The sequence below is a fragment of the Haliotis cracherodii genome, unplaced genomic scaffold (genome assembly GCF_022045235.1).
Source record: "Haliotis cracherodii isolate W230 unplaced genomic scaffold, xgHalCrac1.p SCAF_3, whole genome shotgun sequence".
Lineage (NCBI taxonomy): Eukaryota > Metazoa > Mollusca > Gastropoda > Lepetellida > Haliotidae > Haliotis > Haliotis cracherodii.
Window position 1 is genome coordinate 61087616 of NW_027266286.1, and position 72089 is coordinate 61159704.

Here is a 72089-nt window from a genome sequence, read left to right on the forward strand (position 1 = left end):
TTTCCCATAAGGTTATGTAAAGTGTCCCATAAACGTTAAACACATAAATGTTGTTTTTTATCATTTTCGTCAAACGCATACCATTTTTATACCATGGGGCTATCGATTGTGGGTGGAAAGTTAAAATTGATACATATCATGCGTATATACCTGTTCGGATAAACCCGCAAGCACGGGCAAGGTTCTGGCAAACTGGGGATCATTATCATTATCTAGAGATCATTATCAGGTCTAATTTGGGATTCGAACCCACGACCAACGCGGGGCCTGGCACGGTTTAGTGACGTCACTCTGTACAAAAAACTGCGTACCCTTTTTGTGTGTCGTTATCCAAACCGAGAATAAGGTACATGTGAGATTGAAATATACATGTAGGACCATAGCAACTTTGTTTAGATGAGAGAGCTTTTACAAGGATAGGGAGGGAATTTATGGATTTAGAATATATTTTCTCAGTGTATGTGACTTTGTAAATATCTCATAAAATCTTGAAAGATAAGATGTGATTGATATTATTGTTCAAGGCGTTTTTGCAGCCCTTGAGCCAGAGCAGGGCTAAAAAAGTTTCATACTTTATGCAAGATGAAAATAATTAATGGTATTGTCAATGTCCGTTTTAAATAATATGAATGAGTGAGTGGGTTTAACGACGTTTTGGATATTTTTCAGTTATATCACGGCAAGTCAGATTATGCAAGATGGATAAAAAATTAATGGAAAAATGTCTATGTCCAGGCAAAGGATGAAGAGATTCAAGAGTGAGTAAGTTCGTTCTTGTTCAGTATTTCAGTCATTTAAAGCGTGTCAGCATGATGAGGGATGGAGCAAGCACGGGCGATGTGTTGACAAACCAAAGGAGCAATTATCAAATTATTGTGGTCCAACATGAAAATAAACATAAGTTAGTAAAATTTGTTCCTTTTAGTTTTCAGAACAGAACAGAACTGTGCTCCATTGATGCTTACGTGGAATGATAAGAACATAACAAACCGGGAAGGTTAAACACAAAATAATAATTACCATGATTCATTCGGATAAACAGTTTCACACATACCTGTGTGACAGTCATGACAGAATGATTGAAGGCTATTGTCAAACCCAGTATTATCATTTGGGCGTTTGTAATAATAGGAGTGAACCTATTTGTCAATGTCGCCTGATAAGTGATCACTTGTTAACATTACAAAAATAATAGGAACTGCGTGTCTTCATACGTCTGATCAGTACGTAATACAGTGTGTGACAAATGAAGTTGTCAATACGCCTATGTATAGGTTAATTTGAGTTTGAATACATTAAGCAGTGTAATAGCATGTCCTCATGAGCAAATTCGAAAACTTTACGATCCATGGCAATTTCGAATTCGTTTTGGTACATCTGAGTATAATGAATGGTGTGATATATTGACAAACAATGTCTAAGGCTACCCAAGACACATCACCTGGATAACATGTCCATAGCAAACAATCATAGCAAATAAAATATAACGATTGACTCGTTACGCGTTAACTTGTTAATAAAATAATGCCCTATCTCCAGGGCCGCTCTATTTCAATGTACATTATTTCACCGGCCTCTTCAAAAGACACTATCATTATGCACAACCAGTCTTTGTATACAACACATCGTCTTAAGTCATCAACTGTTCCATAATATGCGGAATTCTTCAAAGTCTCAACACGTTTGGCCGGTCACTTTTCCATTGTAGTCACGTGCACCAATGATATCTCTGTATATGTTTACAAAAATAATAATTGTTTTCATTGGTCGCTCAAAGAAAAGAATTAAATGTGAAGTAGTCCAGAATGTGCGTTCTTGAAATCCTTGGGCACCGTTCAGAAAAGTCACCACCTACACCGCCGAACAACATTCTTTCCCAGATAGGATGTCGTCATTGATATAGCAAAGGTTATATCGCCAGCTTCACTGGTCTGTACCCGCTTGGCGTATACTGTTGTCCACTCCAGTTAGGATAGACAACCCTGCCGTGAGAATATTTGTACTTCATCTTGCCTGTCCATGTGTTGTTGAGTGCGCACTGGTCAAGCTGAAATGTGAGATGTGGATTTAAGGACAAGAAGTAGCTGCTTCATTAAAACCCGTGAAAATTCAGGTCATACGAGGCGTATAAGAAGATCGGGTGGTCAGGCTCGGGCACTTAGGTGATGGCATGTCATCGCATCCCATTTGAGACAGACCTCGTCATATTTCTGGAATAATGTTGAGTGTGGCTTTAACCAACCTACCAACCAACATCTATATTAATTGTGATAAACAAGAATCCACAATCAATATAGATAAATGATAAAGTTGTCATTGATATTTCCGACTGCATGCAAAGGCTTATGTAATAATGATAATGAACATATTTTGGAAGTATACTAATCAGAGTACCAATACATGGCATAATGGCGTGATCGTTTAAAAATGACAACTGTGGGTGTGTAAAATGATAGAGAACTTAAAGGCACATGAACAAATCACAAGAATATATAGTGACATAGACATCCAGAAAAGCGATTAATAGAACAAAGAATCTCGAAGTAAACGCAGCAATATACAAGACTACCACAACATAAGGAAAGCGTTTGCAAATTCAAGGAACATAAATGCTATTACTTAGGTTATGTTTTCGAACAAAATTGACAGCATAGTGCCTTTAAATCAACGAGCAATACCAACATGCCTTCATTTATACCAGTCAGAAGTACCAATCGAGATCTACGAAGGGAAATGATCCATATGCAGCATACGCATGCTTATTGTAACCCAAACTAGAAATTCTAAAACAGTACCATTCCTTGCAACAAGTATCAACATGCGCAAAATAATCGGAAACAACCTGTTAAGCATATGTATTGAACGCTAATATCAAACATTTTATGTGTAGAGTCTGATTAAATATTTCAAAAAGTAGAATAGTTCCAGTTCGGTTTACTTTGAATTGCAATGCATTGCTGTGGATGACCAGAGTAATGATAGATACATATTACGAACACAAGTACATCGAAATGATTGTTTCTTTTCTGGAATTAGTTCCTGTTTACTCCCTGGTTTGGTTAAATTGGAACTGGATGATATATAACCTTGATGGGTAATACTTGAAATAGAAGGATAGAATTTCCTGAAGCCCTGTTTTAGAACTGAATGCCAACTGACCTCGATGTCCGGCATACTCCGCCGTGAGAGCCTGCTCTTGGAGGTGGAGCTGTCCGAGCTATTTGAGTCGAACATGCTCTTCCTCCACATCAAGTTGGAGAGGCTGTACAGAAACTTCTGTTTGAACATCGTGCAGGTGAGGGTGTAGAGAAGAGGGTTCAGAGCACAGTTGACGGGTAGGATGAACACGACCACCCAGCCGTACAGGTAGCCAGGGATTTTGAAGCCTGTAGGATCAAATAACGGATTATAGTATGGGATGCTTCAGAGCGTGTTTCAACAAGGGTACAGTGCTGACACCGACACGGGAGGGGTGGGTGGGTGGAGTTTTGGAATTTGAAGCAGCGGATCCAAACAGTTAAGAGAGGCATCAATAAACAACTGCATCTCCCTTGATCTCTGTACTATCTTTGATCGAGAGAGAATGAGTTGATATTCGCATTATTCCAGCAACATCATGGCCGGGGACACCAGAAATTGGCTTTACACGGTGTACCTATTTGGGGAGTCGAATCCGAGCTTTCAGCGTGACGAGCGAACATGCCGAAGAGAGGGTAGGATTGAAGTCAATGCATTTTAAGGGTGTATGTATATGCAAATAAAAGCGACAGTGCTCTTTATATAATGATAACAAACCCTTGGTATTTATCCTTACCCATTAGTGCAGCCACTTTGAGTGCAATTATTGGAACCCAACAGGCGAAGTCAGTAATGACAATGAAGAAGAACCTCTTCATCAGGGACCTTTCTTGATTCTCGTTGGTTGACCGGAACAACATACGTGATTTCCGTATGGACACAAACATCGCCACATAAGCATACGCGATAAACACGAAAGACACCATGTTTATTCCAAGGAAAATAAAAGCCGAGTACTCCCATCCACTGTTGCGCGGCTCATGAAGCAGCAGAGGGATACAGACAGCATTGTTCCTGTAGAAGTAAGTCCCGAAGTAGTTCAGGCCAACGATGGGAATGGTCGCCAAAGCGAGACTAAACAACCAGATGGATCCCATAAGAACATAGGCAAGTCGTAGGTGCCTCCTTCTCTCGGACAGAGGGTACATGATACAGAGGTACCTGTCCAGGGTGATGACTGTGAGAGTGAGGACCGACACCTCGCTGCTGACGGTGCTGAGAAGGCCGCAGACGTCGCAACCCCAGCTGTCTCTCCATGTGTGGTCAAAGGAGAGGTAGCGTCCTCTGTACCTCATGTCGTGGACAGCAATGACCGTCAAGTAGATGCCCATCAGAAGGTCCGCCATCGAGAGGTTCTTGATGAAGAAGGAATGTATCTGATTGTCTTCTTTCAGGATGAAACGGCCCATGAGAACAGCGCAGTTGCCGAAGCAGGCGAGGATTGCGACGATCCAGACGGTGACCCTGAGGATGATGTTTTCCAAGAGGTTCTCCCTGCTTGAGATGCCGTCCCCGCGAGGTTCACACACGTCGATGTTCTTGACGTACACGCACAGGTGAAATCGGTCGAAGTATCTACAAAAACAATTATTTTTTTAGTTTAAGCATTTGTGTACCTTAACTGCTTAGTTGTTGAAAAACACGCAAATATGTTAACATGTTTTATTCATAAGGAATATATACAATTCTGTTTTGTTAGGGTGGAAATGGGAATAAAGGTTTTAGAAGATGATAGAAATAAAAGCGACAAAACCATTTCCACAATCCTAAAAAATATCTCTAAAAGCAGAATCTATTGTACGATTCCGACTATATTTCATAATCCTACTACATCATCAAATACATCACATAATAGTAACGAATTTTGAGTTGTCACTTCTTTTCACATTTAAACTAAACTGCCGGACAAGCGAAAGAATAATACTAAAATCAAATTTTACTGAAAAATATAAACGTTATGAAAACGTTACTAGGCTGAAAACAGTTTCCGAAAAACTGCAACGTAAGGTCCAAAAGAAAACTATGATACCCTTACCAAATACATCTCACTCGAAAAACCATTTCTTGTTTGTCTCATTTCAGACACCATCAAATATGGGTGTATATTTTCTTTTGCCCAGCACTTTTACTGCCTTGCTATGTCTTACTACTGTACATTGGCCTTAAGACCCGTGAAGATCCGGGGTAGAATAGGTCTTCAACAACCCATGCTTGCCGTAAAAGGTGACTATGCTTGTCGTAAGAGGTGACTAACGGGATCGGATGGTCAGGCTCGCTGACTCGGTTGATGCATGTCATCGATCCCAATTGCGTGGATCGATGCTCATGATGTCAATCTCTGGATTGTCTGGCCTAGACTCGATTATATACAGACCGCCGTCATATAGCTGCAATATTGGTGAGTACGGCGTTTAACAAGAAACAAACAAACAAACGAACATTGGCCTTAAACCCGCAACTCAGTAACTACTGGTTTTTTTTAAGTCAAGACAACTGGTTCGTACTTACGTCCACGACCCATCTTTCGAGAAAAGCGAAGAAAATTGATGATTTATTTTTATTGAATACATTGTGTCTGTTTGTTATTACTCACATGTACTTCAATGTCGAGAGATCGTCAAAAGTCCCTGGCTGAACCCCGTGGAAGTGATTATCTCTCAAGTCTCTGCAAGTTGTAAAAATAAGAATAGGTACTCTTTCCCGAATAGGAATACTAATCTAATCATATCCTAGTACTCCATCAAAGTTATTTAATGTTGGTTATATGTATATTTGTAAATAAAGCCAAAAAAACATTTTACATATTTACAAGAAATCTCTTCTAAAACCACAATTTCACTGGTGTCGGAATAGGACGCTTTCGTCCAATGTTAACCATTGTTTCAGATAAACCAATACGAAATATGAATATATAATGCACAGATATTTGCATGTTCTAACATATAGATGCAATTCCGGTTTAATTAAAGATTTAAAAGATCTGTACATTTCATATCTTCCAGTATCAAACAGTGATGACACCAGGTCTTCGCGAAAAGGTGAGCGTGTCTTGCCCACTGGTGTGACCCATCACAAAGACATGTGTGAATGTGTGAATAATTGTTACAACCAGTAGTAGCTTTAGCTGCATTTTGATATAAGACATGTTGTGTTTAATCTTTCATAAACTTGGATCGGTACACCATGCACGTGAGTGACATTAAGGTGGTTTCAGAATGTGACCCTATGAAAGATTATGCTGGTGTACGTACATTGAGGATATGTTCTGCAGAGGATCAAAAACGCCCTTTATTATATAGTTAAGGCTGTTGTCCCTCAGATTTCTGAAAGGATAAATAAATACACTCAACTCAACAACAAAATGAACTGTCTCTATAATCAGCCATGTCCTTAAATAATGTTCACAATTCCCATTGATTCACAGCTGTTAACTGTATGGGTATAACAATAAAGTATTGTGGTTGTCCTTATGGATGCCAAAATGCAGAGTTGCGACCCTTTGGCTGCCAGGAATTTATGATCACGTTTTTTTTTATACTTTGAGTTTTCCATAAAATGACAATGGAAATGCGTCCAGGACATGCATCACCAACAAGCTGTTCATCAGAATGGCGTTAACCCCAGCTCACTCACCACTCACTAAACATAATGCGTCAGTGAAAGGGTCGCGGCCAATATGTGCAGTACTTGCGTGTTTATGATAATGCCCGTATCGGTACTTACAGCTGCGTGAGATTGGTCAGGCCTAATAATGTGTTCAAACGAAGGCTCGAAATGAAGTTGCCGAACAGGACTCTGCAATGAAAAAGGAGCGGGTATTTGTATTGTGATGATGTGCTTGTCATAGTATACAGTAAGTGATGTACTCTGGGTATGTGATGATGTACTATATTTATGTGTGTGGGATGGTATTTTATATTGTGTAATGGTGTATCCTGTATATGTATGACGGTGTACTATATATATGTTTGATGATGTACCCTGTATATGTGTGATGATGTACCCTGTATATGTCTGATGATGTACCCTGTATATGTCTGATGATGTACCCTGTATATGTGTGATGGTGTACTATATATATGTATGATGATTTACCCTGTATATTTGTGATGATGTACTATATATATGTGTGATGGTGTACTATATATGTATGATGAATTACCCTGTATATGTGTTATGATGTACCCTGTATATGTGTGATGATGTACTATATATATGTCTGATGGTGTACCCTGTATATGTGTGATGATGTTCTATATATATGTGTGATGATGTACCCTGTATATGTGTGATGATGTACCCTTTATATATGTGATGATGTACCCTTTATATGTGTGATGATGTACCCTTTATATGTGTGATGATGTACTATATATATGTGTGCTGATGTACCCTGTATATGTGTGATGATGTACTATATATGTGTGTGATGATGTACCCTGTATATGTGTAATGAAGTACAATATATATGTGTGATGATGTACCTTTATATGTGTGATGATGTACTATATATGTGTGTGATGATGTACCCTTTATTTGTGTGATGATATACTTCAGATATATGAGTGATAATGTACCCTTTATATGTGTGATGATGTACTATATATGTGTGTGATGATGTACCCTACATATGTGTGACGATGTACTATATATATATATATGTGTGATGATGTACTATATATGTGTGACGGTGTACTATATATATGTGGGGTGATGTACTATATATATTTATATATTTGTGATGATGTGACCTTTATATGTGTGATGACATAATATATATATATATATATATATATATATATATATATATATATATATATATATATATATATATATATATATATATATATATATGAGTGACAATGTACCCTTTATATGCCTGATGATGTACCCTTTATATGTGTGATGATGTACTATATATATGAGTGATAACGTACCCTTTATATTTACGATGATGTACCCTGTATATGTGTGATGATGGCGTACTTTATATATGAGTGATAATGTACTCTGTATATGTGTGATGGTGTACCCTGTATATGTGTGATAATGTACCCTTTATATGTGTGATGATGTACCCTTTATATGTGTGATGATGTACTATATATATGTGTGTGTGTGTGCGTGCGTGCGTGCGTGTGCGTGTGCGTGCGTGTGTGTGTGTGTGTGTGTGTGTGTGTGTGTGTGTGTGTGTGTGTGATAATGTACCCTTTATATGTGTGATGATGTACTATATGTATGTGTGATGTGCACTGTATATATTTGTGATTATATACTCTGTATATGTTAGATGGTGTATTTGTGTGGTGATATTCACTATGTGTGTTTGCTGATATTCTGTGTGTGTGTGATGTTGGATACTATACCATGTTTTTAAAAAAAAATGATCTTGAATATGTTCATGTTTATTGTGCGTAAAAAAATTATTTCACTGGTAGGCTTACTTATCATTGAGCTTGAGAGCAATGACAACAAGGATATATCGACCCAACACAGATTTTATTAAAAAAATAAGTTCATGATACAGTTACCCCTTGCAGTGTTCGTTGTATGATGTTCCAAGCTGAACGAGCACTTGAGTATTAGAGTATCAAGAGTTACGTCCCTTTCTACCACTGACAACCCCTGTTTCTAACCTTAGGTTATAATGTCCACTACTTCTAAGTAAAGGCAAGCGGTACTTACAGATGTTTCAAACTCTTCAGGGTACGAAAGGAACTGGATTCTATGGATGCAATTCGATTTCGGGATATGATTCTGAAATTAGAATTACAAGTATGACAAATTTCCATCCGTGCACAAGACAAGCAAAGACACATCAGTGCATTTTCAATATTCAACACTGGTAAATTAAGCGCCAGTCATATTCATAGACAAAGCCACTACAGCCTACACTATAGATAGGAGTGTCCAGTACGAGGGGAACAGGTGCTCTAATTTGACGTGCAGAGTTGCGTCCCTTAGACGTGTATCTGATCCGATGATCGTGGTTGATACGTCATCACTTTACCCCTGCGGGTGGATTTGAGGAATCTGGAATACCATAAACATCTAGGACCAGCATCACTTTGGACTCTCCTCCACATCAGTTGAATAGGTCACATTGCCTTGTGAGTAATCCAGTCTGGACCAGACAAATCAGGGTATATTCCATTAATCAACAACGGTCAGAGCGTCTGGGTACAATCACATATAATCTCCAAAGTCTAGCTATGCGTACAATTTAGTGGGTTCTCATCTCAAACATGTGGCACTGAGGACGCACTAGCCTCCCAATCCCATAGGGAAGATGGACAATGTTCCTAGAACAAGCATTATACTCACAACGTCTGCAGTTTACCCAAATCAGCGAAATAGTTGTGTTCGATTTTGTCCAGGTTGTTGCCATCAAGTAACCTTGGTGGAAAACAGGACGAAGAAGTTGTTATTTCAGATATATGGATTTTATACTCAACAACATAATAACTATGACCATATCAGTTTATTGATAACTTAAAATGTATATTTATGATGATATGGGCTATATGGTTTTGCAAACTGATCAATTACAATGTTAAAAATACAAAATAAAATCGTCAGAAAGTGTTCAAAGATAGGAAGAGTACTATTGAGTTGTATGCTTCCAAACAAACAAAATATGATGGAGAAGAACACGATGGTGGTAACGTTTGATTTTGAGTCTAAGGGAACAGACTTTATGTAGAATTGATCTTAAAGTTCAGAGTTACTTTGCATTTGGCTATGTTCTTTGACAATATATTTTTAATGTCTACACGCTTATATTTGTGCCAAACGCAAATCATTTAACTCAGTGCTGAACACATCACGCGGCACATAACAGTGTATGTGTACACAGAATTCCGGATTCAATGTTTGTGTGTTTAACGCCATTAGTCCAGTAATATGTACAGCGGACTGTAAAAAGACAATCCAGTGATTGGCATCATGAGCATTGATCCACGAAATTGTGATATGATGACATGCATCAACCAAGTCAGCGAGCCTGACCACCCGATCCCGTTAGTCGCCTCTTACGACAAGCATAGTCACCTTTTACGACAAGTATGGGATTCTGATAACCTATTCTAAACCGGAGCTTCACGAGTTTTCTATACAATGAGGTCTAATACAGGAACGCATTGCGCTGCAATAGTCTTACATTATTTCGCGATGGGTCTATTTCGAAGGATCTGTAAAAAGCTGACATCGCTCAGAAGTGACCTAAATTATATATCTGCATCGTCCGTGACTACCCTTAATTAACATAATACCACATAGTCCATGCAATCCTCGCATCATATGCAAAAAAACAAATTGCCAATTCTTAGTACCATTGTGCTTAATAAGTAGAATTCCCAATGGTTAATTACTCACAACGACTGCAAATTGCCTGTCTTTGCGAATGTCATCGGGACTATATCTCTGATGAGGTTGTTATCAAGCTTTCTGAAAACATGAAACGTGGAGGATATCTGTGCCATGGTAACATTTGGATGTTGAAGAATACAACACTCATTTTCAATATTTAAGCGTTTGCAGTGAGGGGTGAATGCGGTTTAACGACGCAGTCAGCAATATTCGAAAGATATCATAGAGGCCTGTTAAAAATCTAACTAAGCAAACCAGGGTGTCTGATATGAGTAACGATCTACGCCTTGTAACAGAACCAGACTTTCCAATCACCAGGGGGCGGTCGGGGTAGCCTTGTGGTTAAAACGTTAGCTCGTCACATGGGCTCGATTCCAAACATGAGCACAATGTGTGAAGTCCATGTCTTGTGTCCCCCGCCGCGATACTTCTGTAATATTGCAAAAAGCGGCGTAAAACCATACTCGCTCACTCACCAGGTTCGGCTCTGGGAACCATTATCCACACAGAAAAGCACTTCAAACACAAGATAATTGGTCTATTTGAAATTTGTATTTTTTAAAATACATTTGCATTCATGAATTAAAGAACCGATTAATTCCAGCTGTTGATATTATTCAACTGAAAATTGTAAAAGGGCAAACGTTCTTATAGATAATCAGTAAACATCGTGGTACTTACAAATGCTTCAGCTTTGTAAGCCTGTCAAAGTATTCAGGTTTAAGAATTGTCAGACGATTGTGGCTCAGATACCTGGAAGGGCAAATATCAAATGTCAACGCCTGAGAAGCATTAGTCACGATTATCTGCCGAAACAGATTCCAATGGGCGTAAAAGGCAAAACAGCGAACAAAAACAACACCAGGTGTTCGCGAAAAGAGTAAGGATGTCCTGCCCACAGAAAGGCTGAATAAAGTCTTTGGACAGAAATCTGCAGATGGAAGTCAATCATGCCAAATGCTTGGCTGGATAAGTCTTTATTTTTATATAACAAAACATAAATAATGTCCCAAAATACCTTTAAAAAATCAATAATTTAAACATTGTCTCTAGCAAATGGTAAAATGTGTTAACATATCAAATATTTATCCATTCATAACACACCAAAGAAGAAGAATAAAAATTGCTCGGATTTCTCATTGAAATTCAAATTGGAAACAAGGACCGCTTCCAGTCTAACCAAATATTTGTTTCTCGAAACTTTGATCCCCAATACATATGCACATCTTTAGTTGATTGTTTACCACACATAGAACGAAAGTTGTAGATTACAAATTGGAATTCATACGGTAATTAAACTAGGCCGTCTTCATTTGAAGTATACACAAGTAATTTCACAATATTATGTGAATTAAGCATTATCATTATTATTCTTATTTGTATGTACAACAATGTTCTTTTACTACTTTGTTTTTGTTTTCATACGTTAAAAGGTTGTTACTGTATATGTCATTAACCAAATGATTTGACGAGATGAGTGTTTATTCATTATATATGTACTTGAAAGTGTATTTATCGATGTTGGTATGCAGAAGTAATATCCTAATGTGAAGTCATCAAACATTTCGATATGAATGATTTGTAGAATTTCTTCTCCAACAATCTGTGTGACACAGTCATACAAGCTAACTTGTCGAACTTAGTAATGGGCCTGACACAGCCACACACCGTAACTTGTCTAGCTCAGCAAAACGCCCGAAAGAGCCACACACCGTAACTTGTCTAACTCAGCAAAAGGCCTGAAAGAGCTACACACCGTAACTTGTCTAACTCAGCAAAAGACCTGAAAGAGTCACATACTGTCACTTGTCGAATTCAACAATAAGCTTGACACAGCCACATACTGTAACTTGTCCAACTCAGCAATAAGCTTGACACAGCCACATACTGTAACTTGTCCAACTCAGCAATAAGCTTGACACAGCCACATACTGTAACTTGTCCAACTCAGCAATAAGCTTGACACAGCCACATACTGTAACTTGTCCAACTCAGCAATAAGCTTGACACAGCCACATACTGTAACTTGTCCAACTCAGCAATAAGCTTGACACAGCCACATACTGTAACTTGTCCAACTCAGCAATAAGCTTGACACAGCCACATACTGTAACTTGTCCAACTCAGCAATAAGCTTGATACAGTCACACACTGTAACTTGTCTAACTCAGCAATAAGCTTGACACAGCCACATACTGTAACTTGTCCAACTCAGCAATAAGCTTGACACAGCCGTACAGTGTCACTGTTTAAATATGCAATGTGTCTACCACAGTCGTACACTAGATAATTTGTCTAACCTTAAATGTGTCTGGCTCATGACATACACTGCTACTGGTCTTATTCTGCAATGTGGCTGGCACAAAAAGCCAATGTAACAGTGATCACACGCTTGTAACTTCCAACAAATAAAAACATATGTCTCATTACCATGTATACTGACAACAAAACCACGCCAACATAATTCCTTCTTCCTCTCGGGACCTGAAAATGTTTTTATGCACGACAGGCTTTAATTGGAGATTCGTGTCATTTCTATCAAACAAGATTTTGATGAATCAACAATTCAAGACATATGTGCAATATGTTAAACTAACATGTCCTTATGATTGAAGTAAAAATATGTTATATAAGAAGAATAAATTAGCCAAGAAAGACGTCTAATTCTAGTTTCTTCCGTTATATATGGGCCTCTTCGCTGGCTAATACCATCGGGCAGCTGATCAAGCCATTCATCAAACAACTTCAGTAAAACGCTGATATTTGAATATCAAACTGTATTGTTGAAGGACATGAATAGCACCTAATCTGATCACCAAAGATGTGAGAAGGAAGTCTCCTGACCGCTTTACTGTGATAGCATGTCTTTGAGCTTGCTGTAGTTTCTTTTTGCCTTCATTGTTGTCTTTTAAAAGACAGTGTCAGGATGCCCTGCCATAGTCAGGTTCAGGTTTCTTTGTTGTTTACCGCCGCATTCAGCAATATACCAGCTACTGTATATGATGGGGGCTTGTAAAATATCAGGGTCTGTCCGAAGTAAACCGGCGATTGATATCATGTTTGTTTTCTTTCTTTATTTGTTGTTTAACGCCGCACTCAGCAATACTTCTCCACTCAACCAAGTCGACTCTTACGACAAGCAAAGTCGCCTTTTACGGCAAGCATGGATTGCTGAAGATGTGTGCGTTCGTGCGTGCGTGCGTGCGTGCGTGCGTGCGTGCGTGCGTGCGTTTTCAGTTTATATATATAGCGGAACTTCCGACTCTATCTGAAGAGTGCCTATATAATCCACGACAATCCCATTTTAATGACAAGATTGTTTATATATAAATGCCTTGATACCATGAATAGAATGGTCAGTCTATATTTTGCACAACACCCAACTCCGACACCAGACAAGATCCCAGGAAGGACGAAAACGTACCACAGTGCGCATAGTAACGTCTTGGATCCATGGCTTACCCCTTTTAATATTAAGACGGTGTTCTTATTTCATATTTATTTTATAATTTCATATTATATGTTATAATAAATATTTCTCATACTCACAACTCTTCAACGTTATTGTTCTCTGGGAACATGTCCTGCGGAAGGTCCCCCAGCAGGTTGTCTGTGAGGTATCTGCGGGAATAGCAGGTAATCAGTAGGACAGCTCGAGGACATCAGATTCAACACGCCACCTACTCCTACTAAGAGTTACCTTACACTCAGGATGGTCATATATCCGCAGGATTAATTCAACACTACCTCGTTAACATATACTAGCAAATGTCTATGAGCATTGTACATAAAGAGCCAGACAGACAGACAGACAGAAGTTTATTCAATTTTTTAGGCTCTATGACCTATGGTACAGAAGTGCGTATTTTTTTTGTATCAACATTGTACAGTCACGTGTAGGTAATAATAAGTTTACATATGATATTAACGTCTAATTTCAAAAATCTTCTTCAGGAATATTGACAGAGATGATATTGTATTAGCATTGGGGAGTTCAACAAATTTTTCATCAGTTGTTCATCTTTGTACATAGTTGAAATCATAGGGAGGTATCTATTTCTAAGAAACTGATAATATTAAATTTACAAATGAGAAGTACATGAAACTCATCCTCAACATAGCCTTTATTACAATAACGGCATAAACTACTTTCTTTATCTTGTACATTTTTCTTTCTGAGATTATTAACATCAAAATTATGTAATGATATACGTAATTTACACAAAGATCTTCTCAAAGTTCTATCCTGAAGTTCAGATACATATTTTTCAGGAACAAGTAATGATTTTATATTCGTATAATGGCATAAAAACCTTGAGGATGATATTTGACCGTAACAATAATGTGAAAATATATCAAGTAATCTTTGCTTAAGCATGAAGATAAATAATTTATCATTTCCAACATCTTGAGATATCCATGCAAGAGAAAAACCAGACATACAAAGAATATTCCTGATATCAGACATCCATAAACAATATTTACCCTTTTCATCCAAGGCTTTTAACATATTATAACAATGAAGAGGAAATCTATTTGAATTCATACGAAGTAGCTTTATCCAATATTTAACTGCCCGTAGCTGGAATGAAACAAAAAAGAATGGTACGACCAGTTTCTCCTAGAATGGCTTTGTTAGAGGCATATTTACCGACACCTAAAAAACGTTTAAAATACATGGCATGATTTTTTTTCTATGGAATCATTATATTGACATCCCCATATTTCTGAATTGGTGCTATTTTTCTGTCAAAAAAATGTCCGAAACAACTCGGAAAGATATTAATTTGTTTTCTTTAAAATCTCTATAGACAGGAATCAAGGCCTTAGACGCTTGCAGATTCAAATGCTTACATGCTGTTGACTACGATAATCGAGAAGATACAGTCAATCCTAAATATTTATAATATGAAACTATATTGACTGCCTTATTACAATACGTCCATTTTTCAAATTTATTTAAAATACCACCTTTTCTGAAAACAATAACATTTGACTTTTTCAAATTTACTTCAAGGACCCATTTCTCACAATATAGCTGGAGAACATTTAACTGTTTCTGGAGGCCACTAACTGAAAATGGTATCTGTGGGAATAGCAGGTAATCAGTAGGACAGCTCGAGGACATCAGATTCAACACGCCACCTACTCCTACTAAGAGTTACCTTACACTCAGGATGATCATATATCCGCAGGATTAATTCAACACTACCACGTTAACATATACTTTGGTTTTATTAAATCATATGTAAGAATAACTTTACTACATGACACCAGTAAAGCAAATATGGATAGAGTACATTGATAATGTAATCACAACCCCCTTCCTGTAGCCTGGTAATTGAGACAACGATGTATAACGCATTGTAGTGCCTTTAAGCAAGGACGAATCATGAGTTCACAATGTTAATGTTATTGAATTATATTGTCTGAGAGCAACGGTCTCCGATCCAGAAGCCGCTGTGCTATCGTTACTCGCAGGGGACGCCGACGATACATAACATCTCGGATAACTTCATATGGCGCACAGATTAAACACAGAGGGACTGATTGCTTGTCCGCAGGGTATGGCGTATTGAGGCCATCGGGAATCAGTATCAAGTTTGTATTGGGGGCAAAACAGAAAAAAATGCTTTTGATAAAACATTGAAGTATCAAAGCAACATCAGAGTTTCTAAGCGGGGTGACGTTCAATTTGTCATTTTTATCTCAAGGTAAACAAAAAAACAAGCACGTATCCTGGCAGGAGGATCATAACGACGGTTTATCAGATTCAGACTGCATCGGTTGGGTAGTTTTCTGATGAGACCAAAGAGTACTGAGCAATATCTGAACTCGCTGGACTATAAAGGAATGGCTACTGTCTCGTTACACTTTCATCCTACGCACAACGGGATTGTGGGACCGTGCTAAGAAGATGATTTACGAAACAATGGGAGATAACATTATTCATAACCATTATTCGTACCTTTAATATACGAGGTTTACTTGAACTGGGAATTGAGACGGTAACTATATCTCGATAAATGCATTCATTGAAGTGGACGCTCGTTGCGTCAGTTTGAACCTGAACATGAGGACACTGTTTAAAGTGGCGTTCTCAACTGTGGTATTGCAAGAGTGAGTTAGTAAGCTATCTAAACTCCAGGAGACGGGTGGGTTTTAAGACACATGAAATAACGTTCAAAAGGGGGGACTTTGTTAAGTTCCATAAGTGGAGTACACATTCATCGCAAATGTCTGTGAGCCGAGATTTTACATAATTTGATATGAACCTCAAGTTGGATTTAATGATACGTACTTCAACGTGTAATAAACTACTCTTATATATACAAACCCGCGATGATTCCTTGTTATAGATCCTTTCAAAATATATTTACAAGTGTGATTTGCATTGGATTGCTCTGGACGCTTTTGTTTTAGCGAGTATTGTTAGCAATATTCCATCAATATCAGAGATGCTTTGTGTGTTGCCTCTTTTTTATGTAGCACAAAAATGGAAATATGCGATATATTGTTATTCCAGGTTTTGATAGGTTGGAGAGGTTTTGGATTAAAGCTATTTTCGAATCGTAATGTAATGCTCTACTACATGACGTTAAGGGGACAGTGTGTGTATGACTTTGGTGTGGACAGTGCATTTAGTAATACCTACATCTTTCGTAGTTTTGAGCATGTGTTGAAGGCCTTCCTCTGTATTTCTTCTAGGTAGCAGTGACTGAATATTCTGAAAATGGATATGTTTTTATCTCTGACATACGAATACTGTTGAAATACACTATAACAAAATTCTTCACAGATTATTCAGCAGAAAAACTTCGTCAGTGTCTAACAATGAAGCTCAGTTTCTGCCTCAATCTTTTTCGAAAATGACACTAATCTTCTACTTGGCATGAAGGGCGCAATATTTACATTTATTTGAATGTGGCAATAATCTGTGAAGTCATGTCACTACACCGCTCACGTTTTATGTTCTCTTTCACATTAAACGTTAAAGTTCTGTCATAAACGTCAAGTGGGTTCGTTAAAGCGTGTCACAGTTGTCACAGCTTGTGTAAGAAGTTGAACAGAGAGTGCGAACGATTTGAAAATATGGAGAGACTTACAACTCCTCAAGATGCTGCATGTCTTTAAAATCGCTGTGGGATACAACTTCTATCCGATTGCCCGACAAATCTCTGAAAATGAGAGAATATCGATCACCTGTAAAATGAAGTAATTACGTCTTCAGACTTTTGTTTATAAATCCATTTGGGGATTCGTGGTCAGAATAGAACATATTTACTATTTATTCCCATGTTAAATTTTCTGAAATAGAATCTGGTATCAAGCTTCTAACGAAACACATCTATATGTTCGTGTGCGGCATATGCATATATGACGACGTTATTACTTTATAGCGGGGAGTGTCTAGTAAGTTGTTCCCCATAGATGTAGGGAGAAAAGATACAGGTAATCGAAGTGAGGGTTGTGGGAATATGCGGGAAATACCCACCTGTGCATAAAATGGACTTGTCCGACATTTATCGTCATCCTTAAATAGGTTGTACATAATGTTGATGTCTCATATAAGAAATAAACCACCCATGGTTTATTCCCCATGCAGTGTTTTATTGTACGATAAACAACGACCACGAGTCGTTTATTTCTTGAATATAATGACATGTTTTCTAACTGTTTCATGTCTTGTGACATTCAGGAAAAGCATGCTGTATTCTTAGGCCAACTTTCGAGGTGAAATCTCCATTAAAAGCAAAGTCCATTGTACGATTCCGACTCTATTATGAGAATGATTTTTATGAATCACTATCAAATAGTGAGGTGGCTAACTTCATAAACACACGCAAAGGCAAGTCAACTGTTTTTTTAAAAAACACACGGGGAAAACAATGTTCGGTCACAAAATATAAATCATGTCTGAACCGCTTTAGTCCTGACAGTACAACCTAGGTGTTGGTTGTCAGGTAGTAGATCTCGTTGCTATCTGTTCAATCTCTCTGAGACTGATTTATATAAATGTAGTCGTGCTGTGTGTCAGTGTGAGTGTCATGTTGCTACTTTTACGATGGCAACGTCCGACTGTTGGCTTTAATCACCAGTCAAATCAACAAGATAAAGAGAACAAACACGGCATGTGTTTAGGAATCCATTATAGGTTTATGAATACATGTAACTCGTTTATTCTTTGAAACATTGTTTCATGGCTACTCTTGCCCCTTCATCAGGTGAATTTTTTTAATTTCCTGCCTGCCAGTTTATAACACGACCTTGATACAGCACAATCATTACTCTCGTGGAATACGTAGATGCATCACTCGAGAATGTATGTCACTGGTGCTATCAGCTTATCGCCCTTCTTTAACAACGTACTAAACCTATAAAGAAGTCTTTGATAGGCATTAAGAAATTTGAAGAACATAAATACATGACACTATTTTTGTGGATAACAACTTCTTTATTCTTTGTAATGACGTCTTAGAGCTACATCTTGCCTCTTCATTGTTGATGTTATCCAGAAAATAACTTTTGATTACCCAATGTCCTGGCAACAAACCAAACTTCTCCATACCAACATCAATCACTGGAAAAAGAGGAAACGTCAAGAATCTATTTAAATCCAAAGAAAAAAGCCACTAACACTACACCTACCATTAACCGCAAATGGACATCTGGATTGTCTTGTTGCTATATTGTTACAATAGACAGCTCCTTGTCATCACACCCAGGCCCATTACTACATCTTCATTGTTGTCATTGGCTAAATCTCCCGCTGTTACATTATCACCTTGTTGCTATATTGTTACCATAGACAGCTCCTTGTTATCACACCCAGGCCCATCACTACATCTTCATTGTTGTCAAATGGCTAAATCTCCCGCTGTTACATTATCATCTTGTTGCTATATTGTTACCATAGACAGCTCCTTGTTATCACACCCAGGCCCATCACTACATCTTCATTGTTGTCAAATGGCTAAATCTCCCGCTGTTACATTATCATCTTGCTGCTATATTGTTACCATAGACAGCTCCTTATTATCACACCCAGGCCCATCACTACATCTTCATTGTTGTCAAATGGCTAAATCTTTGTACATTAATCCAACCTCTATATATATATAAATTCTGAAACGTGGGAGATTATTTTGTGAATATCTTTTGAGTGTGTTTGTGTGTGTGTGTGTGTGTGTGTGTGTGTGTGTGTGTTTGTGTGTGTGTGTGTGTGTGTGTGTGTGTGTGTGTGTGTGTGTGTGTGTGTGTGTGTGTGTGTTAAAAACGTTTCCTAGGAATTCACCGACCTTATCGGTGTTACATGTTGAGATGTACGGGAATAACCATGACTTGATGAAGGGTCAAGGAATAGCCATGAAAAGTCTCTACAAAGAATGAAGAAGTAGTCATCCAGCAAAAAGTGTCATGCATGTGCTCATGTTTTTACAACTCCTAAATGCCCGCCAAAGACTTCATTATAGGTTAAGGTCGTAGCTGAAGCTGGACGATAAGCTGACCAGTGATGTGCCTTTTCGAGTGATGCATCGACGGATACCACGAGACCAATGGTTGCACTAAATTATGGTCGGGTTATAAACTGACAGAAAGGAAATGAAACAAATCTGGATTATTTCATGTACCCAGTACATGCTTGCTAGCCGGCCTTTATGTTGGAGGGACGTCATTTACGTTACAGTTTGTGATGACTTGTTATTCTGCGTCCCCGTTGATAAGAACAACACTATATGTCTATGACCTTGTCGACGACAACCAAGAACAAACAGGAAAGGGATATATGGCACTGCGCACAAAAGGTGAAGGGGAAATGGTTTATCTTTATGCAGTTGCTGCATGAGCAGGTCCCCTGCAGAGCGATGCTTTTGTAATACGACGAAGAGGACAATTGTTTATCATTAACAAGAAACGTATCTTAATCTGAACCGCATTAGATACGCACGACTCGACGATTTCATTATTGTTATTGGATGAGATAAAATAGAACACTTCAGTCTGCAAATATTACATAAACACATAAATACACTAGCGTTATTTTTGTAATAAATCTAATTTAATCTTCTGAAGATAAATTGATAAATTCGAGCATCCAATACAATGCTAAATTATATCAGATAAATCACTTTTTTCAGGCATAAGATGTAATCGTGAATTCAAGCATAAAATAAAATGTTAAATTCAAATATAATTTAAAATGCTAAATTCGACTCTAAGTTGTTGTTGTTGGTTTGTTGTTTAACGCCGCACTCAGCAATATTTCATCTTTATGACGGCGGTCTTTAAAAACTCGAGTCTGGACCAGACAATCCAGTGATTGACATCATGAGCATTGATCCACGCAACTGGGATACGATGACATGCATCAACCATCAGCATAAGATAAAATGCTAAATTCAAGCATCATTATTCTCCCGCATAAGCATTGCGAAAGTCGCACACATTTCACTTGTAATGAAATATGAAGACCACCTATTTTGCCTGCATATATAATAATAATATAACCACCCCTATGCAGTTTTTTTGGTGTGAAAACACACGTGCTTCCTCGTGCAATTCATACCGGTGGGACGACATGCAGAAGGGTGAGTTCGTAGATTTCATTAAAGTCGTCTAAGGCGCCGCGATTCGCTGTGCAGAGTTGCGTCCTTTGGGCACGCCAGAAACCTATGATTGTGGGTTCGAATCCCGGTTCGCCCCGATTATTTTTCTAGGTTTGTCAGCACCACGGGATTGTGGGTTTCACCATAGTGGTAAAATAGTGGCTTTCCTCCCACATTAAGCTGACACGCCGTGATATAACTGGAATACTGTTAAAAGCGGCGTTAGACCCAACTAACTCACTCACTCACTTTTGTGAAACGTACTTAGTCAAAAAACACACACACTGGGTTTGTCATCTCTTTAATTAATAACCAATTAAAACACTAATACGTTAGATACATCAACAACGTATTACACGTTGTATCTAATGGTGTTGCAATTGCGTGTTTGTGACGGGTGCCACCGGTCGGACAGGGTACGCTCACGTTCTCGCTCACGCTCTGTATCATCCCTATTTAATAGTGATTCACAAACACATGCTCATGATGTGGTGGAAATCGTACAAAGGACACTGTGATAGGTCTGTGAAAGGTATTTAGAAGTGATTCACATAAGGAAGAGAATACATGAATGTCTACTTCTTTATTATGAGGAACACAACGTTTCGGAGTATATGCTTACTCCTTCATCAGGTGAATGAATGCCATGAGGCAGAGAGCATATATATGTACATGTAAGGACAACAAAATGAATAAGATAACAAAAGGTGGAAAATATCAAAGGGTACAGCAGATATTTATTCTGGTCATGTACTTTGTTTCCTCGCTTATATTTATACGACTGCACTCACTAATGATGTAGAGTAAGCCATTAACCTCTGCCGATAAGTATCAGAGAATACCTTCTTGCAATTACCTTAATGTTGGCTTCCCCTAACTTCATAATAAAATTATCTGTATCTGACAAGAACGAGCACATTACCCAGAGATATCAGAATACCCGTGTTATCTAATACCAGAGTGCAATGCCAATATCCTCACGGGCGTTCTCACATGAATAGAGGGCGGTCGGGTAGCCTAGTGGTTAAAGCGTTCGCTCGTCACGCCGAAGACCCGGGTTCGATTCCCGACGTGGGTACAATGTGTGAAGCCCATTTCTGGTGTCCCCCGCCGTGATATTGCTGGAATATTGCTAAAAGCGGCGTAAAACCATACTCACTCACTCACTCACTCACATGAATAGAAGTACGTAAATGATTTGGTTTGGTTGGTTTGTTATTTAACGCCGCACTCAGCAATATTCCAGCTATATGACGGCGGTCTGTAAATAATCGAATTTGGACCAGACAATCCAGTGATTAATGAAGGTATACCTAAACCTGGATGTAATTTATATGCTGTCTCTTTTTGTTGTTTTAGATTGTATCTTGCTGAAAATGTATAATTTGTTTGTAATGGCCCTTTCGGAGTTGCGTGATTCTGAAGTTACTTCTGTAAATGGTGGACTGGAATTAGCGAGAAACACAAAACATCAGTCTTGGGTGGGGATATTGTATTCAGTTTGTTGCTTAATGTTGACCCACAGACCACCGGCCCCAGTGATGGTCCACAGAACATCTGACCTTGTTGATGGTCAACATACCACTGACTTTAGTGAAGACCTGTAGACCAATGGCTTCAGTTTCGGCACAAAGACCATAGGCTTTAGTGACGGCCCTCAGACCACTTGCTCTAGTGACGGCCCCCAGACCACTGGCCTTCATGATGGTGACGGTCCACAGACCACTGACCTTAGTAATGTCCCGCAGACCACTTGCTTTAATGACGTCCCACATATCACTGACCTTAATGGCATCCCACAGACCACTGACCTCAATAACGGCCCACAGACCAATGGGCTGAATAACGACCGACAGACCACTGACAATAGTGACGGCCGACAGACCACTGAATTTAGTAATGGCCCAAAGACCACTGACAATAGTGACGGCTCACGGGCCATTGGTAATAGTAACGACCCACAGAACACTGACATTTGTGACGGCCATGAGCATCAGAGTGTAAAACCGTGAAGAGATAAACTCCTTAGATGTTATTGTCGGTTCCAATATTCGTCTTTGTGTCGGCGACAGTGCAGAAAATATTTCCAACCGAGGAGTGTCAATGAAATAATTCAATTTATACAGCATCTCTGATTCCATATACTATTGTATCTCCACATCAGACAGCGTATCACAGGATCTCGAAAGAGGGAATGTACATCTGGCAATATGTATGGCGCCTCAACTGGACACTACAAGCAACTTCATGGAACCCATTATAGTGTTCGGGTTACTGTTCAGTCGCCCTGTATTCACGGACGCCGTCTATCGCCCTGTATTCACGGGCGCCGTCTATCGCCCTGCATTCACGGACGCCGTCTACCGCCCTGTATTCACGGACGTCGTCTATCGCCCTGTATTCACGGACGCTGTCTATCGCCTTGTTTTCACGGACGCCGTCTATCGCCCTGTATTCACAGACGTCGTCTATCGCCCTGTATTCACGGGCGCCGTATATCGCCTGGTATTCACGGACGCCGTCTATCGCCCTATATTCACGGACGTCGTCTATCGCCCTGTATTCACGGACGCTGTCTATCGCCTTGTTTTCACGGGCGCCGTCTATCGCCCTGTATTCACGGACGTCGTCTATCGCCCTGTATTCACGGGCGCCGTCTATCGCCCTGTATTCACGGACGCCGTCTACCGCCCTGTATTCACGGGCGCCGTCTATCGCCCTGTATTCACGGACGCCGTCTACCGCCCTGTATTCACGGACATCGTCTATCGCCCTGTATTCACGGACGCCGTCTATCGCCCTGTATTCACGGACGCCGTCTACCGCCCTGTATTCACGGACGCCGTCTATCGCTCTTTACTCACTATTGCCTTGCTATCACTGTACTGCTATATCTGTATGTTTACGACAGAGCCACCAGAACCTTTCCGCTTCTGTTATCTGATACCTGTCGGGCATTCAACTCCTCTGACAAGCAACACTGGAGGCAGAAGGGCACATGGAATGACAGAAGCTTCTTCAAGAGCGTCTTCAAGGGCTGGTGTCCGAAAGCCGTGATGAGGGGGCGTAAGTCCTTGCTGACGTCTTCCAAAGCTCCTCCAGAAAACAAATACCGCGAGAGAAATACCCACGTCCTGCTCTTGTTACGTTATCCAAACCTATTCAATTCTATAGTTGTTACGTGTCACGCGCTACAGTTGGTCTGTTACCTGACCGCCTCCGTGGTCTAGTGGTAAGGCGTCCGTCCGGAGTTCGATCCCCGGTCGCGTCATGCCAAACGACGTTAAAAGGTGTCTTGTTGTAACTCTGTCTGGCGCTCGGCATTAATTGGCTAAAACAAGGACTGGTCGGCTCGGGGTCCGTATGCTGTGTCTGAGTGGGGTATTCGTGTTAAACTGCAGCATGGTATCTCAGTGGGCTAGCACCATGAATCGGACTCCGGACTAGTACAAGCAGCCATACACACGCGGGGATGTACGTCGCTACAGGACGATTATATCTTGGACGCGACGTTAAATCCCGTTTCACCTCGCCTGGTATGTTGCAAAGGCCTATTCAATGCTAAAAGCTGTTATTTTGCCAATACCATTCACGCCCAACAGTTGGTATTTGCTAAAACCTTTTCACTTCCATATTTTTAAGTACCATATTACCAAAACCGAGTTAATGAGTGAGTGAATGAGTGAGTGTGTGAGTGAGTGTGTGAGTGAGTTGGGAGGATGCATGACGTTTTGGAATGTATAATATGACACCTTCAAGAAAACGGAATGCCAAGATATAGTCCAACGAAAATGTCGCAAGGTCGAATAAAAAATATTTTCTTAACTACATTAAATGTCCATTAAATAATTGCATTACCCAAATACATTTTCACGGCAATTGGTATGATACCTTGATATGCTAGATATCTCCAAAACTAATGTCCGACACTGAAAATACACAGGAAAATACGAATTTAGAAAATTCAGAATATTACAAAATAGTTCATACCCGTAAGGAAATAAAGAGAGAACTTACATGTGACAGAAATATCCAAGCAAATGACCGGTTCTCGTGTCATAACTCCTGCAAGGTCTAAAGGTATTTGTCTGCCAATTAGGAGAGAATTACTTACAAGACTTTCACGTCCTTCGAGAGCCCCGAAGGCACTGACGAGAGGTGCGCATTCCCACATTTAAGAATGGTCTTGTTTCTACATTGGCATCCTTCGGGCACCTTATTTAATCCTGAAATACAAGTAATAGATGAAGAGCACTACATTCCTCAATTTTATTCTCGATATTAAGACGTATTAAATATTCAATGATAATAATTGCAATCATATCTATTATACAGAAACAGGGAACAGTGTATTGTTAACTGAGACAGAGCGTGACTACTTGAACCATACGGAAAGGACCCAACTACAAGAACAAACTTCATATCATTGGAAAGCTCTGGATGAGATAATTTGAACTGGTTGATGTCCCAATATGTATCCACGGCCATTTGGTCACAAACGGGCTTAGTAAATACAATGTTTGATGAATATATTTTTCCTGCATAAAATACTGTACAAAGAAGTTGTCTTTAAATTTAACTCAGTTATATTGATGTTTGCTCACCGCATGCGTCTGTCAGCTTATCATCGTTAGCTGTTGGGCGTTTGGAGTAGATGGTGTTCCAGTAATCCCCCTGGCCCTTGTCATCTGAAGGAAACCCGAACCATTATACGATTGAAATCATTTAGTTGTTGAACATGGAACATTGCTATCTGTTAAGAACCTTGTTTACACCATTTGAAGATATGTTGAGATTCAGAATGAGCCTGGTGTATTCATGAAATACCTTTAGCACGTTCTGTGGCGTGAAAATGACCGTACCTTCCATTGTTTCATCCGAGCCATCTTTACAGTCTTTCTTCTTGTCATTCTGTAGCGCGTTGTCCAGGCACTCTCCTGACCCACACCGGAACTGACCTCGAGGACACACGATATCTTGCCAAGATTTCCTAGCGTCTATTGAGTCTGTGGAACCAATTAAAACAATTGAATAAGAAATTTGAAAATAAAATATAATAGGCGCTTGGATCACTGTCGCGTCTTCCGCTAATGAGCCTTTGGGGATTTACGCCGCTTTCATTAATATCCAAGTCATGTCATGGCGGGAGAAGGGGGGTGGGGTAGGTGTGGTTGACATAAATGGTCATCACACACTGAACCCGTATGGTGAATGGAACCCGGGGCTTCAGTGTCAAATAAATGTAACAAAACCAGTCCGTATCCACACGAAATCTGTGCTAAAGTGGAGTCGATTGTTCGATTCAGACTGCAACGTGAATATGTAACAAACGAAACCACAAAGTAAACACAGGCCCCATCTATCTACATACGAGACACTAATGTCATCGTATCCCAATTGCGTGGATCGATGCTCATGATGTCCATGACTGAATTGTCTGGTCCAGACTCGATTATTTACAGACCGCCGTCATATAGCTGGAATACTGCTGGAGTGCGGCGTTAAACAACAAACGAACAAACGAACGAACTGGCAATTGCAAAGATAGAAGTAATCAATAACATTGCATTAGTGTTTACTTGCATACGTTTGGTAGAAATAGAAAGTAACAATAGCTTTTCCATATTCACTGCCCACTGTATGATTCGACTTTATCATAAACATGTGTTTAGGAATTACTATCAGTTATGATACCAGATGAGGGTATCCTGCCCCACCGATGGGACCAGTGACCAACACATGCAAAGGCAAGTCAATTGTTCACCTAAAAGACCGAAGAAATCCTAATGCATGTCTTTTGATCTGACCTGGTAATCGTGGTAAATTTAATATGCATATTGAGTGAAGGTCCTTGGACGTATTCACAGAAAGTATTTGATACAAATGGAATTAATACCATGTGGACTCTCAAAAACTCAAAGGATTTGCTTGACCCCTTTGCAATCCCAGAAAAGAACAAGGTTCAATTATGTCAAAACATTTAATTTTTCAACTTTGTACACCACTATTCCACATGACAAACTATCTTCAGAGGCTCAAGTCAATTTGTAAAAATTGAAAGCATATGCCATTTGATGTTTTGTGAGAAAACAAGATGTGAAATTCTGGACTTTCTCATTGATATCATCTATGTACAATTTGGGGGTAAGACATTTAGGCAAGAGGTAGGCATCTCCATGGGCACGAATTGCGCTTCTCTTCTACCTGATCTGTTTCTTTATGCATGTGAATCGGGATTTCTCCTCTGATTGCCAAAGTCAAAACAAAGTAATTTGGCCAAGACGTTTAACTTAAGCTTCAGGTATTACGATGATCTGATATCGTTCAATAACAATCAAATAATAGTAGTCAATCCCCTACCACTGATTTCCCCACCTGAACCAGAAATATAGGATATCATTGAGGCCGCATAATCTATTTCATATTTTGATCTTTGCATAGTGAATTCTATTAGTGGACAGAAATACGTAAAACCCTTCAAATATTGACGTTTTATGAAACGATAATCAGTTAAACTCTATTCTCGAACAAAGTTAAATACATCGTTTAAGACGATAAAACCTGATGACTGCAGCATTCCCATTAGGTACCAACGATTTGATATTCTGGGATATGTGTGGGTGGATGTGTGTCTCGGTGTGTGTGTGTGTATGGTATGGTGTGGTGTGGTGTGGTGTGGTGTGGTGTGGTGTGGTGTGGTGTGGTGTGGTGTGGTGTGGTGTGTGGTGTGTGGTGTGGTGTGGTGTGGTGTGGTGTGGTGTGGTGTGGTGTGGTGTGGTGTGGTGGTATGGTGTGGTGGTATGGTGTGGTGTGGTGTGGTGTGGTGTGTGTGTGTGTGGCCGGGGCATCTTACATCAATGTCATTTTTGTGGCAGACTATATTTGGGTTATGTGACGGCGTGTAAACTTGATGTGGATAGAATGTGAAAATAAAAGCTGAATGTTTTGAACAATATCGTTTATCAACAAGTAGAAGACATCATGCTCCCGGAATTCGTCCAGCAAGATATTGAAAACTGTTATAACAAACACTCTATGTACGTTCTTTATGTCAATATAACAAAAACACATATAAAAGCTTGTTTTTCAGAAATATTAATGATGTTAAGTATTATATTATTTTCTCAAAACATCGGGGGTAAGGTAATGTTTATTGTTAGTCAATATATCGATTAAGTTTAAAACAAACCAAGACATAGTTAGTTCAATATCAGGGTCCCCAGGTGGGATATACGAAATAGAAATTAGCCCCACTGACCACCTGACCAGGGCTTTGTCTTGCTTATTAACATCACATGCTCTCAATCAGGAGCAGTAATAATACCGAGGTCATGTGGTGTCGCCTTATTCTTCTACGGATGCATCTAGACATGGCTATAACATAATTAAACCTCAACCGTTCGATCTAAACAAACAGTACGTTGGTAATATTTCACTATACAAGCACAAATGGCTTTGAGAATCTAAGTATATGCTCCAATGATTTCGAGCAATGACAATATCGAGATACCAACACATAAATAACAATAAATTCATCACTTAAGTCACATTTATCTGTAAACATAATTCTATAAATCCCTAAAAATCTTTGAATCGAATATTTAAAACCAAACTTCGAAAATATTTTTGAAAAGAGAATTACAAAATTACTTACACAAGTTCTCAACGATCCCAAGCATAAGGAGACAGCAACGTGCTCCCAGTTTCATCGCTAATCCACAGTGTATAGAAGCCGTGATACAGCGCCGTGTGGCCAGCCTGCAACAGTGACGACACAAGCCATCAGTGACGTTGTAATGGACAAGATTAAATGATTGATCGAACCTCATTTATATACAGAGACAGACGAGGATGTGTATTGTTATAAGACAGAAAATGTTAATTTGTTGGAGAGGGTAAGGACGATTGTATAGCCAATGTTGGAGGTGGTTAATCGATACGATAAGTGATTAAGTGCAAACATATATCTTCTGTGCTGAGTCTGATTTTTTTCATTACGATTTGACGTTTCACCTTGTCGTACACGATACTCAGTACTCGACATTATTTGTATTTAGTGTAGTGCAGAAAAGGTTTGTATTCCATGTAATCCATGAAGTAGTAAGTCTTGCCGAAACTAAATAATGTCAACACTTTCGAGTGATGTTTTTATATTACTTTTATATATCTTATATAATATAGTAGTGTTTTTGTTCATTATATGATGTTACACGTTATACCAACCTATGTATTACGCTAAAGAAATCTTCAATTATTGATTACCATGTCTGGGTTGGGGAACGTTTCAACAACAGTCACGTTTGACGTTACTGCAATTAAATGCTGGTGATCTTACCGAGGAAACTCTATTCAGTCAGGTGAAAGTTCAACATACATTGGGTGTCTCCTGCTCTGCTAAGCGTAGGGACATACACATAGACCTTCAGCCAAGCTGGCGAGTTGTCATAAAACTGATTTCATGTAGAGTTTCCCTGAATCAAGTGCACGAACGCGCACGAATATTTTAAATAGAAGATTGCAAATTTGTTACTGCCATTATTTCGATAAGGCGCCAAAGGACCTGTAGAAGCTAAAGGTGTGTCTATCACAGAAACATATTTCACGAAGGAATCTTGTGTCTAATTCTCGCCGGCTTTAATGTAACCTTTCTGTAGAAATTTGAAATATTCCATTTGTTTATCACTTCACTAAACACGCAATAACACACACAGTCACGCAGGGAATTCATTAGCGTATAATTGCGTGGATACCTTCTTATACAAAAAAACCTTTAAAAACAGGAAAAAACGTAGCAAAACACTTTCATCAAACATAATTATTCTATTACTTTTCGCTCATACCCTAAAATATAATTATAATTATATCGAAAACAAACAGGTAGAAACGTGGGTGATATCGACTGAATCGAAATACAAATGTTGTAGTGTGGGTTCACAAATGCCAGCTTCATCGTTCCTAATTGATTATTCTGTCCAGCGAACATCAACGGGACTGTTATACTGAAATGATCGATATGTTGGTAACAACCTGTGGCTGATATCAACCTGTTGCAGATTTAAGATAGCGACGATCCATCAATGGTGGGTAAAGAAAAACAGACAGGAAAACCATGATAAAACTGTATCATGAGTCGTGGTTATTTGAACCCATCAATCCCCTGCTACAGATCAGTACTCTATACGTGGTATATTGTAGCTGTTAGAGAGAATATCAATGACCAGTGGAAAGACAAATGTGAGATATTAGGTCTTGCTGAATAGAAGATACACAGTTAGCTTATTGGACGAATGATGTAAAGGTAGACTAATGGAATCGTGAGAACAAATATACTAAGGGAAGAGTATTTGTGGATGTCAACTTCTTTATTATAAGCAACTCAGCGTTTCTGAGTATATACTTACTCCTTCATCAGTGGAATGAATACTATGAGGCAGAGAGCATATATATGTGCATGTAAGAACAACAAAAGTAATCAGATGACAAAAGATGGAAATTTAACAAGGGAAGCCAATGGATAAATTGACGCTGATAGGTCATGAGCAATAGACAATGGAAGCCAACACTTTACAATACTTAGGGCTGATAGTTGATTGTGATTGAGAACTGGAAACTAGGAATTAAATTATCACTGATTGGTTCAATATACTTTGGGACCGGCTTTTCTATATTCTCGGGGATGGCCAGGGTATATATTTTTGCTTTTTTATTTGTTCCAGAAATGATCTCACCTGGTAATCGTGGTAAATTTAATATGCATATTGAGTGAAGGTCCTTGGACGTATTCACAGAAAGTATTTGATACAAATGGAATTAATACCATGTGGATTCTCACAAACTCAAAGGATTTGCTTGACCCCTTTGCAATCCCAGAAAAGAACAAGGTTCAATTATGTCAAAACATTTAATTTTCAACTTTGTACACCACTTTTCCACATGACAAACTATCGTCAGAGGTTCAAGTCAATTTGAAAAAATTGAAAGCATATGCCATTTGATGTTTTCTGAGGAAAAAAGATGTGAAATTCTGGACTTTCTCATTGATATCATCTATGTAACATTTGACGTTAAGACTTGGCAAGAGGTCGGCATCTCCATGGGCACTAATTGCGGTCCTCTTCTACCTGATCTGTTTCTTTATGCATGTGAATCGGGATTTCTCCTCTGATTGCCAAAGTCAAAACAAGGTAATTTGGCCAAGACGTTTAACTTAAGCTTCAGGTATCACGATGATCTGATATCGTTCAATAACAATCAAATAATAGTAGTCAATCCCCTACCATTGATTTCCCCACCTGAACTGGAGATTACCAATGTCCAGTGGAAAGACAAATGTGAGATATTAGGTCTTGCTGAATAGAAGATAGCTTATGGGACGATTACCTTATTGGACGAATGATGTAAAGGCAGACTAATGGAATCGTGAGAACAAATATACTTAGGGAAGAGTATTTGTGGATGACAACTTCTTTATTTTGAGGAACTCAACGGCTTTCCTATCTGGGGGATGGCCAGGGTGTGTATTTTTGCTTTTTTTATTTGTTCCAGAAATGTCTTGAAACAATAATTTGGTATCAAGTTTCGTACACAAACATAATTGTTCATTAGAAATGCTGAAGGTCATGGAATGTTTGGCATTTGAAGCTGTGAAAGAGAAAGTATTCTTGTCTCGGATAAAAATTCACGTTCCATAAATACAGCAATATTTTAACAATTTGCGACATTTAATGTAGAATCTACTTCTAGTGTAACATGGGTAATGTCAACAAAAGCGAAATAAGATTGTAAGATTGAATATACTTGAAAGAAATGTTGTTGGATATTTCAAGGTATTAGGGTTTCATGTCCGATATCTGCTCCGGTTTTGAAATTGTTGTCTGAAGTAAGTACAGCAAGTCCTTGGTTTAGTAGATTGGGAGTCTGCCTGGAGGGCGGAAGATCGGGGGTTCGATCTCAGGCTTCGTCTTACCAAAGGGGGTTAAAAGATGTACATGTTATTACCCTGCATGGCGCTCAGTGTTTAGAGGATAAAACAAGGATTCACTATACAGTGTGTGAGTGGAGTGTCCATGTTAAACTCCTTGCGGTATCCCAGTGAACAAGCATTTTAACAGCGACAAAACCCTCTCAGTATTCATAAGAAATATCTGCACAAAGCCGAGGACATTCCCACGATTCCGACTGTATCATAAGTAGGTTTCATGATACCAGGTGTTCGTGAAAAGGTGAACGTATCCTGCCACGCCAGTGGTACCCGTCACAAACATATTGCAAAGGCAAGTCAATTATTCACCTGAAAAAAATACGGGAACATTTGAAACAAGTAAATTGGGAATTGCATCCGACATCATTTTGTCACCGACACGTTAGATTTGGAAATGTCCTCCACATGTCTGACATAAAACATTTTAAAAGCGTAACTGAGGTCTGTAATGTTATAACATTGATCAAGCAATTTCTGAGCCAGATTCGTAAGATGTTCTTTGAAATCGTGATGGAGCATGCTCGATTGTATCTCAAAAGTTGTGAAATGTAGAAGGTTGGAGCTGAGGCAATATTGCTAGACATAAAGGAAACGTTAACCTTTTGAAAGTAATCCGATTGTCATATGTTTTGTCACTCTTTATGCACAGATTTAAATATGTTCGCGAAAAGGTTAGCGTATCCTGTGAGTGTTCCTAATCACCGAAGTAAAGTGAAGGCAGAGCGAAGGCAGAGCGAAGGCAGAGCGAAGGCATAGTATCTGTGGTAACGATTGTTTAAAAATTATATTATGACCAGGATCACACACGACACACCACAGCTGTAGTTGAAAGTCTGAAATATGCAGGTAAAACTGGTTCTCGGAACAAATTCTGGATTAGAATCACTTGTGACGTCACAATTGACTGCCGCTGCGCGTGATTAATTCTTTGAGGCCATAATATAAGCTGGACATGATTGTCGATGAATATTTCGGCGTCATGTGTCATCAATACCAAAGATAATACAAAGTGCACTTCTGATCCTAATCCTTGAACTAACAAAGTGAGTGGGTGTGTTTGGTGTGACACCTCTTTGAACAGTATTGGAGATATATGACAGCGTGGATGGAAAGTTAGGAGTGGTACATGCTTACCATTTGGTAAAATCCCGAGCACGACGTGGTGCTAATAGTCCAAGAAAGGAAATCAGGCTGAATCTGTGATCCGAAGCCATGCTCATCGGATCAAGACATGCCCCAAAAACGCAACTCTGCAAGTGATTTAAGAGGCCTTAGACAATTGAGCCATATGTACCCCAATCATGGATTCCAACACGCCTATGGAACATAACCTTTGAACAGCGAACGGCTGCCCATGAGACAACTGCGCCACAGGTTTGCCTTTATGCGACATGAATGATCAAGGACATACATAGCGTGAGTGTTTGACATGGAACGTGATATTATGCCTGCTTCTCACAAACAGGTCATACACTTATGAATGTCTGATGGAAAGTGACATGGTGAATACACCAGACACCGACGTCCAGATCAGCCACGTACGTTCTTCCGGTTCATTGTGTCAAAGGCACTTTCTAACGTAAAAATCTATGAATCTAGCAAATGCCGTTAAATGTGCAAAAACATCAAAATCGAGCACTATTATCATCTGTCACAAGCAAAATAATATGCCAGTCGACAGCGTAACATGATAAGGCAGGTCTGTGAGATATTTACAGACCAAAATAATGTATTCAGAAAATCGACGTCGGAAATTGCTTAGAATAATCCATCAGGCTTAATTTTGAAGAATGACCATGTTCTTACACCTTATCATGTATTCTTTATCATATATGTGCACACCTTATACATTTTAACGTTAAAAATATATCAAATGTTCTTGTCGGTATTGACGACAGACGTTGATGGTGTAAATAGTGAGGGTGACGTCAAAGCCTGCCTGCTGCCCAATGTTAAACCTATGACATTTGCCACTTGGAAACATATAACGTTGATTGGACAAGGAATCTGCGTGTATTTGCGGAGATCACGCGCATTTTACACGTGAGAACTGTAGGTAGGCCATGGGAGAGGATAATTTTGAAAGAAAACATTTGAAAAAAATGTTAATTAGAATATCCCTTTACAACCCTTCTTGCGGGAATATTCTGACCTTTAACAAACTGTTTTTGCATATATTTCTTTTCAACTTCGATAACAAGGATAGGAGAGGCAAAATTATAAAAATCGTATGATCATAAGTTGAAAGAAATGGGGATTGCTTGTAATCCCAACTTCCGGATGATAATATGGTATAATCCCTGAGCTTACAACACGTGATTCGTAGAGATTAGGAGAATATCTTATAAAGAGGCCAAGCGAGAGGCACATATAGCGTCACCATGAACAATTTCAAGTTAAAGAAGTCGGTTGAAGAGTTTCTTGCAGTGATAAGGGGTCGATAGTTTTATAATCTGGGGACTAGGAGATCCTTTCAAAAATAATAATTCGTTCATCGGTAATGCTCAATTTTCTGAAAAATAATGTGTTTTGTTCTTCCTTTTCAGCACTTGCTGAAACAAGGGTCTATCTGAAATAACTAAAAGCGACTAATCCTATCATAATACATGCGTACACTGCCCATCCGGTAGCACCCGTTATAAACACATGCCAAGGCAAGTCAATGTTTTACCAGAAAAAGCACACGGGCCCACGGCTTTACTGGGGACTGAAGTGTTGAAACCCTGATCCAACATCTTTTCGCGAACACCTGGTATCCTCACTATGACAGTGATTCATAAACACATGTTCATGATATAGTCAGAATCCTACTATCGGCTCTGCTTTTTCAGAGATTTTTTATTAGATATGCAAAGGGTTTTGTCGCTTTATTTATTTGATATCTTTGTAGAAGATGTGCTCGAATGTGTGTCAGAAGTTGAGAAATGTAAACACCAAAGGTTGGAGCTGCTTGGACATTGCTTGACATAATGGGAAAGGTGACAGTTGGAAAGTTGAAGTCATCCCTCTTACAAACATCCTTTTGTCATACAGTCTTGTGGATAGTATTTTGTTACATTTTGTTAAATCTATTATTTCTGGTTCAGATGGGTAAATCAGTGGAAAGGAATTGGCAATTTGTTTGTTATTGAACGATATCTATCATCGATATACTTGATGCTTAAGCTAAACGTCTCGGACAAATTGTCTTCTTTTGACTTTGCCAATCGGAGCGGAAATTCAGATTCATGTGCATAAAAAAACAAATCAACAAGAGTGGGGAGCACCATCGGTGCCCATGGGGATGCCTACTTCTTGTCTAAAATAATATCTTACCCCCACATTATACATAGATGCTATGAATGAGGAAGTCTGGCATTACACATATTGTTTTCTCAGTAAACTTCAGATGGCATTTGCACTCATTTTTGACAAATGCACAGCCACCTGACATGGATTCCTTCTAATTGCCAACCGTGATGAAATGTTGGCTTGGGTTCAATGGCTTCAGGAGTTGCGTTATTTTACATGGAAGATATCATAGATTGTTTGTGCTCTTGCGGTTCTGGTAGAAAAAGGGAGATATGCCTAAGAAATGGGTTTTCAAATTAAATTCTGTTTATTTGGTTTACTGTGCATGTCATATTAATCAAATAAGCATGAAAAGGATCTGGTACAAGTTATCACAATTTGTAGGTCAGAATTCAATAAACCATATAAATTACTTCTGGGTGATTAATATCACTTCTTCTGGTAACACATGAGCAAAATGAAAGGGCCGTAATTACTCATATCTCAAATTTATCTCGAACTGTGACTAGTGAATCAGTCAAAATGCATCCTCTCTGAACACTTTGCAAAACAGATAAACATAGCCAGCTGTCTCACTTCGTTCTTATCCACTGATGCCAATGCATATGTATTTATTACGTGTAGGGTGGAATATAAATTTAGAAGGCATGTTGTTCTCATGACATAGTGTTTATATACCGGATACAAACTAGGACCATTCAAATACCTGCCAGTTTCTATTTTGATACCATGGAACTGCAACGAAATTCTGCCACACAGAATTTTGCAGTTGTTAAATGTTTAAGTTATATGTCTGTTCCAAAAGTACATTCAAAGAAAGGGTAATTTCTAGTTTCAGAATTGCTGTAAAGAAAGGCGTGTAGCAATTATTTAATTCAAATCCTGTGACCCGTGAAGATCGGGGTTAGAAGTGGTCTACAGCAACCCCTGCTTTTCGTAAGAAGTGACTAAAGGGATTGGGTGGTCACGCTCGCCGACTTTATTGATGCATGTCATCGTATCCCAATTGCGAAGATCGATGCTCAAGATGTCACTGGATTGTCTGGTCCAGCCTTTACAGACTGTCGTCATATATCAGGAATATTGCTGATTTCGGCGTTAAACAACAAACAAACACTTTCCGTCGTAATTATACCAGCATCAATAATTAAGGTAACCCCCAAAATGTATTCAGAAATGATATGTAAAGAAATGAAGTTGAGGAATTCAGTCTTTGTAGAAAAGACAATATCTGGTCCATGCCACGTGAGTATCGAAGCAGGCACGACATCTTCTGGGCATACTGAAACCTAACGCCAGATTGTTTCCAGCAGTATCCTTCGACATTCTTCTTGTAATGCCTTCTCGAGCTGGGAACGCTGAGGTCGGCTGTGTACCCTTCGGTCCAGGTCATTCCCAATTTGTTCAATCGGTGCCACGTGTGGAGATCTGGCTGGCTAGGAAATGTTGTGACACCTTCCTGCCTCAGAGCGTCGACTGCAACACGAGCTCGGTAAGGACGTGCGATGTAATCCTTGAACTCAAAGTTCTGACCTACGCACTGGGCAAATGGGAAGACCAGTAGACGTGAAATTTGATCCACATAACGTTGGCCTGTCATGTTCACTTGTACGTTCATCAGATCCGTCCTGTTGTCCTATATGATGCCAGGCCAGACCATGCTGCCACCATATGCGCTCAAGCACTGCTGTCGGAAACCTCTCCCCACGCCGTCTCCTAACACGTTGTCCGTAAAATGCGAACAGAGCCTCGATTCGTCCATAAACATGGTGTATCTCCAATACCGGTGTTGATGACCTCCAAACTGCTGTGACAAATGTTATCTGAGGCGCCTATGTGCCACAGTGAGACGCATCCTCAGAAAGGACGTCTTGATTTCCGCCGCGCAGTTTTCAACCTGTTTCGTGCGATATTATCGTTCACGTCGAACATCGGATTCCTGTAGCAGTCTTGAAGTTGCCCCTCAGTTCTGGTGGAGAAATGAAACTGTTCCTCAGTGCTATGGTGCGTACGTATCTATCCTCTGGGAGTAGTCTTTCTAGGCCTTCCTCAACCAATCCTAATTTTGACCCCACCTCTTTGCCGTTATCGTTCAAAGAGTAACGATATCATACTTTTAGATTTAGCAAACCGCCTGACAACTGGCCAGCTTCAATCATGCCTATTTCGCGCCATTTTTCATTCTCTATCATGAACACTTTTGGAGCCATTTTCCTTCATTATACCCGATCAAAGAGTGAGTGAGTGAGTGAGTGAGTATGGTTTAACGCCGCTTTTAGCAATATTCCAGCAATATCACGGCGGGGGACACCAGAAATGTGTTTCACTCATTCTACCCAAAAGACATGGTTTTGGTTGTGACGTCTATTGGCAAGTAACCAGGATGTGTCACTGTGGACGGTATGCTATACATGAGCAATGTGCAAAGTTTGAGCGAGTTGGCTATCCGTGTTCAGAAAACTGTCTCTTGCAACAAAGTAGGTCACTTCATTCTTGTAGCTGAAATGACGAGGGTTCACTTAAATATTGTACCTCCTATGAGTCAGAATCAGATGTAGTTTTACTTAACGTTTTTGATCTGTGAAGATCCGGGGTAGAATAGGTCTTCAGCAACCAATGCTTGCCGTAAAAGGTGACTATGCTTGCCGTAAAAGGCGACTATGATCTGTGAAGATCCGGGGTAGAATAGGTCTTCAGCAACCCATGCTTGCCGTAAAAGGCGACTATGCTAGTCGTAACAGGTGACTAACGGGATCGGGTGGTCAGGCTCGCTGACTTGGTTTGGAGCATGTCATCGTATCCCAATTGCGTATATCGATGCTCATCAATCACTGGATTGTCTGGTCCAGACTCGATTATTTACAGACCGTCGTCATACAGGTGGAATATTGCTGAGTGCGGCGTTAAACAACAAACAAACAAACAAACAAACAAACAAACAAACTGAACCGTGTTACTACTGAGCTTGTTCAGCCTTCAACCACAAATAATGAACTATGTATTGAAAACTATACGGGTTGCAAACAGTTGATATAACGTAATATTTGAACATAATACATTTATTACCATATCGGTTTGTAATCATGACTTCATAACAAATTATCAATAATAAGAGTAATGTGGGAAATGTCGCATATGTTTCGCGTAATTCATTCTTCATGGCAATCAGTAAATGTATTACCATGTACGGGTAAATCGAAGTACAGTAAACTACGGATATAACGAACTCAAAGGGACCACTAATTGAAGTTTGTAATAACCGTAGTTCGTTATAAGCATGTATACAGCATATATACAACAAATAGCCTAAAAATAAGTTCGTTATATCCGTCAGTTCGTTATAAGCGTGTTCGTTATAAACGTAGTTTACCGTATTTCTCTTCCACCTCGACACTAAGGGGTTTGACTCAACTTTGACTTTTTATCAACAATAAAATGGCAATGACTGTCTGTGTACACGCTACAGAAAGATTAAAAGGAGCACATGAAAAACAAATGGTCGCGTGAAAGTTGTACGTGACAGTTATGTAGATGATAAATGATAATGTAGATTTTCTGTGATGTTTGACTTTGATAGCGAGGCATCCACGCATTCATTAATCATTGCTGCCCTTGTCAGGGATAATGTGACATGTACTTTAAAGCGACACTAACATTTCCCAAATCATGCGAAATATATTCCAAAAGCAGAGACCTTTGTACGATTATTAAACATGTGCTTATGAATCACTCGTAAATAGTGATGATACCAGGTGTTCGCGATAAAGTGAGCAAAGCAATTTTACCGGGGCGGATTCGGTTGGTAGTACTGTTTGATTGTCGACTTAAGAGGTTCCAGTGACCTCGGTCAATCATTGCTCATGCTGTCAGTCTCTGAATTGCCTGGTCAAGACTCTAATAGTTACAGGACTACACGTGATAAGGAATTTGTCCGACTGCGGCGGAAAAGAACATGCACTGTTTCAGCAGGACTTTGTTGACCACCAAACCCTCCTGCCAGAGTATCCCTGTGTCATCTTGTGTTATGCCAGTATGTCCAATTTGGCTGAACGGCAATCAACGATAAACATTGATGTGAAGTGAGATGAGTTCTACAGTATATACATGTATAATGTGATAGTTGGCTGGTTATAAACAATCAACTTTCTTCTCCAGTAATCCTTTCCCATCAATGGCGAATTATTTACGGCGGAAATGTATGATTTGATGGAGATTGTATTCACATATTTTGTGTCCCATTATTTACGTTGATATTTACGTACAGTTGCTGTAAAGGGAAATATTAGTTAATTGGAATAGCCACTTTTATTTGTCTATGGATCTATTTGTTTCATGGATTTATTGACTTGCATGTAGAGGTCGCGTCCTCCAATGCAAAAACAACAAAGCACAATAAGCTGAAACTACACAGAATAAGTTAGAACAAAACATAAACAAATACCACTTACAAAAATGCACATAAATGACTAAGATTAAATGAAAAAAAAATAATAATTCGAAAAACAACAACCACACTCTCCTTACTTTGAAAAAAGCAAACTCTCCTATAGTTTGAAAAAGTTGACCAGAAGTGCGAGTGAGTGAGTGAGTTTGGTTTAACGCCGCTTTTAACAATATTCCAGTTATATCACGGTGTGTCAGCTTAATGTGGGAGGAAAGCCCGAAGTGATGCAGGTCTCAGGCGTTTACCACTTCGGTGAAACCCACGAGCACGGGTATGGTGCTGACAAACCTAGAAACATAATCGGGGCGAACCGGGATTCGAACCCACAATCATAGGTTTCTGGCGTGCCCAAGGGACGAAACTCTGCACAGCGAATCGCGGCTCCTTAGACGACTGGGCCACCCGTGCCCCCACCAGAAGACCGAAGTACTGATATATAATATGCTGTGGCCTAACCAAAACATTCTCTCATCTGCCTGACGTATATGTACGTTATGTCACGGTACAAGGGCGTGGTGTGAACGTAACACAAGTCAGGTGACAAGTGCCATGAAACGTGACACATCACACACCATAAATGTCATATTTAAGATTTGACAGACATCTGCCGTGTTTCACGATGTGTAGGCCTTTGATGTGGTCTAGTGGCTCTCTGCCAGTACGAGCGTTTAATGTCCGAGAACCACTTGAGGCTTTCTTGGGGAGATCAGTAGATATTTGATAATCTTACCTGTATTAATTAAGATAGTGCGATACAAGGAAATATATCTATCTATTACACAGCTGTTATGGGACAAACATTCAGCATTCAGCGGATGGCGATGGAGTGGGTGAGGGTAGTATAGTGTCTGTCATTGTCTCTATGTTTGTAACTATAAACGTATTTTCGTACGCGTCATGTTAAAGCTCGCCTCATTTGAATATATCAAAATATTTACCATACCATATAACATACATACATAGATATTATGCCATATTCGGTATCCACATATTTCAATATGCATAACCGACATGTCTACATGTACTTCATGATGAATAATTTGGGCATCAATTCTAACAACATTTGTTTAACGAAGCAGTAAGAGCGAATGTAAAAATGCCGCCAGGAGGTGTCAACCAAGCTGTGTGTAGTTATAAACAGAAATAAATAAATCCCAATGTACTGTTCAAAAGTTGTTGTTTAAAACATAAATTTTCGAAAAATCTTAGCAACAACAGCAGGATATAAAATCATACATGATATGAAGTAGACTAATATATTGATTATGTATGATGTGTAGATATGTATAGGGGACACTATGACGTACATATAAATTTTATAAAACATTTTGAGCTATAAATCGTTGAAAATCAAACAAAGTAAGTTTCTATATAATTATAAACATTTTTTTAAACAATGGGAATATTTATACTTTTAATATTTGTATAGCTCACAGGATGGATTATGGGCGGAGTTTGGCGAATACTGCGGATTGCGTATCATTAATGTTATATATTCAACACTGCAGTTACGTAACGTGTTTCCATGGCATAGTAAGTTGGTTATGGAAAGAGACTTTCAAACTGTCCCAAGGGATTTTGCGTTAAGACCAGGGCCAACTTTCACAAAGCGATCTTAGCGCTAAGATGATCTTAACTCCCATACTTTAACATGGGCTTACAATAGTCTTAGCGCTAAGAGCGTTTTGTGCAAGTGGGCCCAGATATCTTTTCAGCTACAGCTGCAGAACCAGATGCTTTTTTACTTTGAGCCAAACTATTGATTTCTAACAAAGACATTGCAACAATGTATTTTTTGTGGCAGTCAAGTTGTTTTCCCAAACACTATTTATAGGTTATTCATGATTACTTTTTTCAAGAATTTTCGGAGATAATATATTTTCGATAAAATGTAGGCCGCGGACCTACCTGATATGCGAATGTCTAAACTTAGTGTTACCTTATTTGCACCCTGAATGACTGTGAAAGGAAAATGAAAAATACAAGATCTATTGACTGTATGGGGTAAGATCATTGACACACTGACATATAGATCATGCTATATAAGTCCAACACACACACTGACACATAGATCAGGATTTATAGAGAACATGCGGAATTCTCTCTCTCTCTCTCTCACACACACAGACAGACAGACACACACACACACATACAAACACACACACACACACAAACACACATATCTCTCCATCTTTTGTACCACGTTCAGGTACTGAAGATCACTTAAAGGGCATGTTATGTATGCCGTGTCTATTTTATAAGAGGCTTGTTTTAACAAGATTTATACCTGACACATACCACCGAGAGTGCCATGGACATCATTGAAAGTGCTGGAACCGGAGAGCGGAACCCTCTCGGGCTTAAGATCTTTGAAGTTTAAAACTCTTTATCACTCCCATAAAGGAGACAAGACCATTACACACACGTTAGCGTTGAAAGACGACGTAAATCAGAATTATCAAACTTGATCATATAAAACAACTGATGGAAGAACCATCACAGTGCGTAAAGAGGAGCTACAGATGTTGGGCTATTATTTCACTCACAACCCAATCTTTGGAAAAAGCTACACATTCCTAGCACAGTTGATACAACCAACTCGTTTGTGAAAATTGCTAAAATGCACAGTCTGAATGGCTACTTTGAATCATAGGAAACCTATTTGAATAGCGCCAGAACTCGTAACAGTGAGAGCATGGTTAGGTAATGAGTGTTACTACGTCTTTTGAAAAATACATTCATTAAATTTCACATCTACACAGTTGGAATTATTGTGGAGAAATCAGTATTTCCTAAGTTTGGGGAACAGAAATGTTTCCCGAATTAGCAGCGTCAATCTCTGTTCAAGTCTGCAAGTTATATATACCGTCAAAAATAAGGTAGCTAATGATTTGATTGTAGCTAACTTTGATGTGTACATTTTCAATACCGTGACGTCGCATCTGAACGCAACATGCGATCACAATGAAATTTCGCAGCATGCATGGACAGCACGTGATGCACGTGAATACAAATATTATAACTTACACACGCACACACGCAGACGCTTAAAATGCTAATGAGACAGTATCTCAATGAATAGACAAAATGGCAAATTGTGTGTACGATATGGACGGGGGAGGGGGGTTGGGGTTGGGGTTGGGGTTGGGGTTTGGGAACGTCAATAGCCCACGTTGCCAGTGTAATTTTACGACTCGTCAAACGGGTGGGGTTGCAATGAGACCCGGACGTGCCAGACATTCAAAAACGACACCTTGACAAGATCGTCTCATTACATTGATTGGACAACGCAATAGATTCAAATCTCCTCCTCTAATCAATAGAGATTTCCGTACAATATCGGAAGGGCGATTTCAACATCTACCGTTAAACACCGTCTCTATGCAGCCCGCCTGAATGCAATGTCCTGTAGAGGGTGCCATCCTAACAGCCTACTATAGGCTGCAAAGATGGGCTTGTGGGCTAGGCATCACAAGGGTCCCGCTGTTCGCCAATGGCGTTACACAATATTTACAAACGAATCAAGACTTTGCCTCCGATTCACACATACCAGAAAACGTTGTTGGTGACGTAGCAGCGAGCGGAACGCCATGGCAACAATTCTTGACATTGATCGGTATGGGGGCGGTAGTGTCATGGTGTGGGGCGGTATTACTCATGACAGGCGAACTGATTTGGTTATTGTGAATGGATATTTGACTGGATAGACATATGTTGACGAAATGTTGCGTCATGTCGTTGTTCCATTCGCAAGAATTATCATCAGAAATGTTGAACTGCAAGATGGCAATGACAGACCACATCGTGCCCTGGTCGTCACCGAATATCTCCAACGAAGTTTATGACATTGGACTGGCCCGCTAAGTCCCCTGACATGTCCATAAAACAGAATATGTGTGATCTTCTCAGGGCGGAGACCCAGCACCACCCCCTAACATGGTCCAATTCGGGGAAGCTCTTCAGGTGGAATGGCAGCGATACCAAGGGTAACCATACGCAAGCTTATCAACAGTATGCCATCAAGGCGTATCTATTTCAGCACATCAATTCCATTCTTATTCAAAGTTACAAGCTTTTTGTTCACGTTACCAAAACAAAAACAAAATTGAACAAACATGAATATTGACTTCAGCCTCTACTTCAGTCTGTCCAGGTGATTATATTTTACATTGTCGAACACTGTCGTTATCTATTTTGGGTTTTGTTGTTGTAAGACTTGCTTCATATGTCATTAAGCTTAATCAACCATTCTTGCAGTCTGTGGTAGGTTTGTATCACACCAAGTTAATCAAACAAGTTTATATATGGATATTTATATAAGTAAACAGGAAAGCTAAAAACATGTTAACAGGTACGAATGTACGAATAAATGTAGGTCAGTTCAAGATGGCTTGAGTTTGAATATATTATCATACACACAGAGTTAACTACTTTACAGAATTACCTCATTGCAGAACACGCAGAAGGTATTAAACCCCAATTTAATTATGGCAGGTACACGCGGGACCATCTCTATAATTTAAAAAGCCCCTTTTAAAATAAAGTATCTCGAACATAATTTAGTTGTAATGAATTTACCTTGTTGTCTTTGGACAAGGTGGGCCTTTTACATGTTCTTAGTTTTCACTGAAAATGATCCTCTGCTGCCAGATGTGCTTCATTAGTTTAGAAAGATTTATGTTCTAATTATCTCCCTTGCTGAAGTGACGCATTTGCACAACTAAATGAACTCCAGAGAAGAATACTGATTAACATAATTATACTGATTGCCAAAAAAAGAAATGGCTAAAACATACTGGCGGCTCGATTAGTGACTTTTTGTCTTGTAATAACCAGTGATTATTTGGCAATACATTGCAAAATATATTATGTGTATATGAATGATTTTATTGAATGCTTTATTTTGTAATTGTTCGATGTGTTACCTGGACAACAATATCACGAAAAAATGTATTTGCTTCTCTTTGAAAATATAAAACATCAACGGCAGAAAATAATCAGGCCGAAGCAGATTCCACTGGTCGTGCAAATAATGCGAAAAAGCATTGATGACACCTGGTGTTCAGAAAAAGGTTAAGCTCACCCTGTTTGTAATACAGTAAACTACGGTTATAACGAACATGCTTATAACGAACTGACGGATATAACGAACTTACATTTTTGGTCCCGACTATTTGCTGTAGTTATGCTGTATATATGCTTATAACGAACTACGGTTATAACGAACTAAAAGTCCCTTTGAGTTCGTTATAACCGCACTTTACTGTAGTTTGATTTTTTTATTGAATGTCCAAATCAGTTTTAATGTTGTTTTCACAGATTTCAAATTAGAGTATGCATTCGGTGTCATTGTTAATCAGAGATTACAGCACGTAAATAATTGCTTCATGGAATCCAAAGAAGTATTCGATTATTAGTATTATGAATAACGTCATCATAATGTTCAATAATTACGTCGAACTAAATATCCTGGTAAGATGTTTTGCTTTCAAGTTACGTTATAAACATTGACACAGTGTCCGGGTTTACTTACCTGTTAATCCATGTCGGTATTCACTATTCATTCACGGATACGGTCCATAATATTGTCTGGTATCACGGACAAGAGACAGGCAATATATGTTTGAAACACAAAGACACATTTCGATACAGCCTGTTCCTTTCAACAATTGATCTGCAGAACACAATACTTGATTAGTAACAGCGCGGAGAAGACAGCGTGAAGACAAGACAATGTCCTGCAGGCGTTTGTGTAGATCGTGTCGACATTGAGAGGTGTGTATGCAGGATCCTGAACATAAACAAGCCAGAGCCGTGAAACAAGTCTTTCGGGGAAATAACACACTAACAGCCAATTATAGACAAGGTAACGGGTCACGTGGCTTTCATTGACAAATGCCGTACTATATGTATCTCTTCAGGTTGAAGATTTTCCACGTAGGTTTAAAACTTCGTGCTTCTGTTTGTGTTGAGATTGAAGCCAGGTTTCCAACAGAGGACCAGTTCGGCAGTGTAACGTTTTGAATCTTGAAATATTTACGAAGGAGAAAAATATTGTTCCGAGTTCCTTGTTTTTTTTGTTGTTTATTTGTTGTTTAACGCCGCATTCAGCAATATTCCAATTTTATGACGTCGGTCTGTAAATAATCGAGTATGGACCAGACAATCCAGTGATTGACATCATGAGCATCGATCCACGAAATTGGGATACGATGACATGCATCAACAAAGTCTGTGAGTCTGACAACCGGATCCCGTTAGTTGCATCTTACGGCGAGCAGAGTCGCCTTTTACGGCAAGCATGGGTTGTTGAAGACCTATTCTACCCCGGATCTTCACGGGTCCTTGTAGGACTATTTAGAGACTATGTTTCAGTTTAGTCGTTTTTAGTGTTGTTTTTCTGTTTGATTGTCTAGGTTAATGTGAATTATTCATTAATATGAGAGAATGGCCCAACACTGATATTCTGAGAATGTAGAACTTGTGAAGAAAGAACTTCCTCATCGAAAGTGACAGGGGCCTTGTTTGTCTGGACAATTGATTATTCTGTATTGGTATGCATTGCCTACATTTGCTTGCCCCAGTGAAACGTTAAGAAACCTACTTCAATACATTTGCAATGAAGCCGGCACTTTTTGTTTTGGCATACACTTGTAATGCCATTTCTAGTCAATACGCAACATAGTTTAAAAAAATTTGCTTCCGTTCGTTCACACTGGATGTAAGCATTGGTGCCCTGTGCGTGAGGTATGAGTTATCTTCCAGGGAAGAGAGGACGAATTTAGCATTTGATGTAGTAGGATGTATGGCAAGTCCAGTCAAATAGGCGCTGGTGTTCCTGTTTCAAGACAATAATGTATTTCTTGCTGAGAACATTTGAACACGGTGAACAAATGTTATTGATGAATGAGTGTTTCCTGGGCTGTGTTCAGATTGTAGGTATAATTAGGGGCGTGCGAGGCCCATTCGTCCAAGGCCTCGCATTCCGTGAGCCCATTAGGTCTGTCTGGAACCAATGAGTTGAAATCTCGCTTCCTGATTATGTTTCTAAGTTTGTCAGCACCAAATTCGTTCTCGTAGGTTTCACCAAATTTGGTAATCATCTAAGACATGTATTATGTCGGGCTGTAATCCAAAATCAAGGTCACACAGCGTGACGTCACTGACATTCTGTTTATCGCTGACCCACTCACTTAGTTTAGATATCATGAGTTGGTGAACTGTTAAGGAATCCTCGTTTTTGCAAATATGCAAAGATGATGTTGTCAACTATTGATATTCGGCATGGAAATGAAAAACAAACCAATGTAACTACTTTAGTCACATATTATGCGTGTTTCTGACCCGTGAAGATCCGGGGTAGAATAGGTCTTCAGCAACCCGTGCTTACCGTAAAAGGCGACCATGCTTGTCGAGAGGCGACTAACGGGATCGGGTGGTCAGGCTCGCTGACTTGGTTGATGCATGTCATCGATCCCAATTGTGTGGATTGATGTTCATGATATCAATCACTGGGTTGTCTGGTACAGACTCGATTATTTACAGACCGCATATATAGCTGTAATATTGTTGAGTGCATTGCCCTATGGTGAACCGATTAAGGGGGATCGGAGTCACAATATCGTTCCCCGACGACATGGATCCTTGCTCATACATCAATAGTTATCTGGCCAAGACTGCTATTTACAAGATGCCGTGATATATCTGGATTAGTTCTGACTGTGGGCTTAAAACCCTTTATTCGAACATTAACTCCCGGGCCTTCTATGCATGTAGTTGAAACTCGAAACTCAAGCGAACGCTTTATCGATGTCAGATACTTCAATGTGTCGTCTATAGTTTGCACTGGACAATTGCAATGCATGCATAGCTTTATAAATATATATATATATATTCCTCGTCTGACTATCTGTTTGGTGGAGGAGAGAATGAACAGTGGTTTGCAATTTCTTTTCTCTTCAACATTCTGGAGCAAAACTATTTTTTCGAGCATTTTCGGGGACAATTTACATTTTTCGATAAAATCTCAAAATTCTTTGTTGTGATTTAATCAAATCGATCAGACATGAAAAGAATTCGTTTCCACAAAGTTCACTTTCTTAGAGCAAATGTCTGCCATCATGAGCAACATATCTGTTACACTTGGTGTATTATCGAGACAGTATCTGTTTGGAATTCATTCATTTTAGAGAACTGATTGTTGTAGCTCACGACAGGAAAACACAGTTTGACAGTGGATGTCGCATAAACTTAAAGGAACGTTCCTATATCTGACAAGTTCTTCTCCTAATTGAAGTCGAAATTGTAACAGTTCTGCATTGCAGGCAGTTTCTCTCCATTGGTGTATTGCTTTTGTGACGACAAAAAGATGATTCATGAAACTGTTGGATTTATCGGAACAATAATTTTCACATTGGCTACTGGGTATCACAGACGTCACTGGTGTACATGGACATAAACTGAGAAGCAATAGGACCTATACCTCCCAGTTGATTTTATAATATGCTTGATTTTCAATTGACAAAATCTTAATTGATCGATATTATATTCAAAACATGAACTGTACTGGCGCATAGTCGGCACTCAAAGAAGACATCTTCAAGGTCTTTTTTAAATATAATTGAATTTAAAACTTTCAAAAATTAAAAAGAAAATCGCATTGTACACAACTACTGATCGGTATCTTTAACATCTCATCTTTGAAAATCAATAGATGTGCGTTTGTACATACATTTTTAACATTTCTATTAAATAATCGAGTCTGGACCAGACAATCCAGTGATTGATATCATGAGCATCGATCCACGCAATTGGGATCGATGACATGCATCAACCAAGTCAGCGAGCCTGGCCACCCGATCCCGTTAGTCGCCTCTTACGACAAGCATAGTCTCCTTTTAAGGCAAGCATGGGTTGCTGAAGAACTATTCTTCCCCGGATCTTCACGTGTCTATAACATTTCAAACATTGAAGGGGTTATGTGGTTGCATTTTCATTTCGATATACTTTCTTTTGCCCCATGGATTATATCAAACACGTACAATATGTACGAGTTGGTTTCCTTCTATGTTTGGCCCAGGGTATACACCACTTCCAGTACCTTCTGGCATTTGTAGCCTGCATAGGGCGAGTACATTGAATAGAAACGAACTGGGTACTATTCGGGGAGGGACAATACTTGAGTATACTTGAACATTACTCGAGATTTCCGCGGGACAATATCATGTGTTCAAAATACATAAATGTTTGAAATAATTGACCGAGTAAATGGTCGTATTCACAAGATATTTGTTAGTGAAAACATATATGCCATATCATTTACGGCAAACTGATTGGCTGACGGTGGACCAGTCTTTCATTGGATTGAAATTATGTACATTTTTTTAGCCGCTGAGCACGTGCATTTTCGCATACATGTATGTCATTTATAGTAAGTTAATGTTTTCTGGATGATTGTGTTCAAAATGTAATCATTTGCGACCACACCCAAACTTCCACCTGCAATAAGATCAAAGGTCAGCATTATAGGGGGATAAAGGGTGTCCTTTTGTGTTTGTCACATGATGTTGAGAGGTAAGTTGACATCAACAATTCCCTAACTTTTTCAGTTTATCTTCTGCAGTGAATGAGAGTTATTTGTTTTTGAATTGCTTTCGAAATTTGACGAATCAGTGACAAAAGTAGTTACGATGCTATTCACTATGTGAACATTGACTTGCCTTTGCATGTGTTTGTGACGGTGTCATCGGTGGGAGACCCGTGAAGATTCCGGGATAGAATAGGTCTTCAGCAACCCATGCTTGCTGTAAAAGGTGACTATGCTTGTCGTAAAAGGCGACTCACGGGATCGGGTGGTCAGGCTCGCTGACTTGGTTGATGCATGTCATCGATCCCAATTGCGTGGATCGATGCTCATGATATTGATCACTGGATTGTCTGGTCCAGACTCGATTATTTACAGATGGCCGTCATATAGCTGTAATATTGCTGAGTGTGGCGTTAAACAATAAACCAACCAAACCAACCAAGCCATCGATGGGGTAGGACACGTTTACCTTTTAGCGAACACCTAGTATCAACACTATTTGATAGTGATTCATAAACACATAATTATGGTGTAGTCGTGAAGAGTACGATGGATTTGATATGATTATGGAAAGGGTTTTTGTCCGGTTATATTTGAACATTACAACAGTTGATTCAGGGCGTATCCGATTGCTGTTAGAGTAAAAATCTAGTGATGGAAGCCGTGTACGTTTGCCACCAGTCAAATTGCAAAGGTTTTAAATCAATAGTTCGAGCAGGCATTCACCACCTATTCATCCCCAATTTTGTACAGTTAAGAAAAGCAAGAACTTGATGGTTTTCATATTCGTATCCTTGTCATTATGAAAGAAAGAGTGAGTGAGTGAGTTTGGTTTTACGCCGCTTTTAGCAATATTCCAGCAATATCACGGCGGGGTACACCAGAAATGGGCTTCACACATTGTACCCATGTCGGAATTCGAACCCGGGTCTTCGGCGTGACGAGCGAACGCTTTAACCACTAGGCTACCCGACCGCCCCTATGAAAGAAAGAAAAACATTTAGAAACGTTTCGTACATGTAGCTCTTTATGAACTGTTGGACTTACAACTTAGACCTATACACGTCCAGTCAAACGAGGGCGGTCGGGTAGCCTAGTGGTTAAAGCGTTCGCTCTTCACGCCGAAGACCCGGGTTCAATTCCCGACATGGGTACAATGTGTGAAACCCATTTCTGGTGTCCCCCGCCGTGATATTGCTGGAATAGTGCTAAAAGCAGCGTAAAACCATCCTCACTCACTCACTCACTCCAGTCAAACGATTGTGAAGTAAAGTTATTTAAGATGTTTTACGCGAACACCTGGTATCTTGATTGTTGTTTTGTGATTCATAAACACATAATTTCATATCGAGCAATGGAGATTTCGTATGATTTTTGAAAGGATTTTGACGTTTATAGTAATTGAGTATCATATAATTCTTGCCATGTCACAGTTAGATTTGTTTAGAACAATTGTTTTGTGTATGTAAGAGGCATTTATACGTAGCATATAAATCATATTGGCAGAAATACACAATGTGGATCGTTTCTTGTACTGGATGGGCAGAACAAAGAATGCAGTGTTCAACATCTGATACGGAACCTATAATGAGAGGTATAGGTGCCCCCCGTTACCCCGTGTGTTTGAAGTGATTAAAATACAAGGCACTTGTGTATTTCAGGGTTCCTCAACAGTTATAGCTGTAGTTTATTGTAGATGTCTACTTGGCACAAGCCCACGTTTAAATATAAGATGACTATCAATCACCTTGATTTGTAATTCCGTCTGTGATTACATGATTCGTCATGGCGTCGTATTTTCAGCTGTGTATAAAGACTCTATTTGCATGCCAACTATAGAGGTTTTTTTATTATTGATATAAGTGTTCGTTCAGTCTTCTTTAATGCGATGTCGCTACATTATCATACAACACTCCACAATCTTCATATACTCAAGTGATCTATGTATTGGAAGTGTGCCACAAGTCTGGCAGCTGGAAGCAGTGTACATGTACAATTGGAGCAAGGAGCTACCTTACAATGCGGTCATGGCGAGGGCCCAAAATAACATTCTAATGTTACGACTGAGAAATAATACGTTGGCTTACCAGTGGTGCCTAGTCTGTACTTTTACATAATTCAGTTTTTCATCGTTATCAGTAAAAGCTCACAATCGATTACGTATTCCAGTTTCCAAAGGTGAGGTGAAATTGGGTTTAACGCCGCGTCCAAGATTATTGCACTTATAAGCATGCGTGTGTGTGTGTGTATGTGTGTGTGTGTGTGGCTGCTTGTAGTAGTCATGCCGATGTTATAGAGCTAGCCGATTGATATACTATGCCACAGTTTAACATGAATACCCCACTCAGACACAGTACACTGACTCTAAGCCGACCAGTCCTTGTTTTAGCCCCTTAATGCCGAGCGCCAGTCAGGGTAACAACAAGTTCAATCTTTTAACGGTTTGGGGTTTGACGCGGCCGGGAATCGAACCCTGGACCTTCCGCTCTCCGGGCAGACGTTGTACCACTAGACCACGGAGGCGATCACCAAACCAACAGCGTTATGCGTACTAATCAATAGAGACACCGTGTATTCTCAGCAGGAACCTAAATTACATGGATGCAGTGGACACACTAACTTAATTATCTCCTACTAGATATGACATGATAATACCGAAAACGTGTGGTTCTAAGTACAATGTAGTTCCTTTCTTCTTTTACCCCATTCCATTAAACCAGGAATGTAGAAAAAAGGCGTATGCATAATTGTCGCCAGCCCAGCGGCATCGCCAAGTAATGTGATTACGTTATGAAAATTGCTATGATCCAATGAAACATAATGTAGTTAATAGACCATACGTGTATACACGGTCTAAAAACCCAATACTTGTGACCAACCATGAGATGATGGGCCTTACGGGTGAGAAATCACAGTTTGACTTCTTATTAATTTTTAAAGCTACAGTATCTTAGGAACACAAAAATACAATTCAGAAACTTCAATTCATATTCATCAAACGTTTGGACTCTTTTCTGCAAAACCTCATTTTCAGACTTATAACTGTTAATGTAATAATTGCAGTTTTTAGATATAATGTTTTAGTATTTGAAAGTAGACATGCATGCTGAAATGTTTTGAAATCATGTTTTTATTACGTTACGAACTGACGAGACAACACAAGATATTTTTGTTCAGCCATTTTTAACGGAGGTAAATTGACGTCAAACTTCCCTCTTTATGACGTCACAGCATAATTGTATCCTAGCGCCCATAAGGTTTCTGTTTCTCCTAGTGGGTCACAGTTAATATAAACTGTAAAAAAAAATCTATCGTTCCATGTTTAAGGTCGAGGTTAACATAATGAGATACAGCGTATCATCGAAGAACTGTGTTCGATTACCTTTTATGTGAACCGATTAAAAAGCTGAGGAGAGGTCCCAGCGTCGGTATAATGGTAAGGATACGGACGGTATGTGGATAAAACGATTTAATGAAATAGCTCCAAGGTAGTGTTGTTCACGGGGTATATTCGGTACATTCCGAGTGACGCATGTTCACACGCTTGAAGCAATACAAAACACATGGGAAGACATGATCAGAGGAAAGTGTGCCTGTTATAAAGACGTTGTAGTTGGAATGCGTGTATATCAATTGGATCTGGTTGGTGTGGGAGGATATTATGACATCAATGCCAGATATGGTTTGGGGTTAATATGTATTCAGTTCAGACGTTTGCCAGACGTAAAACTGTGTTATGTTTTCGAGCTGATCGCGATGCCTAAAACTCATATTGTTTGGATTGTGAGTTGAGGTGAAATGGGGTTTAACATCGCGCCCAAGATCATTGCACTTATATAGCGACGTGCATGCATGCATTTCCGATTAATAGTGCTTGCCCACTGCGATTCCATTCCGCAGTTTAACACGAATACCCGACTCAGACACAGTATATTGACTCCAAGCTGACCAGTCCTTGTTTTAGCCCATTAATGCCGAGCACCAGACAGGGTAACAACTCGTACCATCTTTTAACGTCTTTTTGTATGACGCGGCCGGGGATCGATTCCACGACATTGCGCTCTCCGGGCGGACGCTCTACCACTAGACCACGGAGGCGGTCGTTTGTTTAAGGAGAAAAATTCCCGATCCCGTTAGTCGCCTTTTACGACAAGCAACGTCACCTTTTACGGCAAGCACGGGTTGCTGAAGACCTACTCTATCCCGGACCTTCACGGGTCTGTATTCAATCTGAATTAAGTGAGACAAATAAATGCTGTTGAAAGTTGTAGTGTTATATACTTCACAACAAACTCTCAGCCCTCTGGGTACTACGGTTAAAGTTTGTTCATTTATTGTCGCTTAACCCGCAGTCAGCAATATTCCAGTTATACGATTGGAGCCTGTAAATAATCAAGTCTGGATCAGACAATCCAGTGATTGTATTCTGAACGACGATCCATGTTGTCGGGGTACTACGACACGCAATCAGTCAAGTCACCGAGCCCAACCACCAGAACCATTTGGTCGCCAATAACGACCGCCACAGGCTGCATGGGATCTGTTCTCACCTGGAACCACGATGGGTGGTGGTTTAAGAGACCCGATATATTTTTTGTTATGAAAATGTAACTATATTCACATTCTGTGTCATTACGGCACTGGGTATCCTCATGCAACGTCGTCTTCGTGGACCGACATGGTCAGTGATCACTTTGGTCACTGGTGCGTCAAAGTTAAAAATGTCCAACACATATCGGACTTTGCTTTAAATTGTAAGAGGTCGCCTTCTGCCTTAGCAATTTCGTTACCCATGTGTATGGGTAGGGTACACACATCTTTGGGAGTTGTAGTTTTGATACAGTTTCTGTGTTTGTATTGATATGATTTCATTTGTGACTTTTAGAAACTGATAGAATTTCTATGTGTGCATACGTTCGCATAGCTGATCATCTCTCAGAAATAGAGTTAGTTTGGCCTCTCTTGGCTTTAGGAGATCTACAACAGACAGCGGATCTAACTGCATGGTCTTGACATTTCAGTAACAAGTGAGCAAATGGATTCAAGTTGACCGCAAGTTGGGCATACCTTGTCATAGTGTTTTCTGCGACCGAGTCTGAGGCGTTAGATGGCTACTTCACCTTTCCTTTCATTTGAGTGTGAGAATGACTTGTGACTTTTGGGTTGAATTTAGTCTTGCCATCTACCGATCTTGCCTTTGCTTGGCTATTGGAGGCTCTGATGTTGATTTATATCTCTAGTTTACTGAAGGGAATATAGATTGTATCTCCACTTTGTCCAGAGCTAGCTTCGCCAGTGTGTCTGCTTTTTCAATTCCATGAATATCTATGTGAGACGGATCCAACACAGCTCCACCTGTTTCCTTTGTCCCTATAGTGTTGTATATTCGTATAGAATATTACTGACTGTGTTTGGCCTGGAGTTTGAGTTTCTGCCGCTGATAGCTTGCAGTGCACTTAGCGACTCTGATTGGATGACTGACTTTGCTTCCGGTAGTTCCGGTATGAGTTTGAGCACATGACGAATTGCCTCCAATTCATCAGTGAATGTTGACTGACCGTCAGACAGGCGGACCGAATGTGCTTTGGGTTTGGCGCTACACATATGGATCCCGCAACAGGCAGTACTGAAATGCCTTGAATGTTGTCGTCCCAGTCCGTTCTGTCCCAGTGATTGCACCATGCACGTCCTTCACATCGTCCATACTGTTCGCACTCTTTTCTCAAACCGAATCTATGGTGGCGCCACGAACAAGTCCAATGTTGAAATGCTGCCATTTTGTCCGAAATGCCTCCCGCCAGCCACTCAGTAGACACTCGAGGATGATCAGAGTTATTGCCCTTGAACATCCTTCGTGTTTTTCCAGGTCATGTACAAAAAGACAATGACTTTTAGAAAGTGGTCAAATGTAACATAAATGCGTTTTGGGTTTACACTTTCTACTCAAGTACAATTTCTAGTACTTGTTTGGGTACAGTCCAATGTACACCTCGAAACCACACTCTCAGAGTAAGGCACCCCACCCCCAGCACACACAGTCAGTGACCTGACCCACACAGCCACGAAGGTTTCAACAAAAATGTTCGACAACTACTGGTCATGTAGGATAAGTTGAACCCAACTTACCCAACTTTGAGACACGAAGGCGGTGCACAGAATTTCGGCAATCAAATCTGGTTTGTAACAATTATCAATAATAAATTCGTGGAGAGTGAGTGAGTGAGTTTGGTTTAACGCCACTTTTAACAGTGTTACAGTTATATCGCGGCGTGTCAGCTTAATGTGGGAGGAAAGCCCGAAGTGATGCATGTCTCAGACGTTTACTACTTCGGTGAAACCCATGAACACGGGTATGGTGCTAACAAACCTAGAAACATAATCAGGGCGAACCGGGATTCGAACCCACAATCATAGGTTACTGGTGTGCCCAAGGGTCAAAACTCTGCACAGCGAATCGCGGCGCCTTAGACGACTGGGCCACCCGTGCCCCCCGATGCTTGTTTGAAGGCAAAGTTGACTTTTGTGATGTTGACGCCAACAGTGTAATACGCCCGTGCAACGCCCCCCCCCCCCCCCCCCACACACACACACACACCCCAATTACATGGAGAAATAATGTACAACTACATCTCAAGCATTGTCAGAGGTAGCATTGCCACTAGTCTGTCTGTATCTATGCTTAAGCAATAACAATGTGAAGACTAGTGCTATGATTATCCAGTTATCTCAATATAAATCCAGCTAGCAATATTACGGTTACAGTATGCTGAAACCCCATAAACATTCACATGGGAATAATTAAGGAGTATGTCATTGAGTCAACCATCATTACATTACGGTCTCAGACCTTCACAATCATTTGATGAATGACATGACACTATTCATTAGTGCTCTCGGGGATTAAAAAAAGTATTCCATGTTTTGCAGCAAATGAATTCCCTTCATTGTCACGAGACTTCTCAGCTGTTGTTATCTATACTACTTTACTGTCACTGTTCTCACAGTCATCGGGTACCTCACATCAGCAGCTACTATTGTGTGCCACTGAACTCGCCACTTGAACTCGTCAGCCGAGACAGGACAAGAACATATCCATCGTACTACCACCCGCTACCCCTTTCTTCACAATGGTACGGGGTTAATAGTCAGGTCACAACTCAACTTATCTTTGCTTAACAGTAGCAGTCTCGACTCCTCAGAGAGTGATTGTTAGAATTTGTGCTTCATTAAGTAGGTCATTTACCGTCCGCATGAAATTCTTCGTTTGTCAACTATATGTCTCCAAGTCAGTCGACTTTCCTGTCACTAAGCGTAGTTCTAGGCGTACCATATAGTCTGCAGATACAGTATTACACTGTTAAGTTCTTGTAAAGGATGAGGTGAGGTGGAAAGGGGTTTACCGTCGCGTTCAAGATAATTGCACTCCATGGTCGAATGTGTGTGTGTGTGTGTGTGTGTGTGTGTGTGTGTGTGTGTGTGTGTGTGTGTGTGTGTGTGTGTGTGTGCGCGCGCGCGTGTGTGTGTGTGTGTGTGTGTGTGTGTGTGGGTGTGGGTGTGGGTGATAGTCCGGACTAATGCCGATTTTATAGTGCTAGCTCACTGAGATACCATGCCGCAGTTTAACATGAACGGCTAACTTAAACACAGTATTCTGACTCCGAGCCGACCAGTCCTTGTTTTAGACCCTTAGAGTTTGTTGCCAAATGCTGCAGCCAATTCCGTCAGTTATTAAATGTGACTTCCTGACTTGAAAACTTGTCGAAACATTTTGATGCGTACTGAAAAACATATTCATTAATATTCTTATACAACTGACGAACTCATTATAAGTTAAACATCATCAAATGTTATTGCTTACTATCTTTCTTCTTTTTGTTTTCAGAGAAACTATATTCACCTCGTAACTCCCTTTTGTTCACTAGAGTCTTTGTCTTAAAGGGGCACTGACGTGAAGCAATTCCACGGGACTGATTGTTGCCTTTGTTATTGTTTTTTTCCCCGTGAGTACCCGGATGATACGCAACGCCTAGAATAGGTCTTCAGCAACCCATGCTTGCCGTAAAAGGCGACCATGCTTGTCGTAAAAGGCGACTAACGGGATCGGGTGGTTGTTGCATGTCATCGTATCCCAATTAGGTTGATCGATGCTCATGATATTAATCACTGGATTGTCTGGTCCAGACTCGATTATTTACAGACCGCAGTCATATAGCCGGAATATTGCTGAGTGCGGCGTTAAACAACAAACCAACCAACCAACGCAACGCAACTGAGCGTGACAAGAGACTGCGCTACCGTCTGCAAGGACAGCTAAATGAACTTGGAGGTAATATTTGTTTTACGCATTTTGGATCACTGATTGGTTAACCGTGATCTATAAAGATTTCGAAAAAGGGCGCATGTTAATGAATTTATTCACCCAAAACATATAGACAAAAAGAACGGCGGAGCTCATCGGATGTCATCATTTGGAAATACCCCAGATGGTTATAGTTTAATCATAAAAAAAGCATCCATGCAGTGAAAGCATTTTCGGATTTCGAATGTTGTCACCCACGTTTTCTGGTATAACCCTACACTTGTGTATTTGTCGTCATTCACTTAATTAGTGGTAGTACCACTCGAATACCTGACAAAGGTTCCCATTTGTCATTTATTGTGTCGGAGGTAATTATTCAATCTAAATACAGGTTTGAAGTGAGGTGAAATGTGTGTTATGTAATATGCACGTGGCAACCCAGCAAGAGATGAATGATTCCTTTTTGTGAATCAACGGATCGTTCCTTGTCATCAAAGGATTAACAGAAAATACGTTGATTGATTATTCACTGTTATCTTGCACAGTGGATATGTCAAAAGTGAGTGTTTACATGTCTAGGATTACTAAAACAATGGGCATACACACATATCATGGCGTGAAGTGCCGATGTAAAAACAACATACTTTGTTCAAAGGGTGAACCGATAATACGTTGATTGATTGCTCATTGTTATCTAACTCCATGGATCTTTTTAGGAACCGCGGACGTTATGAAAATTGTTGCTTTCTCAGCTGACCTTTGAGACTTGACACCTATATGAAACACCTGAAACAATCTAAGTGATCAGTTGAGAAACGAACACGGGTTATAATATCCCGAAACGATATATATATTTAAAATATTTGATTTGATACAGAGACACTTGACATCGAATAAGTTTCTTTGTACAGCTGCAGACGAGTGGGATATTGTTCCTTTGTGTGGATATTCACGGATACATCCCTCGAACAAGGAAGCTGCCTAAAATTATACACATAAATTTGGCAGGTTATAATTGTGATATTTGCCTTTTGTTTTCCTTCATTTGCAGTAGCATTGAACAGATTCATTCTTGTTCCTCTAAATGTCTTGTTTGGGAAATTCTTCGATGCGCGATAGACGTTGTTTTCACAAGTCTTTTTTGTAAGCGTGTATACATTACAGTCCATTTGTAAAATGTGATTCTCTCAGGCAATTTATAAAAATGTGTAAATATTTCAGTCATTTTGATTGAAAAATCTGTCCATTTCTTTAACAGATTGACTTAAATTAATAAAGACGATCAAGAGGGACTAAAATCATAACAATAGATTATTATGTAGGTTGGATTAGAAGCCAAACAATAGAGAAATGTACTTCTCATCGTAACATTTACATTCTCTTGGTGATGATATTAAACATAAAAAAAATTGGAATTCGTTTTATAATAATACAGATGGACATATATTTCAGTCAATTTGTAACAAAATATAAACACGATAAAATAAGCAATACCCAGGAGAAATATTTACTTTATGTTGCAAGTCAAAATAGTGTAAACGAAACTCGCACAATTACCAAGCAAGTGACTTATCAAAACTTCGTCACCATTACCGATGCTACCCACAAAGGTTTACCTACATTTCCTTATTATTTCCAAAACTGTATTTCATTTTATTGATCAATGTGACCATACGCCGTTATACTATCAATAAAACTGACAAATGCGCTTACGAATTGCTCAGCACAGGTCGCGAACTAGTCTAGATTTCTACTGTATCATCCGGGTATTCACTGGGAAAAAACAATAACAAAGGCAGCAACCAGTCCCGGGGAATTGCTTTAGATCAGTGCCCCTTTATGTCGGGGTCACGGGTGGCCCAGTCGTCTTAGACGCCGCGATTCGCTGTGCAAAGTTGCGTCCCCTGGGCACGCCAGAAACTGGATATAACTGAAATACTGTTAAAAGCGGCGTTAAACTTAACTCACTCACTCGTCAGAAAGTCAGAAAGCGTAACGGTTGTTGGTTTTTAACACGCGCAGTGACACGGGTGTCGCCGTCCCTCTCTATATATGAATATTTGGCGTTACCTTCAAATAGTTTATAAATATATTCATGATTAAGATACACGTGACGACTAAATTGCTCTTTACGTAACCTCGGAACTTAAATAAATATTAATTTCTTCTGGGATATGTGGTGTAAAATCACTCATATTTCGCGGGTTATTTTCTTAATATCTCGAATAAATGTGTTAGATTATGCACGTGAGACATGTCTCATGTACATGTACCCGTGTAAAAATATGATATTTTTTATATGATCCAGTGAAGTGATAGCAAATCGCAGTGCAGTCGATTATACAGACCCTGAAGCTAAAATATCCGATTTCAAGTTTCAAAACACATGTACAATACTTTTGCAACTCTGAAAATAGTTAGATTTTCTAAGCCCCTTTCTAGAGAATAAAAGTAAAAAAATGATAAATAATCTCAACATATTTTCATTTCAGAGACGATATTCTAGTTTAATCGTAAGTTGTGCAGTGTAGATTGTCAGTATGCTCTGGTGGGCTTGCTAATGCACTTAAGCATCATTGTTTGAGACAGTCAAGGGTATATACATGTAATTAAATAGCATGAATTCCTTATCTGGTGACATACAGGCATGTGTACAACACCCTCCGGCATTCACCGTATCAGAGTTCGGATGAGTTATTCACGAATGTCAACAATACCCTTGAGGAATAACTAAAATTTAACCTGGGTCATTGCGTCGTGAGTTGACTGTCAAAACGCTGGTGTCCTAATTGAGTCTGTACTCATCCATAAGCAAACAAACAAAAGGAGCAAAAAAGCTTATCTCAGCTGCAGTTACTGTAATAGGTGATCCGGGGTAGAATAGGCTCGCTGACTTGGTTGATGCATGTCATCGATCCCAATTGCGTGGACCGATGTGCATGACGTCAATCACCGGATTGTCAGGTCCAGACTCGATTATTTACAGATCGCCGTCATAGAGCTGGAATATTCCTGAGTGCGGCGTTGAACAACAAACAAAGAAACAAAACTGTAATAGGTGTAGTAGATATGGCAGCTGATTTGGAAACCCGGGATTCCGAATTAGAGTGAGTGAGTATGATTTTACGCCACTTTTTGCAATGTATCAGCAATATCACGGCGGGGGACACCAAAAATTGGCTTCACACAATGTACCCATGATGGGAATCGAACCCGGGTCTTCGGCGTGAAGAGCGAACGCTTTAACCACTAGGCTACCCTACAGCTCCGGGTTAGAATAGATCCCAGCAACCATTGGCCTTTATTTTATGTTCATGACAGTGGCAAAACCGTGTCCATAACAATAGGTAATCTCATTGTATGATTGTCCATCGTATGATCCCGACTATATCACGAACATGTGTTTATAAATCACTATCAAATAGTAATGATACCTGGTGTTCGTGAACACACTGTAGGTGGCGTATCCTGCCCCACCGGGATGATGAAGTCATCCCTTGTCTTTTGGTGAGTGTCATGAATCTGGATTATGATACCAGGTGTTCGCGTACCTTGCCCCACAAGTAATACCTTGAATGGAGTAACCTAAACGCCACACAATCGTTGACCTTAGGTGTGACGGATGAACGCAATAATTACAAAGCTAACCCGACGACATCAAAGGGACGACAGATTGACCAAGTGACCAACGTAATAATTCAAGACAAGGTGAACCATCAAGAAACCCCAGCCCAATACCATTCAGTCTTTGACCCCACCCATACCACCACCCACCCCACATCACCCCCACCACCACAACCCCACCTCCCTCCAACAAACCCACACATGAGCCAACCACAACCACTGAGTCATCCCAGTCACTCATGTTCTCTATCGCAGTGATCAGCTGCTGACCAGAGAACAATAACCCTTGGCTATGTCTGCATTGCCTTATCTAACAAAGACATATTGCCTTGTAAGTATCGATGTTCCAACGCCCCAAGGACGTGACGTTGTTATATTGTTATCTGTCATCAAATCGTTTCTGTTTGACAATAACCCGCTAAGCCTGAAGAGTATCTCCTGATTCGCTGTGTTTGTATTTCACTCCCAATGTGTCCCTTAGCGTATATCTGTATCTGACTATTAAACGAATTATAGTTACGAACGAATCTGGATTTTATCTCTGCAGAGATAAAATGGTATGTCACCCACACACTCGCACACACAGGTTGGGGAAAAAGTACTGATGGAAACGAATAGGGGACCGATGTCTAGGCTTCATCAGATACCTATCTTGCATCCATACATGTACCACGGGTCTTCAAGGTGGTCTTCAAATGGTCTGACTTCAAGAATTACTTTCAATAGGTAAGCATTTATGGAAAAAATATATATATATGTATTGATCAGCAGTTCACTGGTGCAATACCTTTTGTGAATAACGCATGTGGATAATAGGGCCGTGCGTACCACAACGTAGATTGTTATTAGTAGAATGGCACATACATGTGGATGCATTTAAACAGCGCCATATCAAATTAATTATTATATGTTATATACATAGGTGAGGTGAAATTGGGTTTAACGTCGTGTCCAAGATTTTTGCACTATTATAGCGACGTGCATGTACGCGCGCGTGCGTGCCTGCGTGCGTGCGTGCGTGTGTGTGTGTGTGTGTCTGCTTGTACTAGTCCGGACTGATGCCGATTATAGTGCTAGCTCACTGAGATACCATGCCGCTGTTTAACATGAATACCTCACTGAGACACAGTATACTGACTCGGAGCCGACGAGTTTTAGCCCCTTAATGCCGAGCGCAACAACAAGTACCATCTTTTAACGTCCTTTGATATGACGCGGCCGGGGATCGAACCCCGGACCTTCCGCTCTCTGGGCGGACGCTCTACCAGTAGACCGGAGGCGGTCTGTTATAACCATAAAAGTCTACACATAATTCAGAGAAGCATGAAAGAAACCATTATAACATTGATAATGATAAAGGGTAATAAATAAAGATAACTACCTCCATGAACAAACGTGGTTGGTGGCTCTGAACACAGGAGGGTGTGTGAGGTTAAGCAGCACTGGCGGCGGAGAGTAGGTGGATAACTGAGAGCTCGGTGAGTTTGACAGATTTTCTTCGGTTTCAACCCTGCCTAACTGTGTATCACACGTAACGAAATATATGGTGTCTCCCAAGCACGTGACTTTGTTCGATTAGCATATCTTCACCCAGCAGGAAATTTGTATCCGGTACGTTGACGTAATAATGCGAATAGTATGATATTCCGTCTAACAGTCAGCTAGGGTTGTATGCTCAAGAAGCCGAATATGCCCGCTTGGTGGGGTAATAAAACCATATTCTTACAGCATAGCCTTCTTGATGTACAGATTCGCACTTTATAAGTATCCCGGTAGTAGTACTAGTAGTAGCAGTAGCAGCAGCAGTGGTAGAAGTAGTAGTGGTAGTAGTAGTATTGTTTTTTTAAAATGATGATGATGATGATGTACAGATTAAAAGGGAAAATGCAGCAAAGAGGGTTTGGGTGATCCTGGCATGCTGGTAAGACTCATCATCAGCTCAGGACGCTTGACCCCTCTACACGCAGTCCAGACATCAAATGGGACTTCCCCAACGAAGCGCTGCCTAGTCAAACCCACCCAGAACTTTTCGGAGAATGTGAAGACTCCTCAACACTGCAGCCTTCTTCATTACCCAGATTGTTAGAAGGGCTGTATTCCTGGTAGCAAACCCGGGGACTCTCCCAATGTCAGTCAACAGATTGGGAGGTACCAAACCCAAGGCACCGAGAACAATGGGGAGTCGGACAACTCGGTACTTGGGATGCAAGCGTGACATTTTCAAAAGCGGGTTCCGCATATTTGCCATGTTTTCCTCAATCTTGTCAAACAATTTTTTTGTCTGATGAAATTATTTTTCTTGTCCCTCTTTCTTTTTCTTTCTGTCCAAACCTTTAATTTTGCTTTCAGAGAATGAAGAACGTGATTAAGAATCTTCTCTTTTGTTGTCGTGTATTGTGTTTTTAAAGTTTTCAAATTAAATTGATTTTTGCCGTTTTGACATTGATTGCCCTGAGGAACGTTATTTTAGGCAAAGTTCTGTCCAGGATATGTCTTTCCTTGTTTCATCAGGTACTTTAGGAAGAATAATGCGAACGTTCGTTTGCAATTTCGGGTCTGCTACTGTTGGAACTGAGGGTTCATGCAAAGACGCCTGACGAGTGTTGGCTATTAACCCACCAGTTTCACGACGCAAGTATAATTGTAGTCGCCGGAGCTGGTCACGGATGTTTTGTTCTGTGATAAGTGCATACATTGGCATGGCTTTGTCTCAATGCTGCTTCAACAGTTTGCCATTTACTCGTGGTATTTCTGGCCACCCTGTTGCTTTCGCACACTCAAGAAGTGTGGACTTCATTTGCTGCGTCCAAGATATTCTTAGGCGGGTTCTGTGCCTCCCCTGGGGCATGTCCAATCTCCAGATTGGTTTGTTTGTATATCGGAGGGAGGCTTACTGAGCTGCGGAGTTGTAAGTTGAAATTCTTCTTGGCTTTCTGTAACCCAGTTTTCGATCAGTTGTAGGGGGTTAGCCCTAACTGGGTGATGTACGTTTAGTTCAGGGGAATAACTCCTCCCTATCTAGGCTCACCACGGAGAGGCGTACATCATCAGGCCCTTATTATCATTATTATTAGTAGTAGTAGTATCATTATTATTGATTATAATTGATTAATAATTCATAAACACTTCTAAGACTTAGTATAAGGATAAAATTCCCACAAAATCTAACATTAACAATCTAATTAATACACACCAAACATTTTTTTTATGAATTTTTAACATCTTCCAAAAATGTCGCAAAAATGTCCTATGTGTGGTCATTGCTGTAAATACGAATCTATTTGTTGTCACCTGACACTGAAGACCGCCATACCAAGCCACGTAAGCTTGTGCAGTTTCTTTTGAAAGAACGCTAGGTGTGAGAACAATCAATATGTGTTTAGCTTCTAACCTTCTTCTGAATATATTTCAGTGACATGACGTCGACCTGTGGTATGCTTGAAATGTAGCCTAGGGCTGCAGAGCCAGTGAACAAGTGTGGGGTCAACGAGCCGTGCCGTGGGGGTCAACAAGCCGTGCCGTGGGGGTAAGGTGACACACCGTTGCAACCAGGTCATGACGCCCTAACAGTCATAGCATACGTTAAGTAACTGTAGGGGCACAACAGATAACGTCTTGGCAGATATGCCCTACTCCAGGTACCACACATACAGTCGCATCACGACAAAGTAGGTTCTAACGAATATACCCTGCTCCAAGTAATACACATGCAGTCTGGACACGACAATAGGCTTTTATTATATATTCGGTGTGGAAAACTGAGTTTTCCGAAGTTGATGAAAGTGATATGTACATTGCAGTGAACGAAGATAACACTTGATACCTCACTGCAGCGAACATAACACTTGGGCGGAACTGTTGTCATACAAGAGTTACCTCCCCACAAATTGTCTCCCTTTCTCGTAAATATCAAGCCCTGACTTCTTTTGTAGGTTAGTTCCACATTGACAAGACAAAGTAATGACAGGTGGTCATTTATGGTGTTGATGTCTCTTCTTGCCTTTTGTTATTCTCTTGAAAATGTTTCGTTATAAACTGTAAGTTTCTTATTTAACTCGTCAATCGAGACTCTTCGTTTCGCTAAGCGCCATTTTTGTTACTTGACCAGTGTGTATTCTTTCGCTTCCAACAGTTGATTTTATGTTGATTTTGTATGTAAACATATCAAAATGTATGATAAATATTTTTGGTTACCTTTGTTATTATTTTTTTGGATTTTGCAGACACGATACTACACGGAATTACAAGGAGTGGTGAAACGTCCCTGTGTGTTTGTCAGGGATAATTTATGTTTCAAGGTTTTATATTTATAATGAAATAACTACACAATAATATATAATATATACTTGATCTGTGTATTTGCTAAGTTCCGCACTCTTTCGCATAGTTTGAAAATACAAAAACTGCGTTATAGTAAAAATAATGCGAAAACAAATGTTGATCAGCTGATGCTATACTGTGACCAGTGTGATGAATTAGTTGTAGAGGACGAGTACCATTTTGTACTAGTCTGTTCATACTATAAGCAAAGTAGAAACACATTTATTCCACAGTATTACCATAAACATCCTTCTCGTCAAAAATTAATTGAACTAATGTCCTCTACAACACATTCAACAATCAAAGGTCTTGCTTTGTACCTAAAGAGAAATTTGAAAAACACAAGAAACAAACAAACATAATTATGTAGTATGTATTACGTCACATATTATGGAAACATTGTAAATCAACTGTGTGAGATCCACAAATAAGTTAGATATAAATGTATTGTACTCTGGGCCACGAGGCCTCCAATACTGAAATAAAGAATCTTGAGAATCTTGACTATAATGAATAGGATAATCCATATCCTTTATATATCAGGCTATGTCCTTACTCCAGGTATATATATATATATATGTCCTTACTCCAGGTAACGCACATGCCGTCTGGTCAAGGCAAAGTAGATCTTGGCAGATATGTATTGCACATGCAGGCATTGCAAAGGGTTTATCGTTTTGATATTGAACATTCATAAACACAGGCTCAAGCTATAGACGGAATCGTACCATCGTTTATGGAAAGGCTTGGATTTATATGATACTAGCTTACTTCATGTCACAAGGACCAGTGAAGATCCGGGGTAGAATAGTTCTTCAGCATACCATGCTTGCCGTAAAAGGCGACTATGCTTGTCGTAAGAGGCGACTAATGGGATCGGGTGGTCAAGCTCGCTGACTTGGTTGATGCATGTCATCGTATCCCAATTACGTGGATCGATGCTCATGATGTCAATCACTGGATTGTGTGGTCCAGACTTGATTATTTACAGACCGCCGTCATATTGCTGGAATATTGCTGAGTGCGGCGTTAAACAACAAACATCAACATCATGTCATAAGAGTGAACGCTATTGTTACTAATACAAATGATTACTAAGTGTATTTGGGAACAACCTCACAGAATACAACTGCAGTTGTAGATCTGTACTGGACACAAAGACCTTACAAGGATGACGGCCTTCAGAGACACAGTTTGTCATGGGGTCGCAGTGGCGCCCATTATGGTCATTGTGCCCGGAGTCTGCCCTGATAAACTGGTCCCAAATCCCAATAATTAAAAAGCTAAAGTCCTCAAGGAATAGTGTCTTCGATGGACAAGAGCACTTCAAATACTTCAGAAGCGGCGTGGGCGGTGTGGGTTTTTTCAGCTTCAGGCTTCGTTTTTATATTACGTTGTTTAAAGTTGCGGAAACCCTTCAGATATTGGTAAAAATAATGTTTGTTATGTTTCTTATCCTTGCACGTTTTGAACTTCTTTTGTGATTTAACACATTAATAATTATGGCTAAAATAAGTGAAAATCTGAGAAAATCCGTGACTCAAGATGTTTTTCTTGTCATACATTTGAACTGTTTTTATCCACTAGTACTGTGAAAATCAGTTCATTTCAAAGATTTGCTCCTTTTAAATTTCATGAAACGCTTACTGAAGACCATTTTGACACATCCTTGAATTGTCAATGCATTTTGTGCTCAAATAACCAAAACCTGACATCTTTCATATGAACATATATTTTATCTGGCGGCCGCGGAATACTTCCACTGGTGAGATCATTTTCCCCTGTAAACCTCTATATTTTATCTCACCAGTGGAAGTATCTGGCGGCCGCCAGAAAAGTATTTGGCGGCCGTCAGATAAAATATAGAGGCATACAGTGAAAAATGATCTCACCAGTGGCGGGTATGGGCCACCGTACAATTGCAAATGTCGATCACAACTATGGATGTAACGATTCACTCAGGGTTTTAGTTTCGCGATACTTTCTGGATGAGTGAGTGACTGCATATGGTTTACACCCGCTTTGACAGAATTTCAGTTATATCCCGGGGTTATGAGAACCAACCGAAGTGGAAAAGGTCATAATTGTTACAAACTGAATCACAGGATATGGAGGAGGCAAACCTTGAAAAGTAATCAGAGAGAAGCTAGGATTAGACCTAACGATCATAGGTTTGCAAATCTGCACTGGGAGTCTCATTCGGTTGTGTCGAATTTCACAATCCATATCGCCAGTCATAATCATTGATGACACTTCCAAATGCTTCGGACCACCTCCGTGGCCTCCGTTCACCCGAAGAGCGGAAGCCCCGGGTTTGATACCCGCCCGGCATTAGGGGGCTAAAACATTCTATGTCTGGGTGGGGTATGTTAAACTGCAACATTGTATCTCAGTGGGCTAGCACTGTAAAATCGGCATCAGTCCGGACTAGCACAGGCAGCCACAGCATTAAATGCAATAATCTTGGACGCGACGTTAAACCCCATTTTACCTCACCTCCATATACTTCTAACCTTTGTAGATACCATATAAAACTGTATTTAGAGCTTGGAAAGTAATACAATATTACCTATGGGATTATATATATATAAAGCTTTTGTCTAAAAAGCCATTGATGTTCATTATGGGTAAGCCTCTTGAAGTTCTAGTTTCAGGGTTATCCCAGTTTGTAAGGAATGTCATGTATTTCAATATTTACACATCATGCTGACAATTCTTTACAGAGACTCTTGATACTACTATCCCAATAACAAGCGGCTTCATATATTCAAATACAGTAGGACCCCATTATCTCTACTTACTTTATCTCGAATCTTACGATATGTCGAACCCCATTCTCCGGTCCCGACCTCCTCCCTATTTAAATACGTGTAAACTTGACCGAATCCCGAATTTGAGATGAAAATACTTCGCGCCAACTTTTGACTTTACTATAGAATAATAATGTATACATCGATGGAAAGGAATAGGGTAATACACTCCAACGCAACAAAACAACGTTCACGTGTGAGCTCAATGCAAAATTTTATATTTACAAAAGAAGGCGGAACTTTGCCGAATGTACGTTAGGTTCACGGGTCCTAGGGGGCACGGGTGGCCCCGTCGTCTAAGGCGCCGCGATTCGCTGTACAGAGTTGCGTCCCTTGGGCACGCCAGAAACCTATGATCGTGGGTTCGAATCCCGGTTCGCCCCGATTATGTTTCTAGGTTTGTCAACACCATACCCGTGCTCGCGGGTTTCACCGAAGTAGTAAACGTCTGAGACCTGCATCACTTCGGGCTTTCCTCCCACATTAAGCTGACAGGCCGCGATATAACTGGAATACTGTTAAACTGTTTAAACCCAACTCACTCACTCACTCACGGGTCCAAGGCGAGGAAGTTTTGCTTCCCCTAGTCGCGCCAGGATACGATGGAAGAAGGTTCAAATCCATGATTTGCCCTGAGTTTAATCACTTGCCTGTTAACATCATACCAATGCTTGTGTGTTTACCTGTCGAAAGGAGCAGCATCACAACATGGAGCCGTCTTCTCTTTTCTCATGTACCTCGATTTATTGCCATCAGTATATGGAAAAAATGATGGTGGGGAGGGGAAAAAGCTCATTTCAGCACATTAAAGGCTTAGACTTTAAAGATTTTAATCTTGAAAATGATGTCGAATGGAGCTTGATGTAGTTTAACGAATTAAGTCACCAAGCAGCATGTCAGTATGGTCAAAGGCGCGCTACTCGAAAAAACAAAGATAATTATGATTCTTTTGTATTAATGTAAAAAATAAGCATTGTTTCCTTTTGGAGTAGGCACAGAATTCGGATGGTGCCTAAAATATGAACAAAGATAGAATTAAGACGCGCTTTGTGTTTAGGCGTAGGTGTGAAGGAATGGGAATGGTGTCGGTGTTGGCGTGGGCGGGGATCATGGTGGTGTTGTCACGGCGGTGGATGCTACCAGCACTATTTCTGTGGAGCTATCTAACAAATCAGGGCTTACAATTGATGACAACTGTCTTTACACAACAGTTACGCAAGTAACCACAACAGGCAGAAGGCTTAAGAAGACAAACTTGTTTCCAGATGCCAACAAACATAGTATTCATGGGAGACTAGGTTCGGGAAAATTGGTCCAAGTCGTTAAAAAAAACACATTACAAAATCTGTCTCTGTTTACTCACTTATTATGTATGTAAGCTCTATTACACAAGCTGCACAGTGCCAATGTCTCCGATTCAAATAGTGCACTAACCATGACAGCTGAATGTAGTCCTGTGTTCAAAACACAGGTCATAAATCAGGTGACTTTGAACAACTTTGGTTGCGGAGAATAGTTCATTATGTAACGATAGCATCGTCGTCATCATCATCATCATCATCATCATCATCATCATCATCATCATCGTCATATTCATTATACAAATTAAGATGAATCATTACAGCAAAGGGGGTTTGGGTGGTCCTGGCACAATCAGGCTGATTAGGCTCATCATCAGGTCAGGGCCACCACCATCATCATCATCATCATCATCATCATCATCATCATACAAATTAAGATGAATAAATACAGCAAAGGGGGTTTGGGTGATCCTGGCACAGTCAGGCTGGTTAGGTTCATCATCAGGTCAGGGCCATCATCATCATCATCATCATCATCATCATCATACAAATTAAGATGAATGAATACAGCAAAGGGGGTTTGGGTGATCCTGGCACAGTCAGGCTGATTAGGCTCATCATCAGGTCAGGGCCATCATCATCATCATCATCATCATCATCATACAAATTAAGATGAATAAATACAGCAAAGGGGTTTTGGGTGATCCTGGCACAGACAGGCTGATTAGGCTCATCATCAGGTCAGGGCCATCATCATCATCATCATCATCATCATCATACAAATTAAGATGAATAAATACAGCAAAGGGGTTTTGGGTGATCCTGGCACAGACAGGCTGATTAGGCTCATCATCAGGTCAGGGCCATCATCATCATCATCATCATCATCATACAAATTAAGATGAATAAATACAGCAAAGGGTGTTTGGGTGATCCTGGCACAGTCAGGCTGATTAGGCTCATCATCAGGTCAGGGCCCTTGTCCACTCTAAACGCAGCCCAGACAGCGAATGGAACTTCTCCCAGGAAGCGTTGCCTAGTCGAACTCACCCTGAACGTTTCGGAGAATGAGAAGACTCCCCAACACGGACGGATTCTGCATTACCCAGAATGACAGAAGGGATGGACTCCTGGCAAAAAAAACGGGTACTCTCCCAGTGTCAGTCAACAGAAATCGTTGACTTCAGAAAAGTCAGATTGAACAGCTTTTCGTCGACGGTCGGGGATTCAAAGCGTGCTTCACCATGACTGTGAAAACTATTCCAAACAGGATTGGGGCAAGTACAGATTCCTGCTTTACACCACTGCCGATGTCGAAAGCCTCAGAGGACGAGCTATCAAACTGCACGGCGCCTGTTATGCCAAGTGTGGAATGATAAGCCAATATTGGCACCAATGTCGAAGGTTCTTGTGAGGTGCTGCTTCTGCTACTCTCGTGGATCATTCTTTCCTGATTCCACACATATTCGGGAAGCACCCTATCAGCAAGTATCTGTAGTCTATCAGGACCACTCAAGCAAAGACCGTTCTTGCGATGCTTAGCAAAGAGAGGGTTTCTCGTCCCCCTCCTCCCCCCTTACTGGCAGACGCTAAATATGTATTCCATTCAGAGTCTCTCCATCTGCTTGCCTGTGTCATTGATCATTCTGCTCAGTGCAGGTTTCATGGGCACCATCTTGTTTTAAGTTGGACCGATGTCGTTCGTATTGCTTTTTCAGCAACTGGTCATTCACGGATGTTATTGCTGTTTTCTGTAATTTGTTTCCGTCTTTTCTTAGAGCTTGCTGGGTCTTTTGGTAGGGATAGCGTTTGAATTCTATTAGCATAGTCTCCCTTTCCTCAGGGACAATCGTCACGATATGGATGAAATATTGCCGATGTGACGTTAAACTCACTCACTCACTCACACAGGGACAAGGATGATCCTTCAGGAGTGGGCTTTAAGCCAATCCTTAGTTTTTCCCTGCTTCGAATTCTTCCCAAAGGTTTAGTGTGATTCAATGAGGACAGTGTCTCTCAGGTGGCCCAATCTTTGCTCTGCGTCTCCCTGTGGAGATACATACATGGAACCAGTCAAGACGTCTATAGGTCTGTGAGGTCTTGCTGACATCCATACGAGTCTTTCCCTCCAGTTTGTGGTGCATCCTTTTTGGTCGCCACATGATCTTGCAGCAGGCCAGGAATGATCGGCACTAAGGTACAAAAATGTGCTAAGCATGTTAACTGAGGTGGTGCTGTCTTGTGATGATCAGATCCAAATGGTGCCAGTGCTTTGACCGTGGTGTCTCCAGGATATCTTGTGCCGATTCTTAGTCTGGAGGAAGGAATCGGTACTGCACAGCCAGTGTCGTGTGCACAGCTCGAGCTGTCCATCTTCATT

At 40.1% G+C, this 72089-nt stretch overlaps 1 protein-coding gene across 1 annotated transcript; it reads right to left on the reverse strand.

Annotated features, from left to right (window-relative positions):
* Positions 1 to 1898: 1898 nt before the first annotated feature.
* Positions 1899 to 28762, reverse strand: LOC139476072 (relaxin receptor 2-like). The gene is made up of 17 exons (XM_071259312.1): positions 28708 to 28762; positions 25916 to 26059; positions 25658 to 25741; positions 25168 to 25279; positions 17553 to 17624; positions 17102 to 17173; positions 13996 to 14067; positions 11128 to 11199; positions 10453 to 10524; positions 9403 to 9474; positions 8764 to 8835; positions 6802 to 6873; positions 6330 to 6401; positions 5672 to 5743; positions 3815 to 4653; positions 3160 to 3386; positions 1899 to 2047 (listed from the first exon to the last, which is right to left on the reverse strand). Exons 1-17 carry the CDS (start codon positions 28760 to 28762, stop codon positions 1910 to 1912), a joined length of 2319 nt encoding a protein of 772 aa, XP_071115413.1. The 3' UTR covers positions 1899 to 1909.
* Positions 28763 to 72089: the final 43327 nt, after the last annotated feature.

Bases quoted from the DNA above. Each gene is read 5' to 3' on its own strand.
- LOC139476072 (XM_071259312.1), bottom strand. From the start codon at position 28,762: ATGAAACTGGGAGCACGTTGCTGTCTCCTTATGCTTGGGATCGTTGAG. The intron at 11,200-13,995 runs GTGAGTATGAGA...TTGCCCTTCCAG, and splicing joins AACAATAACGTTGAAGAGTT to GTATCTGAGCCACAATCGTC. The intron at 8,836-9,402 runs GTGAGTATAATG...TTCTAATTTCAG, and splicing joins TTGGGTAAACTGCAGACGTT to AATCATATCCCGAAATCGAA.